The 72,089-nt window shown below is 38.2% G+C and overlaps 1 long non-coding RNA gene across 4 annotated transcripts; it reads left to right on the plus strand.

Moving 5' to 3' along the window:
* The first annotated feature begins 16,432 nt into the window (after positions 1-16,432).
* Positions 16,433-59,945, plus strand: LOC140641441 (uncharacterized). Of its 4 annotated transcripts, none has more exons than XR_012037948.1 (4): positions 16,433-16,606; positions 33,104-33,235; positions 51,449-51,531; positions 59,507-59,945. It is a non-coding gene; the product is annotated as an uncharacterized lncRNA (long non-coding RNA). The 4 variants fall into 4 exon arrangements; XR_012037947.1 differs by lacking the exon at positions 59,507-59,945 and adding an exon at positions 54,594-55,218 and having other exon boundaries at positions 16,436-16,606; XR_012037951.1 differs by lacking the exons at positions 51,449-51,531; positions 59,507-59,945 and adding an exon at positions 38,876-39,125 and having other exon boundaries at positions 16,498-16,606.
* The last annotated feature ends 12,144 nt before the right edge of the window (positions 59,946-72,089 follow it).

Raw genomic sequence — 72,089 nt, forward strand, 5'->3', positions numbered from 1 at the left:
ACTGACTATGCCTGTCTGGGAGACTCCAGAGCAGTATGTCTGGGGCCTAAATGAACGCAAAGCATTCTCAGATCAGTATGACCTGCCATGGCTTTTCTGTTTTCCTCAACCATTTTTATTTCTTTACCCAGTTAAAAGAAATACATTTCATAACTAATACACAGCAAACACCGGATGGATATAATTTTCTTCCTTCTTTTTTCTTACCTCTTTCCTCATCCATCCCTCTTGCTTCTTGTGTGTCTCAATGGCTTTTTTTTTTTTTTCTCTTCTACGTCTTTTCTTACATCTTTTTCTTTTCAACCAGTTTTATTCTTCTCTGTATTTATCTTTTTTTTCTTCCTTACCTTTTTCTTTTTTTCTTATCCCACTTATAGGCATTCATTGGGGGTGGAGGAGATTTATTTTTTAAAGATTAAACAGAATGGCTCTCATTTTCCAGGTTGTATCTGTCTAGTATCGGAGAACGTTGGTCCCTTCTACTGTTTACTGACTTTAAAGAATATTGACCATAGTTTTAGGGTGATTCTGATAATAATTACACCTTACTTTTTTGTTTATTTGCTTCCTTTCATAAAGTCCTTCTCTTTTGTTTAGTTTTTATATACTGTGGGACTCCAGAGACAATATCAAATGTGTGTAGATTTTAGCAATCTTTCAGATCTGATGACATTAGTTTTGTTCAGGCCATGAGACCTGACAACCAGGGCATGGATGCAGTTCAGTTGCATAAACTGACTGGCTCTTGTGTGCCAGATACTGCATACCTAGAGACAAAGAAGCAGGCTTTGCCTCTTAGGAACTCCCAGTCTATCACAGAGTAGTTCAATGCAAAGTGCTGTGTTAAACCACTGGTATAAGCAAAGTACTATCAGAACATTAAGGAAAGATTGATTTTTTTTCTTTTTGGATGGGAAATGAAGATAAAAGTCTTTAAAGAATGAACAGAATTTCTAAATGTTGTGAAGGGAAGGGCACTTATGCAGAGGGAACAGTTTGTACAAAGGAACAAATCATAAAAATACATGGTGTATTTTTGCCATTAGTTAGTAGCAAAAATGGTGAGTGAGTGCTGATAGGAGGTATGAAAGATGAGTCCAAGATATTTTGCTGTAATGATTGTGAAGGTTCCAGGTGATAGAATTTAGACTTTGTTATAGGCAATATGTTATAGGGCAAGTCTGGTGAGATCCCTACAGAAGGCCCTGAATCATATATCACTCCATGTTATAACAATTTCCCTTCTTATAACAATGGGGAATAGTACTACATTTTGACTTTTTTTCCAAAGTGAGATTTGTCAAACTGTTTTGTGTCTGTTCATGTAAGATATCTGCATTTTCTTGCCCAAGGGAAAATAAGAACATTTGCAAATCCTCTTCTCTTAAGGGGTTTTGGTCCTTGCCAGAGACCAGTGAAACTTAGCCCCAGGGACTAGTTCTGATCATAAAGTCTATGTTTTTCAATATCTGATCTATGTTAGCCTGCAAGTGTTCAGGGGAAAGATGGACACTTGAATTTTTTCGACTTTAGGCAAAAGGCTAAAAGCTATTTGGGGGAATACTCATTATACATCAGACATTGCGTTTAATAAGAAATGAAAAGGCTTGGATACATGTGTTTACTCGTTACTATTCTTTGATATCCTGCTATAGCTGTTTCATTACAATAAAAAGAATCACAATTTGGGTCTATTTCAAGAGCAGACTCTTACCAGTTCGGGGAGACTCTGGCCATTGAATCAGAGGGAGTCTTAGAGGAGGAGCTGGCTGAAGGTAGGAGGCCTAGTAAGATGCAGGGACTGTGTACAAGGCAAGGGAAGGGTGGAGGGCAGAAGAAGAGGAACAGAGGGGTTTCAAAATATTTTATGAGATCAAATTGATAACAGGCATTCATTAGAAATGGAGGATGAAGGAGAAAGAAGACTCATAAGATAGAAAATAGATTTTGAGAATAAGTCAATGTTCTTATTCAATAGTCTGGAAAACTCAGGAGGGTGAAAAAGTGGTAGATGAGGAAGACCTCATCTGGTTTGGAGTATGTTAGGAATAGGGGATCTGGGGTGTAACCTAACAGAGATTTTTAGTAGACAAATGAAAGTTTGCATCGGGCACTGAGAAGAGCAGTTAGATGTGGAGAAAGATTTTGGAGCAATTAGTATCCATACAATAAAATGGAAAAATAATACATAGAAAATGGGATTCTTGAGGTAGGCCCTGAGTCTATAATTAGTTGCCTGGGTGAAATTAGACAGGCTGACAGTTGACCTTTCTAGACTTCAATGCCTTTTTTAATGCAGTCTTCAAGTTCCCTTCTGGAAACTGTTGAACAGTTCAAAGCAGTGCTGGTTGGTGAATCCTCTGCTGGCTTCATGTCCTGCCTCGTGATTTGTGTAATGGACTCAAGGAGGACAGAGACCAGGAAACCCAGGATGGAGTTTGTAGGCTAACTTCTTTGTGACGGCTCTAATGGATCTTGCTGTTTGGAAAACTGTTAATTACACTGGAAAATTACTTCAAACTTCAGTTCTAAAATCTCTCATATATTTCAGAAAAGAAGAAAATAAAATAATTTGCACTAAAAATAAAAAAAAAAATCATCAACAAAATAATCTACCCCCAAACCTGTAGTTCTTATTTTAAAAGTAGTGCCAGTTCCTTTGGTTCAACATAAGTGTGTGAGGATTGAGAGGTTGTTCACATGTTTGGCCTAGTGGAGTTATAAAAAAACAAAACCAAAAAACAGTACAAAACACTGAATTCCTTTTTCAACACCTGGCCTTAGTGACTGTCAATCTCCAGTTCCTCAAGGAGAGCTTTATTTTCCACTGGAAACAAACCTCTGCAGTTGGTAGGTGTGGATTAAGTGTGTGATTGATGCCTCCGCTTTCCACTCTCAGCTGCAGAGATCAGATTGGCCTAAAGCAGATCTCACTTAATGCTGGGCAAACCTCATGAATCATTAGAGATGCAACTTTAGCCACTTACTAGCGAAAGGAGCAACATATTGGTAAAATGGTGAGGGAAGTGTTGTCAAACTGTATGTCACTAAGGAAGCAAATCTTGAGAAGTCTTTTCCTCCCCCCACCCCCCAAAAAAATTACCTGTGAAAGAAGAAACAGGAAGGGAGAGAAAATGCTATTTAAAATTCAACTTCTATCTAAAGAAAATGAATCTTGTCCAACTTTTGGTGTTAAAAGAATAGATGATCTGTGTATCTGGAAAGGCTTGAGATCTATTAAGACAGACCTAAGTGGACAGTTTGTCAGGGTATCAGCTGATCTCAATACTGGTACATGAGCATCACCTGGAGTGCTTATTAAGTATGATGAGGCCCAGGTCTTGCTCAGAAATACTGTTATTCTGATTTTACATATATGGGTGAAGCTGCAGTGGCTTTACTCAGGCAACCAGAGCAGGGATATTCCAATTTTATTTGGAATAAGGATTTTTGGGGGTTCTTGTTAAGAAAGAAGCTTCCTTGGGGTGCCAGGGTGGCTTAGTTGTTAAGCATTTGTCTGCTTTTGGCTCAGGTCATGATCCCAGGGTCCTGGGCATCCTGGTCAATGAAGCGCCTGCTTCTGCCTCTCCCTTTGCTGCTCTCCCTGCCTGTGCCCTCTCTCTCCCAAATAAATAAACAAAATCTTTTTAAAAAGAAAAGAAAGGAGCATTGTATGTACAAGTTGATTTAGTAGAGGAGACATTCAGGGATCCACATTTTATTTCATGTATTATTATACATTTTTTTTTTTAATTTATTTAAGAGAGAGCAAGAGAGGGATGCCTGGGTGGTTCAGTGGTTGAGTGTCTGTCTTTAGCTCAGGTCGTGATCCCGGGGTCCTGGGATAGAGTCCCACATTGGGCTTCCTGCGGGGACCTTGCTCTCCCTCTGCCTATGTCTCTGCCTGTCTCTCTGTGTCTCTCATTAATAAATAAAAGAGCGCCAGAGAGAGAGAGAGAGAGAATGAGAGAGAATGAGTGGGGAAGGGACATAGGGAGAAGCAGACTCCCTGCTGAGCAGGGAGCCTGACAAGGAACTCAGTGCCAGGACCTGAGATCATGACCTAAGCCAAAGGCAGGTGTTTAACTTAGTGAGCCACTCAGGTGCCCATAGGGATCCACATTTTAAATAAGCATCCAGGTCACTCTGATGCAGATGGTTCAGGAATGACATTTGACTAACACTGGGATTATGAATTTTGTTCAATGTTGGGGACATCCTAGGATGGAGAAGAGGAATGAGGAGACAGCTAGATGGTAAGAAGTGGGTTGCAATGTGGGATAGTGTAATAAGTGAATTACTATCCTTGTAGTGGCATGAACAATAAACCATTTTAGATGAGAGGAGCTTGATCAAATACTACTAATAAAAGGAATTATAGCTAACATTTGTTGCATGTTTAAGAGAGCATTAGGCACTATTCAAAACACTTTGCATACATTAACTTATATAATCCTTATAAATATCTTATGATCCTAAGGTAGATACACTTACTTATTTCTGTTTTACAGATGAGGAAATGGAGATACAGAGAGGTTAAGTATTTGCCCAAAGTCACACAGTAGAAAATGGCTGTGAGACATTGTCTAAATGGAGCCAGAATAAAGAACCCAGGAAGCCTGACTCCAGAGTGTGTGCTTTTGCTCACTCCACCACGTGGCTCTATGTTGTAGCACGTGGTGGTTAATTTTATGTGTCAACTTAGGCCATGATACCCAGATATTTGGTCAAAAACTAATCTGGATGTTGCTGTAAAGGTCCTTTCAGGATGGAATTAACATTTCAGTCGGTGGACCTTCCGCCAAGGAGCTGGGGCGCGGCAGGTCTTGTTCTCGGCGGCGGTAGCTGTGCTTCGCGGCCAGGCTCCTGCGCACCGGGAGCGTGTCGGGGCCGGGGTCGCTCCGCCTGCCCCGTGGCTGGAGGAGACGAGGTCTGGGGCTGGGCGGCCTCGCGCTCGGCGCAGGGGCTGTCGTCTTCGGCATCTGGGCGCGAGATGCCATTCACGACGGGCGTGCTCTGCTGGGCGGACAGCCGCCCCACAAACGGGGCCAGCGCGGGGGGCACCGGCAGGGGCTCGGCCCCGGGAAGGGGTCTGAGATGACCGGGCTGGACTTGGAGGCCGACAGGGCGCTGGGGAGGACGGAGCCGCTGCTGCCGGCCCCCCGCTGATCGGCTGCACCGCGCGGGCTGGGACCTGGGGCTCTACGGCGAGGCCGAGAAGACCAAAACGCGGGGCTGCTTTCCCTTCTCCTACACTCGGGCTCTGGACGGCGACGGCGGCGACAGGTTGCACGTGAGCCTGCAGCAGGGCCAGAGCAGCGGCACCGGGAACCTCCTGGACAAGGGGGACCCGGCCCTCCCACCCCCGACTACCGCACGTCGTCCCGCGCTCCCGGCCCAGACGGCCCGAACCCTCAAGCAGAGGCCCTACAGCCTGGCTGTGCCTGGCTTCTCCCAGGGTCAGCGGCTCGCTGGTGGCCACAGTGTGGGGACGCGGCCCACGGGCAGCCGCTGCTCGGAAGCCCCCCCCCCCCCCGGTCTGGCCTCCATCAGTTCCCACCTCTGCGCTCGTTGGCTTGTTCTCGGGTTCTTTGTCTTCCTCACTTGCCCTGTCCTGCCTTTTGGTTGGTGACCCCAGACTCTGAGATCCCCCAGGGTCCATGGTGCTGCCCCATCTCTGCTCCTCGTGGTTACACGCCCCCCCCCACCCCGCGTGTCCCCCAGGAAGGAGCTGCGGGCGCGGCAGCGGGGGGGGGGGGTCCTCGCCTCTGCTCCGAGGCCGCCGTGTTCATGATGCGCGGTCCCCTGTCGAAGGCTCACCGCATGCCAGGCCTAATGTTTGAAGAGAAAGAAAAATCTTAAAAAAAGAAAAAAAGAAAACCAGGAAAAGGACTTTTCTTTCCCGAAAACCAAAACCAGATCTGCCTGGCCCCCGGGGCGCGTACTGTTGCTCCTGCCTCTGACTCCCGCCGCGGACGCTGGCGTCTGTGTCGGGGAAGGGGGGGCTCGCGGCCCGCAGGCGCCCCTCCGAGGGCCGCTCCCGTAAGGGAGGCCACGGCCCCCGCCCCCGCCCCCGCCCCCGCCCCCGCCCCACGCCGGCCCCGCAGGCCGGCCCCTGAGCGCTTCCTTCCCGCGGACGCCGAGGCCCCTGTGCAGCGCCGAGCGCGGCGGCCCCAGGGCCGTGGGACCTCCCGCGGGGGTGGGGAGGGGGGGCGGCAGGCGCGGCTGCTCTCGGACTTTCCGAAGAGCTGCAGAGACCCCCCCCCCCGGCCCCGACTGTCCTGGAAAGCGGCGGACAGCGGGAGGGAATCGCGGGCCCCCGGCTGCGGGCCGGCCCTGGGGAGGGGGCAGCAGGCCGCCCCCCGCCCCCGCTCCCACGCGCTCGGCTTTCCGTGGGTCTTGGTGACTGCAGAAGCAGACACGCGGACTCCTGGGCTACTGGCTTCGCCTCTTCACACCCTGAGTCTGGGGTGGGAGCCCCGTGACGCTGTGGACGCTTTTTCTGATGTGATCTAAGAAAACCCTCCGCCCGCCCTCCTGGGAGGGTTCGCGAGAGAAGCAGCTCAAGGCACAGACAGACCCATTTTATATTTAAGGAAGAAACAAAGCCAGAACGTGACCCATGTGCAGAGAGCCTTCCGTGGTGTGTGCTCATTTTGCTAAAAGATCTCAAATCCAGGGGATTCCATGCTCAATGGATGAATGTAGACACAAAACCGCGACACTTGTATGAAGATGTAAGGTGCTCAAAATATTTTCGTTTCCTTTCCTCTTTTTTTTTTTTTAAATCTGAATTGTGCCCTGTACTGCAGTCGTTTGAATAAAAGTTTTATTTCTTGTCAAATAAATAAATAAATAAATCAGTAGACTTTGAATAAAGCAGATCATCCTTTATAATGTGAGTGGATCTCATTTAATCAATTTAAGGTCTTAAGTGAAAAAGACAACCCTCTCCATAGGAAGAGGAAAGAACCTCCTAGCCTCCACAATTTCATGGGTCAATTCATTAAAATCAATCAATCTCTCCCCTCACCTCCCATGTCTGTTTCTTGAACATGGGGAATCCTGACTACTCTAGAATGATAACTTACCTTGGTAACCAACAAAATTCAGCTTCACAGAGTACAAGAATTTTATTAGAGCAGAAAATCAAAACTATAGGTGACTTTGAGGATGCAATATCCTTGTATTTTCCCGTCTTAGGAGATGTAAAGAAATCCTAAGGAAAACATACTTGCCACAAAACATGAAACAAACATTCAAGCTAAAGCTATTTAGATTTTAAGAGAACAGAATAATGGCATCTAACATCTAATTGCACCCAAAACTACCATCACCTACAACTTTTTTTCTTAATCCAAATTTTTTTACTCATCTATTTAAGCCTGTCTTCTGAGGTTGTGCTTAGTAAAAAAATTCATGTACTAATGAATTGTACTAATTGTACTAATACTGCCTTTGACATGTACAGAAGAGATAAGAATGAAATCTATATAGATAGATATAAATGTAGATATAATTGTCTAAACTTACATGATCAGCTGCAAGGATTACTTCAAAGTCATTCCTTGGAATGATTGCTCTCTGTTACTATTTTATCCTTGTTAACAAATAATACATTTTTTCTTTGTCATGCCATGGATACCCTTTTTCAGACGCACAGCACATTTTTACAAAGTACTTCCTCATGTCACCCTCAGCCACAGGTAGAAGCGATGATATCCCTGCTTGAGAAGAAACCATGGTCTTACTGGGGAAAGGAGATGACATGAAAACAGATATTTATGGTAGCATGTGATAAAAGTTACAAAAAACAATGGGAAAATGCTGTAAAAGGCAAAGAAGATAGTTGGAAGATCTTGTAGAAAAGATGACTTTGTAAACTGGGTTTTGAAAGATGAAAAGCAGTTTTCTAGGTGAAGAAAGAGGGCCAAAGCGATAGGTGCAGGGATGGTGAGATGGCTGAATTCAAGATCATTTGTGAGTTCAAAAGAATAGGGATAGCAGAGGAGGCGGGCAAGATGGTGGAAGAGAAGGGTCCCCAAGTCACCTGTCCCCACCAAATTACCTAGATAATGTTCAAATCATCCTGAAAAAACTACAAATTTGACGTGAGATTTAAAGAGGGAACAGCTGGAATGTTACAGAGAGAAGAGTTTGAGCTTCTAACAAGTACAACTCGTTTTTAGCCACTCTGCAATGAGCAAAATGACTAGAAAGAAGAACACACCACAAAAGAAAGAATCAGAAACAGTACTCACTGGCACAGAGTTACAGAATTTGGATTACAATGCAATGTCAGAAAACCAATTCAGAAGCAAATTATAAAGCTACTAGTGGCTCTGGAAAAAAGCATAAAGGATTCAAGAGACTTCATGACTGCAGAATTTAGATCTAATCAGGCCAAAATTAAAAATCAATTAAATGAGATCATTGGGAGGTCCCAATGATGAGGGTTAATGAGGTAGAAGAACGAGTGAGTGACATAGAAGACAAGTTGATGGCAAGGAAGGAAGCTGAGAAAAAAAAAAAAAAGAGAAAAACAATTAAAAGACCATGAGGAAGGTTAAGGGAAATAACTGACAGCCTCAGAAGGAAAAATCTATGTTTAATTGGGATTCCAGAGGGCACCAAAAGGGACAGAGGACCAGAAAGCGTATTTGAACAAATCATAGCTGAGAACTTCCCTAACTTGAGAAGGGAAACAGGCATTCAGATCCAGAAGATAGAGACATCCTGCCCTAAAATCAATAAAAACCATTGAACACCCAGACATTTCATAGTGAAACTTGCAAATTCCAAAGATAAAGAGAAGATCCCTAAAACAGCAAGAGACAAGAAATCCCTTACCTTTATGGGGAGAAGTATTAGGTTAACAGCAGACCTCTCCACAGAGACCTGGCAGGCCAGAAAGGACTGGCAGGATATATTCAGGGTCCTAAATGAGAAGAACATGCAGCCAATAATACTCTATCCAGCAAGGCACTCATTCAGAATAGGAGAGATAAAGAGCTTCCAAAATAGGCAGAAACTGAAAGGATATGTGACCACCAAACCAGCTCTGCAAGAAATACTAAGGGGGACTCTGTAAAAGAAAGAGGAAGCCCAAAGAAATAACCCACAAAACCAGGGACTGAATAGGTATTATGATGACAAATGATGATAAATTAATCTCTTTCAATAGTAACTCTGAACATGAATGGGCTTAATATCCCATCAAAAGACGTAGGGTTTCAGACTGGATAAAAAGCAAGACCCATCTATTTGCTGTCTACAAGAGACTCAATTTAGACCTAAGGACACCTCCAGCCTAAAAATGAAAGGTTGGAGAACCATTTATCATTCAAATGGTCCTCAAAAGAAAGCAGGGGTAACAATCGTCATATCAGATAAATTAAAGTTTATCCCAAAGACTGTAGTAAGACATAAAGAGGGACACTATATCTTACTAAAGGATCTATCCAACAATAGGACCTAACAAACATGAATATTTATGCCCCTAATGTGGAAGCTCCCAAGTACATCAATCAATTAATAACCGAAGTAAAGACCTACTTAGATAATAATACACTTATACTGGGAGACTTCAACACGGCACTTTCCGCAAATGACAGATCTTCTGAGCACAACATCTCCAAAGAAACAAGAGTTTTAAACGATACACTGGACCAGATAGATTTCACAGATATTTACAGAATTTGCATCTGAATGCATCTTAATACACATTCTTCTCAAGTGAACATGGAACTTTCTCTGGATTAGACCACATACTGGGTCACAAATCAGGTCTCTACCAATACCAAAAGACTGGGATGTTCCCCGCATATTTTCAGACCATAATGCTTTGAAACTTGAACTCAATCCAAGAAGAAATTTGGAAGAAACTCAAACACGTGGAGGTTAAAGAGCATCCTGCTAAAAGATGAAAAGGCCAACCAGGAAATTAGAGAAGAATTAAAAAGTTTCATGGAAACTAATGAAAATGAAGATACAACTATTCAAAATCTTTGGGAAACAACAAAAGCAGTCTGAAGAGGGAAATACATCGCAATACAAGCATCCCTCAAAAAATTGGAAAAAAATCAAATACACGAGCTAACCTTGCACCTAAAGGAACTGGAGAAAGAACAGCAAATAAAACCTACACCAAGCAGAAGAGAGTTAATAAAGATTCGAGCAGAACTCAATAAAATAGAGACCAGAAGAACTGTGAAACAGACCAACAAAAACAGGAGTTGGTTCTTTGGAAGAATTAATAGGATAGATAAACCATTAGCCAGCCCTATTAAAAACAAAAGAGAAAAGACTATAATTAATAAAATCACAAATGAAAAAGAAGAGATCACCACCAATACCAAGGAAATACAAACGATTTTAAAAACATATTCTGAGCAGCTATATGCGAATAAATTAGGCAATCTAGAAGAAATGGATGCATTTCTGGAAAACCACAAACTACCAAAACCGGAACAGGAAGAAATAGAAAACCTGAACAGGCCAATAACCAGGGAGGGAATTGAAGCAGTCATCAAAAACCTCCCAAGACACAAAAGTCCAGGGCCAGATGGCTTCCCAGGGGTATTCTATCAACTGTTTAAAGAAGAAGCAATACCTACTCTACTAAAGCTGTTCTGAAAGATAAAAACAGATGGAATACTTCCAAACTCTTTCTATGAGGCCAGCATCACCTGAATTCCAAAACCAGACAAGGACCCCACGAAAAAGGAGAATTAGAGACCAACATCCCTGATGAACACAGATGCAAAAATTCTCAACAAGATACCTGCCAATAGGATCCAATAGTACATTAAGAAGATTATTCATCATGACCAAGTGGGATTTATCCCCGGGATGCAAGGCAGGTTCAACACTTCTAAAGCAATCAATGTGATTGATCATATCAACAAGAGAAAAAACAAAAACCATATGATCATTCAATAGATGCAGAGAAAGCATTTGACAAAATAGAGCATCCATTCCCAATCAAAACTCTTCAGAGTATAGGGATAGAGGGAACATTCCTCTATAGGGATAGAGGGAACATTCCTCAGCATCTTAAATGCCATCTACAAAAAGCCCACAACAACTATCATTCTCAATGGGGAAACACAGGGATGTCCACTCTCACCACTGCTATTCAACATAGTACTAGAAGTCCTAGCCTCAGCAATCAGGCAACAAAAAGAAATAAAAGGTGTTCAAATTGGCAAAGAAGAAGTCAAACACTCCCTCTTTGCAGATGACATGATACTGTACCTAGAAAACCCAAAAGACGCCACTCCAAGATTGCTAGAGCTCATATAGCAATTCGGCAGTGTGGCAGGATACAAAATCAATGCCCAGAAATCAGTGGCACATCTATACACTAAGAATGAAGAAAGAGAAATTAAGGAGTCGATCCCATTTACAATTGCACCCCAAAGCATAAGAGACCTAGGAATAAACCTAACCAAAGAGGTAAAGGATTTTTGCCCTAAAAACCACAGAACACTTCTGAAATAAATGGAGGAAGACACAAAGAGGATGGAAAACTATTCCATGATCATGGATTGGAAGAATTAACATTGTGAAAATATCGATCCTACCCAGGGCAATTTACACATTCAATGCAATCCCTACCAAAATACCATGGACTTTTTTCAGAGAGTTGGAAGAAATCATCTTAAGATTTGTGTAGAATCAGAAAAGACCCTGAATAGCCAGGGGAATATTAAAAAGAAAGCCAGAGCCGGGGGGCATCACAATGCCCGATTTCAAGTTGTACTACAAAGCTGTGATCATTAAGACAGTGTGGTACAGGCACAAAAACAGACACATAGATCAATGGAACAGAATAGAGAATCCAGAAATGGGCCCTAAACTCTATGTTCAACTCATATTAGACAAAACTGGAAAGACTATCCACTGGAAAAAGGACAGTCTCTTCAATAAATGGTGCTGGGAAAATTGGACAGCCACATGCAGAAGAATGAAACTAGACCATTCTCTTACACCATACACAAAGATAAACTCAAAATGGATGAAAGATCTAAATGTGAGACAAGATTCCATCAAAATCCTAGAGGAGAACATAGTCAACACCCTTTTTGAACACAGTAACTTCTTGCAAGATACATCCATGAAGGCAAGAGAAACAAAAGCAAAAATGAACTATTGGGACTTCATCAAGATAAGAAGCTTTTGCACAGCAAAAGAAACAGTCAACAAAACTAAAAGATAACCTACAGAATGGAAGAAGATATTTGCAAATGATGTATCAGATAAAGGGCTAGTATCCAAGATCCATAAAGAACGTATTAAACTCAACAGCAAAGAAACAAACAATCCAATTATGAAATGGGCAAAAGACATGAACAGAAATCTCACAGAGGAAGACCTAGACATGGCCAACAAGCACATGAGAAAATGCTCCGCATCATTGCCTGTCATGAAAATACAAATCAAAACTGCGATGAGATACCACCTCACACCAGTGAGAATGGTGAAAATTAACAGGACAGGAAACCACAAATGTTGGAGAGGATGTGGAAAAAGGGGAACCTTCCTGCACTGTTGGTGGGAATATGAACTGGTACAGCCACATGGAAAACTCTGTGAAGGTTCCTCAAACAGTTAAAAATAGAACTATCCTGTGAGTCAGCAATTGCATTACTGGGGTTTTACCCCAAAGATACAGATGCAGTGAAACACTGATCACCTGCACCCCAATGTTTATAGCAGCAATGTCCACAGTAGTCAAACTGTGGAAGAAGCCTTTGTGTTCATCAAAAGATGAATGGATAAAGATGATGTAGTCTACGTATACAATGGAACATTACTCAGCCATTAGAAACTACAAATACCCACCATTTGCTTCAACATGGATGGAACTGGAGGGTATTATGCTGAGTGAAGTAAGTCAATCAGAGAAGGACAAACATTATATGGTCTCATTCATTCAGGGAATCTAAAAAATAGTGAAAGGGATTAAAGGGGAAAAGAGAGAAAATGAGTGGGAAATATCAGTGAGGGTGACAGAACATGAGAGACTCCTAACTCTGGGAAACGAACAAGTGGTAGTGGAAAGGGAGGTGGGCTGGGGGTTGGAGTGACTGGGTGACAGGCACTGAGGGGGGCATTTGATGGGATGAGCACTGGGTAATATGCTATATTTTGGCAAATTGAACACCAATAAAAAAATATACACCCCCCCCCCAAAAAAAAAACCCAAAAGAATAGAGATAGACAGATTTTGGTTGTGGATTGTGAGTGAGAGGGAAGGATTCAGAATGAAATTTACGGAGAAACATCTCTCTCTCTCTTTTTTTTTTTTTTTTGTCAGATGTTGGTTTTAAATGCAGGCAACCTAATGTATTAGGTCAGTAGAGAGATCATCTATTTAAGAAGGGCTGAATTTGGCTATTTAAAGGTCCTTCCAATTCTAAAATCCCATGCCCCTGTAGAACTTGAAATCTAATGAAATGAACAAAGTTAAATATTTGAGATAAGCTGGACAAAATACATGAAAGGAGGTAATTTGTTTTCCTTGGCAGTAACATTGAATATCTCCTGACCAAAGGCAGTGGGAAAAAGTTATATCAATGAGCATTTATCACAGCTTCTTTTCAAAATGAGCATCACTAAATAGAAAATAAAATCCACGAAGACAAAGAAGCAGAGGGAAAGATGGTGGAAGGGAGATGAGAATTTTGGGGATGAGAATCAGATCATATAGTGGTAACTGACTAAGTGAAGAAAGTAGAAACTGAAGCCTACAGAGTGAAAAGTGAACAGCAAGGAAGCCAATTTGTGTCCATAAACTTTGGAAATGCTCAAAAAGGAGAGTCACTGGACACCTCTGTTGAAGGCTGGATTGAACAGTAGGGCTGAAAATAATATTTCTTAAAAGTCTGTAGAAGGAATGGTTGCAATGCAGAATACACTTTTCTTGGTAGTGGGAACTTGTACTTTCCTAACCAGATAAAAGGTAGAAATTTAATTTCATGAGGAATTGACCCAGAAAAGCTCTGGCCTGAGGACTCCTAAACACAGCTGGGGACAAGGGTGAGCCACTACCCAGAAAACCAGAGGAATATGTAAGAATGATGTATCTTGATGGAATGATGGTTGATGAACCATCCTGCTTCTCCCCAGCTTCCAGAATGCTGGCTTCCAGGCTGATTGCCCATGTCTTTGTTTCTTTCACCATGCCTCCTTTTGACTCACATGTGCCCAGGGAGATTAGAGAATTTCTCTCTGGAGTAACCAATTGGTTCAGGGGAAAAGATGTGCAGATACTGAAAACTATGGAAGTCCCTTGAAGAAGTTTGCTCGCCATCTCAGCATCCTTCAATATAGTCCACTAGATATTTGCTAAGTTGTCAGTGCCTCACTCTTAAATATGAACAGGGAGGAAGAACAGATTTTTGAAGAAAACATGTAACATGAACACCACAAGCCAAAATGTATATAATAAAGGAAGAAAGCTAGAAGAAATGTGTGGGAGATATCAGAAAGGGAGACAGAACGTAAAGACTGCTAACTCTGGGAAACGAACTAGGGGTGGTAGAAGGGGAGGAGGGCGGGGGGTGGGAGTGAATGGGTGATGGGCACTGGGGGTTATTCTGTATGTTAGTAAATTGAACACCAATAAAAAATAAATTTAAAAAAATACAGAGACAATGTAAGAAACAAAACAAAACAAAAAACCTCAAAGAAATTAATTAATATACTTATAAACATGAGAAGGTACTCAGCTCAAGAAATAAGAAAAAGATATTATTAAAAAGAAAAATTGAAAAAAAAAAAAACCTTACACATAGTGAATTACATCATGACAAAAATAAGTCACCCTTAATATAAAGTTAACTTTGGCAAAGGAAAAGAAATCTGAAGGCGAATGTTAAAAGACAATGGTAAGATGCAATATCTGTCTAATAAATGACCCAGAGGAAGTGATAGAAGATAGAAATAAATATTCATATTCAGAAATATATGACTCATATGTGTCCTTTATTGTTAAAAGTGTTCAAGGGGTGGCTATTGAAATAAAAGACGGGGTGAATGAATTAGCAAGGTGTAGTATATACGTAAAATTAAACACTGTTCAGTCTTAAAAAGGAAGGAAATTCTGTTATACGCTGCAAATTATGCATGAAATGTGAAGATGCCATACTAAGTGAAATAAGCCAGTCACAAAAGGGTAAATACTGTACCTTATGCGATGTACCTAGATGCATAAGAACAAAGTAGAAGAGTGATTGCCAGGGGCTACCAGTCAGAGGAATGGGAAGTTTTTGTTTAATGAGGAGTTTTTATCCTCTGGGAGGGTTAACACTCACCCTCCCTTTTTTAAAAGTAGGCTCCATGCCTAGTGTAGAGCCCAATGCAGGGCTTGAACTCATGACCCTGAGATCAAGACATGAGCTGAGATCAAGAGAGTTGGATTCATAACCAAATGAGCCACCCAGGCATCCCACGGATTTGGAGTTGTAGTTTGGGAAGATGAAAAAGGTCTGGAGATGGATGGTGGTGATGATTGCATAGTGATGTGAATGCACTTATTGCCATTGAACTGTGTATCTAAAAATGGTTAAAATGGCAAATTTTGTTTTGTCATGTTATCCTAATCAGTCAACAAATAATCTATGAGAAAATATTTATTTTAAGAAAACAATGGTGAGCAAGAAATCCAGTAAAATTGATATTTAAATTCAAATAATTGCAAATTATAAGGCTTATAGAGCTTATTGCTATCTTACACGGTTGTTTTTTTTTTAATTTTTTTTTTTTTTTATTTATGATAGTCACAGAGAGAGAGAGAAAGAGGCAGAGACACAGGCAGAGGGAGAAGCAGGCTCCATGCACCGGGAGCCCGACGTGGGATTCGATCCCGGGTCTCCAGGATCACGCCCTGGGCCAAAGGCAGGCGCCAAACCGCTGCACCACCCAGGGATCTACACGGTTGTTTTTAAATGGAAGAGAAATAATTTTTTAAAGTTTTAAAAAATTTTTAAATTTTCTTTTGAATTAAAAAAAAAAAAGATAATTATATCCGATCCGATCAATATGGATTTAACAGAAATTCTCCATTGGCAGAAAGTGGAATACAAAAAAGCTAGTGGTGGAAATGCCCCAGTGCTGATAATGGAGATAGCAGCAGATCAAGAGGATTCTTGAGAGATGGTGACATCATTGTTGATAGGGCAATCAGAATTCAATTGCACACAGTTGTACAGAAAGCAAAAGAGTTTATCTAACACTGGTGTCTGACTGGCTGACTTGTAGGAACCATTGGATAAGAAAAGAGCAAGGAGCAGATCCAGTGGGAGTGGCAGAGTAGAATAAAAATATGAAATGTTGAGGTTAAAGAGGGACTTTTCAGAATTTCAGACACTGATACAAAGCAAGCATTCTGTTTGATAACGGAGTCCATAGTGTGTATCTGAAATAGAAAAGGTTTAGATATGTTGGAGTTGAGGAAATTAAGGAATCAACAATCTGGTCTGTGATGTCACCATGAAGATAGAACTGTACAGGCAAGGAGGACTGCTGAACCAGAGCCAGAGTCTCAGAAGGCAACTACAGCACACTGGTGGATGAGGGTCCTGTGGTACCTGTGGGCAAGGTAAGGGAAGGAAGTGGAGATACCAGACAACATCCATAGGTGTGGGTGAAGTGTCTTCCATTCATCTAGTTTTGTGAAAAGTGCTGAGAATAGCGTTTTTTCAGTGTCACAATTAGTTTGATAATATCTGGAATCATAAAAGTCTATTTTAAAACTGTGCTTGTAGTATGCTTGTGTATTATGTTGAGCTATGTGAAATGCCAGTATCATATGGTAATCATAATAGAACTTTCAAGTCCTCCTAAACTTCCTGACCATTAGAGGAATAAAAAGGTTTTTACAGATTTTCAGCATGTCATTTTAGATAACTGATAAACTCAAATGCAATATGGGAAATATCTTTTTTATACAAGACCATTGCTATGCACAGCAGATAGGATGCAAATGATTAAGACTTTTATCTTGTTTTAGTTCTGTATCCCTGCTAGCTATTCAAATGTATTCTCAAAAAAGTTTTAGGAAAATCTGAAAATAGGCTCTTCAGGTGTTCTGTTTCTAGACCCAAATGGAAATATTAGGAAACCAATCTAATGTGAAATATTCCATCTTTTGGTTGAATTCACTTGCTGTGATCAGATTCAAGTAACATTTATTAAGTACCTGAGCATTTTCTACTTACCAGCCCACATGCTAGGTTCATTCATTATTATTCATACATTATTTTCTTTAATGGCAACTTTTCATGTAATCTTATACTCTTTGGTACTATTTTCTTATTCTACAGATAGGGAACCAGTTTCAGAAAAGATAAGCAAATTGGTCACATGGAACAGATAAAGAGTAGAGCCAGGAATTAAACCCAGGTCTCTTGACTCTACATCTTGTATTCTTTCTGGTATTCCATAATCATTATATTTAAACTTCTAAAAGAAAATAAGAAATTACATCTGGGAAATTACCTATGAAAAGAGGGATGGAATGTTTACTATTGAATTAAGTCCATACATTTCTATATTATATCATGTAGAAGTTAATCTATATTTTTGCATGATATTATACATGTCATAGTGTTGAACAGGGGCCCTGTCATTGAGAGAAATGGTAAGAAAACTGTCAGAATATACTGGACTTTGGGACTATGGGGAGAGAGTGGCACAAGGGAATGACATGAACATAGAAGAAGGAAGTATAATGTAAAGAGTATGTTGACCTGATCTCGATGACCTGTAAATTTGGAAACATGAAAAATGTGTGTCTATTTGTGTGTATGTGTATGTGTATGTATGTATATGTGCATGCATATGTTTATATTCTATGAATTTTAACATGTAATTTGATACTACCTAGGAAATACAATTTATCTGAAATATCATATATATTTCACTATTGCAAAATCTGAACTTCTACAAAATTAATAAAATAAACCATGATCATCTTGCTGAAGGATTTTAGTTTACATAAGTACCACCACTGTTTAAATATTATGTGATTCATATCTGACTTTTAGAAATAACCTGTTATGTAAAGCACTTATCCTTCAGAAACTTGAGGTCTGTATAAATTTCTGGAAAGCATAGACTTTCTTTCTTATTTATCTTAATACTGAGATTCTTGATATTTTATGGATCATTATCTCTTTAAGAATTTGATGAAAACTACAAATTCCTTCCAAGAAGAACAGATACATGCATAAATGCTAACAATCTTACATTCTATGATAGGCATTCATGAACTTCTTGGCATCAACCCCTGGACCTCCTAGGGCATCAACTCGGGTCCATAGTGGCTTTCATTGATAGGTCTTTATACTCCTCAGCCTGAGTAGAAGACACAAGGTATGCCATAGCTCAATCTAATCTCCTAATTCACTGCAACTCTAGCTCCAACCAAACTCCTCACTGACTGAAGATAAGGGGAAGGCACATAATCTCTGTGCAGAAATAGTCAATCTGTCTTTTTAAGGAGGTTATTTTGACTTACCTACTCTGGCTTGGAAATTTTTGAATTAGACACAAGCAATAAAACTCCAAGTTATTTTTAAATCACCAGGTAACATAAAATAAGAGCTCCCACTCGGCCCTGAGCCTTACAGCATCATTCAGCCCCACTTGTGGAGAATACATCAGGATGGAATAATGCTCAGGTATGAGTGATGAAAAAAATTAGTGGGAGTCCTTAAGGACATTAATTATGGTAAAAAGCAGTGATTATATATTTTCACATAGATGCTGTGACTCAGATCAACTTAGGTATGAAAAGAATGGTGGTAGAGAAATGTCAAAGTATCAACGCTACCAAGAAGTTTCTGGAGTCAGTGATTTGCAGTGTTTCTTGCAAAATTGTCTTCCAGCTTTGGACTTGCACTAATACCAAGAAAAAGCTTAATTTGTAAATATATAATCTCTGAGGCCACTTCCAGTTTGTGGTGCTTTTAATGGACAGCCTTTTTTATAGTAGCACATCAATTTTTCTAGCAGACATTGTTATTTTTCACTGATGTAGTGTTTCCCTCTCCTTTTAGACACAAGAAAGAATTACACTCTCTCAATTCTTGAACTTAGTTACCATTTGATTCCCACTTGCCAGTGAAATGTAAGTGAAGTGAAATTTAATATGCATGATTTCCACCTCTCTCTCCATCTGCCTCACTGACCTGTGGAAACCAGATGATGGTGTCTTCCTCATCTGTGCACTTTGAATGACGATGACATGGAGCAAAAGCCACTGCCAACTTGCAGTGGATACATAGCAGAAGCAAGAAAAACACCTTGGTTGTTCTAAGTTGCTGGAATTTAGGGTTATTTGTTACAGCAGCATAACCTAGCCTGTTATGCCTGCTATTGGTATGTACTGAACTTATACAACTTTTATTTAAACACTATAAACAGAAGAGTGAGCTAGTAAATAGGTGAAACAGTGTAAAGGAGGAATGAGTAGTACCTGCTTTTAATGATTAACCTGTTCCTGCATAAGAGCAACTCAGCCAGTTGTTCTGGGATTCTTGGCTATTCCACAAAGCAAATATCTGTGTGTAAATATAGTCCACAGCAACAATGCCTTAGAGAATTCACAATGGCTGAGTTGGCCCAGTGGCCCAGGCAAATAAACACCATTTGCTTTCTTTCCCCTTTCATTTTCTCTGAGAGCTGGAGAGTGCTTGAGTCACTCAGCTTCATCCACTGGGACAGTGGTGTCAATGATCTTGTAGTTCTCTGGAGGCTCCATGTCATGGTCAAGTCACTTGAAACTGCTTAATAATCTGTGCAGGTCTTGTTGGGTCATGAAGTCCCAGAGCCACTTACTCATGCATTATCTTCAATCTCCCTCACTTTTTTCTAAGAACAGAAGAATCTCTCAGGATCCTTTAAAGCATATCCATCACAGGCTTGACTACAAGGGGAAAAGGTTGGGGAAGGTGCTTTCACCATTAGCAGGCACAAATAGAACAAATTTCAGTGAGTGACAGCAACAGGTAATGAAGAGCTCATGCTTAGATTCCAACAATTCACTAATGCACTTTTTAATTTGACAGGAGATGATATATATGTAGAGAGGCAAATGATGTCATGAGAAGAGCAAAGGATTTGGAGTAAATGATCTTATCTCAAAAGCAGTTCCTACCATTTACGGCATTGCAGCTGTAAACATCTGTTTAATCCTTTTTTTTTTAGGATGTTACTTGTTTATCTGAAACAGAGAGAGAGAGAGAGAGTAGGGGTCGAGGGGTGGGCAGAGAGAGAGGGAGAAACAGACTCCCTGCTCAGTGGGGAGCTTGATACTGGCTTGATCCCAGGATCGAGCCCTGAGCCAAAGTCAGATGCTTAACTGACTGAGCCAGGCACCCCTATTAAATCTAAGCCCAGATTCTTCACTAGCACCAATGGATGCAATGATACTTGCCTTCCACAGAAACCCTGAAGGTGTATTTCACAAAATGGGCTTTCATTTAATGCTTCTTTCATTTTTTTCTTTATACATAGTCAATAAATATTAACATAATCCAGGTATCCATACATATCCAATCCTCAAGGATCATGTTTTCCTTTAATGCCCCATAAGCAATAACCTAAGCCTCCATCCTACCTAATCCAAGAAGTCCAATGTTTTGCCTAATTTGACTCCTTGGATTTTCCTGAGAATCCTTGAGGATGTGTACATATTTCACAAATCTATCCTGGCTACTCTTGTCACCTTAGCCAGCTATCTGGCACCAGACTGTTGCTCTGATCCTCTGCAAATCCTCCTAGCTGTTGTATAACTGTCTCCCCCAAGTTCTAGCTCTTTATCCTTACACTGCCTTTTCCCAAATTTTGGCACAGGACTCTCTTTATTCCCTTAGCATGGCAAAGACCAGGCTCTGACAAGATTTTTGTAAAGGTTTAGGGACAATAGAAAATTACTTTAATGTCATAGGGGTGGGGGTGGAGAGGAGGAAGGGCTTACATGCTGATTATGTTCTCATAATCCTCAGACCCAATCCTCCCTAAATGCCAGGATTTCCAGCTGATCTGTGCAGAAGCATCAACTGGGAATTGCGTAGTTCCCTCTTAAACAGATCTAGTGAATCAAAATCTCTGAGGGATGCTGTTGAGAAAGGTGTATTTCAATAAAAATACCTAGAGTTTATTAAACTCTCTATGAAGTATTTATAAAGTAGTTTCTCTGTTGGAACATTGGAAGGAATTGTGTGGGAACTTGCACCCTAGTGCCATGTTTCAGAGTCCAGTTTGCATCCAACCAAAAATAATGATTTGATGATATTTCCCCGACTTGGAATCTGAGCCTTCAATTTCTCCAGGACCAGACTAAAATAGCAAACAAACAAAATGAACAATAACACTAGGAGCAGGAATAACGAATTTTCCAAATCTCCCTGTGGGGAAACTATTATTTGTCTACCCAACACCCATCTCCCCTCTTCATCCTTTCTAATGGGACATCATTTCATTGAGCACAAAGTGCTTGGCTTCTGATAATGAATTAGGATTGGTCTGAGTCTATTTTGACTAACCTGTCTCCTCTTAGCTTCTTTTACAGCTAGGGATAGTCATATGACCCAATTCTGGGCAATTAAGGTATAAAGGAAAATTTGTGGGAGACAGTTTCTGGAAAGACTTTTGATTTCCTATCTTGACTATAGATATGATAACTGGATCACGGGATTTGTGGCAACCATCTTCTGTCTATGAGAAAAGGAAGAGAAAATTACAGAAACATTGTCAGGTCACTAGACCAAAGTCAGCATTTGGCTACCCCCAGTCTTCTTTGGATGGGAGAAAAATGAACCCCTATTTTTAAGCCACTGTAGCTTTTCTTTGTTCTATTTTATTTTAGTTACTGAAAGTATTCCCAATCGCAGGCTATTCCCCCTATAAAGATAATATAATTTCAATGCTAACTGCAATGATTGTTGCCTTTTATACTACATGATCTATTTAGTGCATTGTTATTGCAATCATCTCTATTTCAGAAGAGAATCTTGGCTTTATCCAAAAATCTCATTTTTTCCCTTCAAATTGATGAAGTTTGTCTTTGAAACTTTGCTCTGAAAGTGGTTTGCCCTGGACCTCTGAAGAAAGAGGAAAAAGTGCTGTCATCTTTGAAATAAGCCTTTTCTTTTTACTATCTTAGCTTCCCCTACCCCTCACATATATACTCCATTCATAGTTTGAGAAATCAATCACCCTTTACACCACAAATATATGATATGTAAAAATCTTCACTGGCATTATCCAATCTCTTAATAAATTTTTCCATATTTTCAAAATATTTGCAAACCATATATTTGATAAGAGCTTACCATCCAAATATATACAGAACTCATACAACTCAATAGCAAAAACAAAACGACAAAACAAAATAAACAAAAATCCTATTAAAAATGGGTAAGGGACTGAATAGCCATTATTACAAAGAAGATATAGGTCAAAAGGCATATGACAATATGCTCAAAGTCACTGATTGTCAGGGAAGTCAATCATAACCACAATATGATATCGCACACCTATTAAGATGACTGTTATCAAAAAGAAATGAGGTTAAGTGTTGGTGAGGATGTGGAGAAAAGGGAACTCTGATATACTGTTAGTGGAAATATATATTAGTGTAGTAAGTATGGAATATAGTATGGAGGTTCCTCAAAAAATAAAAATAGAACTACCATATAATCCAACAATCCTTCTTCTGGGTATATACACAAAGAAAATGAAATCAGTACGTCAAAGAGATATCCGCTCTTTCATGTTTACTGCATCATTATTCACAATAGCCAGGACATGGAAACACTCTGTCAGCTGATGGAATATATATATATATATATATATATATATATATATATATATATATATATCTCCTCTCATTGTACGGCTGGGCTTCTGAGCGAGTTTGGCGTGTTTGCTAACGGTCTTCAGAGAGGACATGGCGAGTCACAGGGTGACTTCTGAGCTCACAAGCATAAGCTTGGGGGCCTGAACCTGGGTGGGACGGGAAAGAGCTTTCTATGGGCCATACGGGGAAATTGACTACCACGGTTTCTGGAGAGAAGCTGCATCTTGTGTTGCACTGGTTTCTTCCATTGCCCAGTGGGACTGTGTATGGATCTGACCATGATCAGCAGACGCTTTGCGACCACAGAACCAAATTCATATATATAATGGAATTTTATTCAGTCTTAAAAAGGAGATCCTGTTATTTGCAAGAACATGGATGAATTTGGTGATCATTATGCTAAGTAAAATAAGCCAAATGCAGAAAGAAAAATAGTGCATGAAGAAACAAACATGAAGGAAAGTGGTTTTCTTCAGGAAAGTGGGCACATGTAGTAGGATCTGATAGCATTCCAGAAATCAGTCCCCTTAGGCAGGGTTCAGGCCAGAGCTAGAGCCAACCCATATTAAATTACTTTAAAGAAATATTATACAACATCTGTTTCAGGGAACGTGATTTCCATAGGGCACTTTTGAAAGAAGAAGGAGAAGGAAGAGGAGGAGGAGGAGGAGGAGGAGGAGGAGGAGGAGGAGGAGGAGGAGAAGAAGAAGAAGAAGAAGAAGAAGAAGAAGAAGAAGAAGAAGAAGAAGAAGAAGAAGAAGAAGAAGAAGAAGAAGAAGAAGAAGAAGAAGAAGAAGAAGAAGAAGAAGAAGAAGAAGAAGAAGACAGAAGAAGAAAGAAGAAGAAGAAGAAGAAGAAGAAGAAGAAGAAGAAGAAGAAGAAGAAGAAGAAGAAAGAAGGAGAAGGAAGCAGCAGTAGCATAGGAGGAGAAGAGGGGCAGGGAGGAGGAGGAAGAATTTCAAGACCAAAAGATGAGAGAAACATTGTGTACTGCATCCCAATTTTAGAGATTTTTTTCCTAGTCCCTCAAATGATCCTGGCCACCACAGGACATTTAAACATCCTCTTTTTGCCTAGAAATCTCTTTTTCTTTCCTCCTCACCTAAACTTGTCTTTCATTCTTGATGCTTTTATCTCTCCTGATTTTCCCTAACCAGATTGAAATCTCCTCTTGTGCACACTTATAGCATTGTTCACCTCTCCAAAGCAGAACTACAATGATCATTTTATGTTTTATTTGTATAATTATGTGTTAAATGCCTACCTTTCCCACTAGATTACAGATTCTAGGAGGACAAAAACTATGCTTGTTTATACTCAACAGAGTATCTTTGGTATCTAATACATGGTAGGCACTTAATAAGTAGCTATTGTTAGACTGAATGAATATAGAAGGCATATATACTTATCAATGCATCAGAAATATCCTGTAGTAAAAAAAAAACTAATTAACTTTACCTGTAGATTTCCCACATTTGAATCACAGAACTGTTTTTTCCTGTATAACTCCCATTAACATCCTACAGAATGAGGGTTCTAAAAACACATGTTAAAAACTCTTTTCTAGAGCCACATATTTAAAATAAATAAATAAAATTTAAAAATAAAAAATTGCATGGCCTACTGACTGAGCCAGCCAAGAGTCCCATGTTCTGTATCTTTTACTAAAATAAAAACATGAACAAACATCTCCCGCATTCTGTAAGAGATGTCAGAAACCAGAGTCCTCAGGGCAGGGGCTAGAGCACCATCTGCTGCTGCCCGTGGAGCTGGAGAACAGTCCCCGGCCACACATTTTTAATGTTTTGGAGTCTGAAGAAGTCTTAAATTTATCTAGTTTAATTTAAATCCATTCATTTAGCAGAGAAGAGAAAAAAGCCAGGGTGCTTATGTGTCCTACCTAAGATCACACAACTAGTTACTGGCAGATTAAAGTCTAAAACTTAGCTCTTCTATTATCTTATGTAGTCCAGTGATTTCCCTGTGTCTTCTGTTACCTCTCTAACCCAGAATTATGTGAAATTCAGTTGTAAAACAGAGTGGAAAGCAGTAACAACAGGTTGTTAGGAATTCCATTTAGAGACATTCATTTCTCTTCAGTTTCATTAAGACATTTATTTGTGACTAAGTCATGTAACATTTCTTTAGACTTACTCATTTAACACTAATGACTGTGGTGTTAAAACCTAAAACACTGCCACTGAATTTAATCCTTAGAAAAGATATTTGTCAACACTGAGAAATTTTAGTTTCTACTCTTCAATATAACCTCCTTTACTGATCTACTGTAAACTTTAGCAATGATATGGTTCAAAGAAGACTGTACTTTCTTTGCTTGTCTTTTTACCCTTTTCTCCAGCAGTTCTTTACATTATGAAAATTTTTAGATAAAACTTTCAGGACTTCAATGAGTTCCTGACAAATGGTGCCAAGTTATTTAGTGGTTCGTCAGTGGCACCAGGGTGTTCCAAGAGAGGCTGGTGTTGCTACCTCATTAGACTGACTTAACTCTGGCAAGGGATTGTTACTCACTAGGGCCCAGTGCAAAGATTTATTTCAAAGATTTGGGCTGAGCAACTTTTGTTTCACAGTCATTCCTTTTGAAGAAAAGGAGGAAACCCAATACATTTTTATTGCATCTTATTTTTTATAGTGAAGGTTGTTTAGAATGGATAATATGATATAGCAAGGTAATAAATAAAGGAAAAGATAAGAAATGGTTATGCAGGGAGATGGGGAGTAAAAATGGATCAAAGAATAAATGATAGGAAACTGATGAAAAATATTTTGCCATAAACCACAGGGAACATTTTCAGTCACACATGCATTCATTCATATGGAGTCTTCCTCTCCTCCTTTGCATATATAGATCCACCTGTAAATGATTTTCGGAGCTACCCCTTGACCAAGCTTTAAAGAGTCCTTTGCCTTATTTTGACATTTATTCACCAGACTTTAGGATTCCTTTACCTCTTCATCCTCCACGTCCCCACCCATTCCCACATATTCATATATAGAGACTCTTTCCATGTATTGTAAAACAGGGTTAAATCACTGTGGAAAAATATCACCTCAGTTTTGGAATCCAATTGTTTCTTGAGGACCATGATCTTGACTTCTACAGGTGACAATTAAACCACTGACAACCCATTAGAAGAAGGGAACTATTCAAAGCCATTGCCTTGCCATGGGTCAGATATAATCCACATAGAGACCAATCCAACTTGGCAAAACTTATGTGGAATAACTGCCATGTGCTGAATTGCAGTGAAAGAAACAGAAAAATCAGATTATGAAATCAAGGAGTTTATAATCTAGGAAGAAAGAAAGATAACTGGAATTTAATTGTATCTTCTATGTGTTTGGACCCTGAGCAAATTCAGTGATTCACTTAAACTGTCTAAGAACATTTAGTAGTTAATGTTTAACTCCTAGAACAGGGCCTAGCAAAATACTGAGCCTTGATAAATATTTGTCAAATGAAGGAATGAATACATAATACTATGAGGAATCAAAAACTCATAGGAACCACATAATTGTTTGAGGTTAGGTAGAACTTACTGTACAAACAGTAATGACTACCATTTATTGAGCGTTTTCTGTATGCTCAAACCTATTAGTGAAGAAGCTTTATCAACACAGCAGCCAGTACATAAGTTTTGGAGCAGACACGGGTTTACATTTTTGCTCTATAAACATAGGATTGTAAGACCAGCAGCTTCACATTGCCAAGGCATGATTTCTTCATATATAAAATACAGATGAGAGTATCTATTTTGGAGATTTTATAAAGATTAAATGAAACAATATGTAAAGTGCCTGGCATAGTGCCTAACACAGGGTAATAAATAACTAACAAAAGCAATATTGGAACCCAGCTCTGGTTGAATGAATTATGGTCCCCCAAAGATGTCCATATTGTAATTCCCAGAACCTGTGAATGGCAAGAGATTTTACAGATGTGATTAAGTTAAGGCTCCTCATATATAGATTATTCCCAATTATCTGGATAGACTCAAGGTAAGGACATGGGTCCTTTTAAGAGGGAGACACAAAGATCATAATCAGAAAAGGAGATATGATGATGGGGGGAAGCTTAAAGTGATGCAGTCACAAGAAATTCAGGAAGCCTCTACTAGCCAGAAAAGGTAAAGACCTAATTCTTCTCTAGAGTTCTGCACCCAGAAGAAATGCAGCCTTGCTAACACCTTGATTTTAGTTCAGTGAGACCCACTGTGAAGAACTGTAAGATCATAAGTTTGCATTTCTTTAAGTTTATAAAGGACATGCACATGCTCTTTCCTCTATACCTTGCTTGCCTTCTGCAAATACAGAATTAAAGAAGAAAGAAATCTAATGTTTGGCAGCCTAGTGTTGATTTTGTTTTGAATTCTTATTCTCTTGACATGCTTACTATTTCTCCTCTCATGGCTAGACAATTTGGCAGGTCTGTTCTCACTGTTTGATTGCTTTTTCTGTGGCCACTAACTTGGGAGTTACATGGAAAAAGAAAAAAAGGACAAAAGCAAAGGAAACATTGGGAGAAATAAGAGCTGTTTTGGGGAAATGCAGATCCTCAGTATCTGTCTTCTTACACTGGAAAATGTATGCTTCCCTTGAAAAGGTTATGTTTTTCTCCACCATTTTCCAATATCTTTTCATGCTTCCTTCCTATCTCCCCAGACACAAACCCAGAGAATTTTGGAGAATCTGGAAGGCTTGTCTAATGGAGGCCTAGGTTTGAACTCCATTTTAAAATGCATCCTTAAAAATGGTTATTGTAGTGAATATGTGAGGATATCTTGAATCTTTATTTAAAGATAATCATTCACTTATTCATTTATTAATTCAAGAAATATATTTTTGAGAACTTCGCATGTGCCAAAAGAACTTTGACTCTTATGAGGAAAGCAGTGGTCAGTGAACAGGTCAGATACAGTTTTTTTCCTCATGCACTTAAAATTTCAGGGAGGAAGAAAAACTAACACGAGAAAATACACTTAACATGTGTGTCAAAAGAATTGTAAACTGTGTTAAATATTACTAAAGAAAGGAACCAAAGGCTGAGATAGCTCATAGGATGTATGGGGAGTGGGGTGAAGGGAGAAGGTTGCTGTAGGTAGGTTACTTAAAACAAGGTGTCAGATATTTAAGCCAAGACTACCTTAAAGGATGAATAGGAGTCTTGTAAAGAATGATGGTGTTCTGGAGAGCCTTCCAGGCAAAGAGACCAGCATGTGCAAAGGCTCTGAGGCAGATAGAAGCTTAGAAATTCCAGGAATTGAAAGAAGGCAGTGTGATTAGAATATAGTGAGTGATACCATGTTGTGAGGTGTATTTAGGTTCATAGCAGGGTTTCACTCCTTGAGAGTCTTACAGGAAATATAGCAGGGAATTTGATTTGACTTTGTGTGAGATGGAAAGCAATTACAAATTTTAAACAGACAGTGACATAAACTGATGCATGTTTAAACAGGCCATGCTTTGGTTTATTTGGAGGATGGATTTAAGAGGAGCAAAACTGGAAATGGGCAAATACAATATCCCAGATGAGAGCTAAAGAAGACTTGAAATAAGGTGGTGGAAGCAAAATATATGTCTAAATATAATAGAAAGAATTTATAAATAAAGCAAATATGGGGGGCCTTTTAGCTTGAATATCTGAGTGGATGGGGTACCATCCCAACTGAGATGAGAAGATTGAGGTGATAAGGAAATAATTTTGACAAAGGGATTGAGAGTTATATTTTGTGCATGGAAATTTCAGATGTCTGGCTATTATCCAGTGGAGCTGTCAAATTGGAAATTGGATAAGTATACAAGCCTGGAGTTCAAGGGACAGGTCTGGGCCAGAGATACAAATGTGGAAATCATTAGCATACTTATGATACTTAAAGACAAATGACTTGTGATACAGCTGGAGAATATGTGTGGAGCAAGTAGACAGTCCAAGGTAAAGCCCTGGGGAATTTCCACAGTGAGATGTCAGATGGAGGAGGAGCAGGAGCCATGGGAACAGAAGATGAGTAGTCGGCGAAGGAGGAAGGCAATCAGGCACAGGTTGTGGTCTAGAGTGCCAGAGTGGGAGGGAGAAGGCATGTGTGTTAAATGATGCTGAAGCTTGAGTGTAACAGAGAGTGTCTTTTGGATTAGCCAATGTGGAAAGCACTGATAACCTTGAGAAGATGAAGGTATATTTAAGTCACAAGTAGATTGCAATGAGCTAAAGAGTGAATGTAATGGGAGGAAGCGCAGACAGCATTTGTGTGCAGACATCTTTTCAAGAAATTTGGTAGTGATGGAGGACAGATTCATGGGGCAGATCTGGCAGGGAATATGTGGACAGTGGAGGTGTTTTGTGTGCATATACATAGATAAAAAGTGGGAGATGCTAAAACATGTTGGTGTGCTGAGGAGAGTAAGCAAGTGGATGGAAAGAGATTGTTGATACATGACAAAAAGTGGATAACTAGAAAAGCCAGCTCTTGAGAAGACAGGGAAGAACATGAGCTAGACCTTCACTAGCAAGGACACTAAGGAGGCAGGAGAGGAGTGCAGGTATCAATGATAGAAAGATGATGTTCTCACTTAATGGCTTCTATTTGTCAATGAATTTATGAAAAGTCATCAACTGAGTAATAGGGTTAGTGGAAGGTTTGAGGAAAGAAGAGAGCACATAAAATTCTTGTCTCGTTTGGATTAGATAATTAGCTTCCCTTCAGCTGACTCCGTGCTTATCATGCAACTTTGTGGTTGTAATTAGGCCTCCTGTGGGACTTGCCAACAGAGAAGATATGCAGGTCAGAGGTTCCAAATATCAGCCCAGAGGAAGTTAGAATTCTAGTAAAATGTATCTTGCGAGTCTGTCTATGTGAGTCAAACTGGTCAACTCAGGGATGCAGAGAAGTTCAGACTGGATGTGTAATCTGAAATGTGACCACCACATCAACTTTGTATATGCTTCTAGTGGGAAAATCCTTGACTTATCCAGCACCTTTCTTATATTCTTTTAAATTTAAATTCAACTAGCCAACATATAGTAAAACTAAGTGCTTAGTTTCAGATGTAGTGTTCAATAATTTATCAGTTGTATATAACACCCGGTGCTCATCACATCACAGGTACTTTCTTTTAAACTTCGGTAGGAATTATATCATTTGCCTGCATTAAATAGGCACATTTAGGCTCACAACAGCCTGTGCATTCTATGTCTTAAATAGTATCCTTGAAGAATTGGTTATGATGATTAATAATTTCATAGAAGCACCATTTTATACCTCCAAATTATAATAGTAAAATTTCTGTTGTTCAATTCTTGTGGAAATAAAATGAGTAAGCAGATAATAGAGACAAGGAAGATCTGAGATTAGCCTGGGAATTGAGGGGGCTTCTGGGCCTTATATTCTGAAGAGTCTCATCAGAGGGGTTTCCACATTTAATATTCTAAGTGTTCTGGCTCTGAGAAGAGTGCAAAGACAAGTATGTATATACAAGTAAGAAATAATTTTTATTTATTTGTCTGTTTAAAAAGACTTTATTTATTTGGCAGAAAGAAAGAAAGCACAGAGTTTGTAGCTACAAGCCACAATATCCTTAAATATTCCTTTAAATATCCCTTGAATACTTGCAAAATGTCCAGCTGATGGGTGGAAACAACAAGGAAATATAATCTTACAATATTTTGAGCAGAATAAATAGTGACCATCTGGGGAAAGAGGCTCTAAGTTTCTTTCTTAGATGTTAATTCTTTAGGTACTCCTTTCTTTGACTGCTCTTCATACATTATTATGATAATTATTCTTTTTAAGACTTCATATATTTTCATGTCAAAACAACAGTAAAATAATTGTGAGTTCTAGATAAAGCTACAGTGTAATTTCTATGTTTTTTTTTAAGATTTTATTTATTTATTCATGAGAGACACAGAGAGAGAGAGAAAGGCAGAGACACAGGCAGAGGGAGAAACAGGCTCCATGCAGGGAGCCTGATGTGGGACTCAATCCCGGGAACCCAGGATCACGCCCTGGGCCGAAGGCAGGTGCTAAACCGCTGAACCACCCAGGGATCCCGTGTAATTTCTATGTTATAGCAGCTGGGATTGTGTGTGGTATGTGTGTGTGTGTGTGCAAATGAGAAGAGAGGGACAGAGAGAGGGAGAGGAAGAGGGAGAGAGAGAGGGAGGAAAAGGGAGAGGGGAGAGAAAGAAAGAGAGAGAGAGAGAATAGAAATTTTTGTTGTAGATGAAACAAAAATTCCCTTGAATGATGGAACTCAGCAGAAACATCAGACCAAAAAACAGGACAGTACATTTATTCCAAAAACACTTATTGTACATTTTCCTTATATACAAGCAACTGCACTGGGTATTGGGCATATAAAACAGACCTTAGAAAACCTATGATTATGGAAACTTATATTCTGGTGGATGGCACCTGACTCTCCTCCCTACTACATTAATGGACAGGTATATATTTTTTACCAGAAGTTTCAATACCTTCTTTTGAGAGCCAAGGGAGGTTGAAGGTTTTTTGCTTTCTTGGGTCAAACACAACTTGGTTGGGTACTTTGTCTTTCTAGTTGTCTTAAACAACACAAGAAGTGACTTTCAGGTTTACAGTGATAATAAAACTTGAGCAGAAGTGGCTGATGGTGTTATTTACTATAGAAAAGGAAGTGTATCTGTAGAGTAGTGAGATTAGATCTATCAAGGTAGCTTGCAAGTAACTAGAAAGCAGCCACCAAATAGGATTGACTCCTTCCCTCAGTAGCAATAACATTATCTTCTGTTCTATTGAACTTTTCCATTTCATTTTTTGAAGAAACAAAGTATTCTTTCTCTTTCATTGGTAGACAGGCTCTCAAACACACAAGAGCATTGTCTCTCTGTCCCTGTATCTCTGTTTCTGTCTCTCTCTCTTCTCTCTCTCTCTCTCTCTCTCTCTCTCACACACACACACACACACACACACACACACACACACACAGATACTGCTTCAAGCCAGTTGCTTCCAGGATTTATCTCAAAGCTGCTACCTAGAAACAAAGCCCATTTTCTCCCTCTTACCAATCACCTTAAAGTTTTCTTTGAAGTAAAATCAGAAGTCCACCAGAGTCACTTTCCTGGTTGCTGAAAATTCCATCACTTCATTTTCACACCAGGATTCTCAGGCTGCTAGCTTTGCTCCTGGAGTAACGGGGTGGGGTGGTAGTGGGGGGGCAGTCTTCCTCCTTTTATCTTTGCTTATGTGGTGAAGCAAGCACATTAGGCAATATGGAAGCATATTATATCCACGCTTGTCTCCGTGGCATCATTTATAGTTTCTGCGTCAATGCTTAAGATCCTCGATGATAACAAAGAGGGTAATTAGTCTATAATTAGCAGTTAATCACAAATCTGTAGAAGAAATTTCAGCGTATTGACAAAGACTTTTCTTTAAGTGACATTTCTATGCATAGTTAATTAATTGCTGGTTTCAAATTGGGTCACTAGAAATGTATTTTTCTGATCTCTAGTAATTTCTCATGTAGGCACAGTTTTAAAAAAAATTCAGATAACATATCTAGGTGCCCAGTGTGTAGTTGAGCTATACTGCAGTGGGATAAAAGGCAAACCATGTAGGGCATGGTTAATACAGTTGCTAACGAATAACCAGTAACTGATGCACCACTGCAGTCTACTTTGTGAGTGACAGGACATACTCACTCACCCTTTTTTAGAAGGCACTTCCCCTCACCCCTAATTCCTTAAGGAAGTCAATGAACCAGAAACAGCTCACTGCACAAATATGAATTGCAATATGTAGCACATAAGATTAATAATGGGAAAAAACACACTAGCAGGAAGCAAGCCAGACTCTTTTTTACCCCATGTATTCATAGAAATAAATATATCTATAATATCTGTACCTGTGAGACTGTACTAAGTAAGGCTCGATATATGGAAATCCAATGGAATTTTAATAGAAAATAATGTGAGGATTGCTATGGAATTACATTGGTGTTATATTCACTAATACCAAATGCATTAGTTGCACTTAATACTGTTGCCATTACTGGCTAAACAGGGGTGATCACACCTCCAATAATCTGCTGAACAGATTTCATAGAGACTTTCTATCAAATAGTAATAAAAAATGAAATGCTTCCTGAGGCTTTCCAACTCAGAAGAAAGATATGTTGAGATTGTGAATTAAGTTTGAAACAATGTTCTTTTCCTGCACTATGTTCCAGCTCAAATAACACAGCCTTGGGCAAGTATGCCGGAGGATCTTATTCCATAGCCTGAGTAGTTGATGAAGAAGAGCCATCCAGATGGTTCAACTGTTAAGCCCCTGCCTGATTCAGGCCTAACTCCATCTATCTGTAAGTCTTCTGTCCTCCATGGTATGGATTTTATAAACAGAGGGGTTCTGATAATCTGTGCTCCACCCCTGGGCTGATACTCTAGGATTTTATAGTAGTGCTGGTGCTAATGTTCTATAGTCCTAACCCTACACCTACAACCTCCATGGACTGTCCCCATGGTAAAGCTAAGCTCTTTTTCTGACTCTTACATGGCCCCCAAATCTGGAATTTACAATATTTTATGATATTGGTATTTTCTCATTTTAAGCATAAGGAAGCTGAGGCTCAGAAAGATTTAGCAATCTACATGGCAAGTAAATGGCAAAGCTGGGCATCAAATCCAAGCTGACCTCAACATCCACATGCTGACTTTACATTTCCTCTCATATTCCTGAAACTGTGGCCTAGAACACAGTTTCTTAGGCCTGACTACACATAAGAAACACTAGAAGGCTTACTAAAAATACAGATTCCTGAACATTTTCCCTCTGATATTTTGATTTTACTAAATCAAAATCTGGGGTAGAATCCTGGAAGCAGATTTCCTCCAATAGTAGATCTGGGCAGAGTCCAGGAATCTAAGATCCTCCAAGTGATTCTGAAGGAACTGCTGATTTTGATCAATGCACCACACTGGAAACTCAAATTGAGATTCACTCATTGTTTCTTTCAACAAATATTTCTTGGATGCTGACTATATACCAGGTATTGTTCTAGATGCTTGAAATAGAGCAGAAATAAAACAGATAAAATCCCTGCTCTTATGAAACTTACACTCTAACTAGAGGATACATACCATGAAAAAAATATATATACTATGAAGCTGTGACAAATGCTATATAGAATAACAAAGCATGAGATCTACAGGAGATATTAACAGCATGGCTGTAGTTAGATGAGAATGGCTAGGTGAAAATGATAGAAGATGAGTCTGGAGGGGGCAGGAATTTCCTCTCTGATGGAAGAAGTCAGCAGATTCATGGACAAGTTCCAAATATGTTGCTACAACAAACACTTCTGGAAGGGAAAAAAAAGATGTTCTTTTTCTCCAGTTCTTGTGATGACAATAAAATGACAACACATCTGCCCTTTTTGGGGAAGTAGCATCCTCACATGTGGAATCTGAACCCCATAGGTTCATCTCTGCCTCCTCAGACAGGAAAGGAGAATTGGCTCAGCAGTGCTGATGAAGATCCATCCTTTGCAATCAAAGATAAGGTTCATTGCCCAACCAAAGATCCCAAGAGTACTTTAAATACCATTTGGTTCTAGGCAGTGCTGAGAATCCTCGAGAAGCTGCACAGCAATGAGTGCAAGTTAACAGAACAGCTCACAAATAGATCCTGGGGGAGGCTCCTGCTGCCTTGTGGCAGGCCCATAGCCTACACACACCCAGTCAGCATCTTCTGTAAGCTGGGACACTCCAAGTGCAAGTTCAATGCTTCCCCATGGTGTTTCCAGGGATATCAGTAGTGAACTTGATGCTTCCAGTTTCCACTCAGATTCTCCAAGATCCTCAGGGACTATAGTTACTATCTATTACTAGGAGAATTTCGCAAAGAGTGCTTCCTCAAATTATTACAGGTTGAGACCAGAGCTAAACAGATTACTTTAGTCTACATTTATTCAGGGCTATGATAGGTACACAGGTAGCTTCTCTGAGGTATTCTCAGAATTTAGGGGAACGATCAGGAAAAGGTGAGTCCCCAAGAGAGGGAAGAGCACACATGCATGTTTCCCATGTGCAAATGCCTTATTCTCAGATGGTTTGTATTTATTTTGCTGAGGGGACTTCACAGATTTCTCTGGCCAACATGTGTCTCCAGGACTATGGCACAATTTCAGAAAGAGTTAATCTGAGTGATAGTGCTGCTTCTTGCCTGGCTGAAGTGGCAAAGCTAATGGTAACTGAAGGTGAGAGTCTTCATGAAAATTAGAAAAGGGGAAAACGAAGAGGAAGAATAAATCACTGTATTTCCAGCCCTGTCCACAGTAGAGTACTCTGTTCAGCTAGCACAGGCATCCACTTAACTTCACCTACCTAGACTGGAAATGGGTGGCCTTGAAATCTCAAAAAAGCAAAATCATCCAGCTCCTTTGACTTTGTCTCAACCTAAGTGTAAAATAGTCTCACAGGATTGGGGTGTCCATGGAGTTCTTCTTTATACTAAGCAGTTAGCCGAGATAGCTGTTTTGTCTTTTTAACATCTTTCCTCCAAACCTAACCCGAGTCAGTAGGTATACCCTGCTTTAAGGCAGTTTTAGACTCAATTTTATACATAATTATATATGTGATATGTAATAATATATGTGTATTAATAGTGATGATATGTTTTTAATAGTGGTCTGAAGAAAAAGTCACTCTTTAGCATCTGAAAGGGATTCTGATATAGTTAGGATAAGAACAATACTTATATAATATACATATATATAGTGTACATATATACTATTGAAATATATACATTTTAGTACAATAAGCTAGTGGTAAAATTGGTATCAGAGTCCCATTTTCTGTTCATCTGAATAAATATCTTTTTCTTACTGCTGCCATATTATTGCTACTATACTAGTCACTTTTATTGATGAATTTGGTGATATATGATGAGCCCAGAGAGGTATATGCCATTTTATTACTCTCAGTAATGTAATCTGGAAGTCGGTTGCAGCACAGATTTTATATATCAAACAAGAAAGATTAATAAAGACACACAAAAAAGAAAATGACCAGTTTAACTTTTATCTTTATTTCAATCTTAGTTCCTATTTTGCAGTTGACTTCTTCACCATTTTTTTTTCTTTAATAAGCTCGCTTGCCAATTCTATTTTTTGGACAAGTTGTTTCTTTCATCTATGTTTTTTTGTAACTTCTCTTAAATGTTTATTACCCTTTAGTGCAGAATTATTTATCCCCAGATTCTTTTGTTTGTGGATATAAGCATTTGGGTTATTTTAATGATTTGTCTCTCAGTAAGTTTGTTTGGATTTATGTCAGTAGCATCTCTTTCCCAATTAAAGTAAGTCACCCCAATGTTTCCAAGATCATAAGATCAAACTTATTGATGACTTCAATTCTTAAGAGCCAATCTTCTCTTATTGAGTGCAAAGCTCAGCTCAGTAACAGGATCTTATTACAGAAAGAAAGAATAAAGTGGTCACCATAATGCTTATTGTTGGGATGTTATTTTTATTCACTGAGAGAACTGCAAGTGTGAAAGTTTGCTTGACATCACTTAATCTGCCTTAGATAAGCAACTGATTTAGGTGAGATCAAAACATGCAGTCCATGGAGGACACATTGAGTTGCCACACACAAAAAATGAAAATATGAATTTACCTTAAATGTTAGATGATGAAAATTGGCACTTGATGAATAAGGACAAAGATATAGGAAATCATCTCAAAGATGTAGAGTGATTTCCAGGATAGAGAGACTATTTTTATTGATAGTATTAACACATTTAAACTATGAATGAATCAAAGCAAAGGAGATTGGTTAACCATAAATGTGCAGGAAAAGGAGTGTTCAAAGTCAACAATCCCCAGGAAGAAGGGAGCAGGTCTCAGTGAATGTACATCAAGTTTGATAGAGGATATCCTGAGACATTACCAAATCCCCAATTCTATCTGTGTCCTCATCTCTAAAATGGAGATTAAAAGTATCAACATTTAAATGAGATCCTGTTTTTTTGGGGGGTGGGGAATTACTCTTTAACTTTTATTTTATGTGTGTGTTTACCATTTTACCAAAGTATAATCAACATATAATAAATTATGTACATTTAATATGAACAGTGAAACCACCAACACAATTGAGATAATGAACATATGTACTATTCCCCTAAGTTTTTTTGTGTCTTTTTATAATCCTTCCCTCCTGCTGTTCCTTTCTACCCTCCTCATGCCCCACAGCTCCCATCTCCCAAGTCTCCAGGCAACCAAATGATCTACTCTTTGTCATTTTTAGATTAGTTTGCATTTTATAGAATTTTGTATGGATTGAATTATGCAATAGGTGTTCCTTTTTTTTCAGCTCCTTTCACTCGGCATAATTATTTAGCAATTCATCTATGTTGTAGTGTGTATTAACAGTTCATTCCTTTTTATTTCTGAGTATTTCATCATATGGATATACCACAGTTTCTTATCCAAACACTTGATAAAGTTGGATTGCTTCCAGTTTTGGCTATTGCAAATGAAGTTGCTATAAACATTAGTATATAAATCTTGAGTAAATACTTAGGGATTGGAATGACTGGATCACATGGTAAATATATGTTTAACTTTTTAAGAAATTGACAAACTGTTTCCAAAATGGGTATATTTTATGTTTCTACTAACAGCATATGAGAGTTTCATTTCATCCATACAGGTCCTATATTAAAATCAGAATGATCTCAGTAGCAGGTGTAGGTTCACTCTCCAAGTCTGTATTTCCCATAAGTCAGCTGTGTACTATGCCTCTGAGTGATTTCTGCCATTGTAATGTATGATAGTCCTATTATTTATTAATGTTTATCTTGAAAATAACTCACAGTCATGCTCTTGCATGACCAGAATATATGCACCTATAAATTGGTATTATTGATATCCAAGTTTATGTAGTGATTTTTGGGAATCTGGTTAATATCCCTGTAGAGACTTAGACACATTGCCAACTCACATTTTTGAGCCTACAGAGTTTCACCTCTCACTGTGGACCATGGTCAGTGGACTAGGATAATTCCACCCAGTGAAACCAACCTCTCCTGTGCCACTCTAACCAAAAATATTATTTTCTTACAAGTAAAACACCATATCTTGCTGATTTTGAGCTATACCTATTGAAAATAATAAATAATTCATCAGCTCTGAGTCTCACCTAAAAGTATTAACCTTTTTAAATTTCCAGTGCCTAGGCAACCCTGAGATTCTTTGAAGGTTCAGCTCCCCAAGGGCAGAGAAACAACCTAAAAAATTTATACCAACTTTTCCCAAGTTAGAGCCAGTAACTCAATCAGTCTCAATGGATTCCTGACTCATAAGCAAGCTTTCTCTATTAGGTGGTGAATTCTAGGGATTGGTGGATCTGAGAAGTCCATCTTGGCTGTACCTGTGATAAACAGACACTAAAAAATGTAAATGAGGGTAGAAAAAGACTTTGAAGTCTAGAATCAGAGAATCCAAGAACTTGAGAACTAGAAATGACTCTAGTGACCAACCAACATAACCCTTGGGATGCTGAGGTCCAGAGAAGTAAGAGTATTGGCCAGAGGTCACAGAGTCGGTGATTAAGTAGCAGAGGTGCTCTATTTATTTTTTAAATAAAATTAAAATCAAGCCTCATGACAGTGCTTTCACTATAGTGTATTCTTCACAGAAGTACTTTGGACCGATTGCTGTTAAGAAAGCAAGGGTCATAGGGAAACAATGCAAAAAAGAGAAAAAGAGGGTAAGATTTTTGAACTTGGTTTTCCTTGAAAACAAAATAAACAAAACAAAACAAAACACCTTCAGAGGTTGTTTTTACTTTGATAGACCATGTATTCTTCCAGCAATATTCCAGCTTCTCTTTTCCTTTTTTAGTTGCATATGGTTCAGCTGAAGACTTTGGGACTTTTCTACCATAATCATGGAACTATTTCCTAATCACTATTCTGCATTTCTTTTCCATTTATCAAGCAGTTCCACTTCAAATTGCCTGTCTTGAGACTTACTGAACTCTACTAGCATTCAAGCCTGCTCACCACCTACCTCTTACTGCATCTGACTTCACTACTCCATTGCTTCCTGTGGCCTGTTGACAGTCATTTAGTTTCTGTGTTTCCCATTCAATAGCATCTCTGTTTCAGTCCCCGGTAGAGCCTGGCTGGAAACTTGGAAGAGAGGAGAGCACATAAATGAAAAATAAACCTCTATTTTCACATCAAAATTGGAGGGTTTTTTTTTATAGGTCTTATATATTGTTTAGGGAAAAAAGAGTTCATTATTCCTGCTCATGACCTAAAATCAGAAAGCCTTTGCAAGGCTTAGATGTATAGATTATTGAAAACTAAAACCTGGTTTCCACTGGGTACAGACTATCATAAATTCATTCCCATTTAAGGGATTAGAATGACAAAAAGGGAAAATGAAATGCTCTAAAGGAATTTAAATCTTCCTCCTCCTAGAGAATTTAATGCTTTGAGTTCTGTTTCTAAATGTTACAGTCTACAGTGTAATTCAGGAAGTCCCCAACCTATTACCTTTAGCTTTTCCAACCTCAAATGACTCCCATTAGGGCTCTGTGGCCCAAATGAAGTTGATGAAGCCAACCCTTAGAAGTGGTTCTATTCTATAAAACTCTTAATGCATACTTCATCAACCAAAAATAGATGATTTAACTTTTTCCAAAATGACAGACATTTTGGGTTTGGAGAAAAAAAGATGCAATCACTGTGCTATCTCCCATAAAGAGCCATCAAACCCCCAGTGGTTAGTGTTGCCCAATAAACTGATGAGCCACATTGAGAATATTGGATGTGGGGTTATTCTGCTCATCGGCCCTCAAGAGAGATCAAATGGCACTGAAAACACTTTAGGGAATGTCAAGGGAAAATAATTAAGAAGAAGAAAAGGTAAGAAAAAGAAGGAAGACCAAAATTAAAACAAAAACAAGTCAATGTTTTTGCCTAGAACGATAAAGCTAGATATACTTGAAGAAGAAAACATGATGAACATAGCACAAATCCTTATTTGATAAAACATCTTATCTGTCTGCTTTATCTGTAAGGCTCTATGTGGAGTGCTATGGGGGGAATGGAGATAAATTAGACAAAGTTCATGTCATGGAGTATATGCATTTTAGTGTGTTTAAAATTAGAAAAACAAATATCAATAGTGCAAACAGAACACTGCATATGTCTAAGAGGTATGCAGATAAAGCAATAGTATTTCAGAGGATGAACAATGTCAATTGGAAGGAAAAGGAAGGGAAATTATAGATAAAGTTTTATCTCAAAAGACAAGTATGATCAAATGTGGATGTATTAAAAACAAGAGCATAGGATATAGAGGGACTATAGGGAAAAGTTACATCAGTAAATTAGTTAAGGCAAAATTTACTGGTATGATTGATAAATCCTCAATCTCAGTGGTTTCACAGAATAGGGATTTAATTTTGGCTTCCAAAATGGACATTCCTGTTTAGTAGGTGACTATCTATAAGTGGTGATTTAACAACAAAGTTCTTTCCATCTTTTGGCTTTTATCTACTCTCACATCTCTAAGATCACTGCACTCATCTACATTCAGCTGATAAAAGAAAAGAGAATAGAAGGAAACACTTGGAAAATTTTTGTGGGCTGTCTCTAAAAGTGGTACATTGATTCTACTTATATTCCAATAAGTATAACTTAGTCATGTGCCCACACTTAACTACAAGGTATACTGGGAAATGTAAGTCCAGTGAGAATAGCAAAAAGAAAATGAATTTGATGAATAAATAACTAGCTGATCTCTTCCACAGGTGGGAAAGTCTGAATGGAGAAGTAATTCAGTTTGGTTGAATTGAGGTTGGGAGATAAGACATTCTCTGAGATAAAACTAAAGAAGTGGGTTGAGAACATTTTTATTTTTGAATAATGGATTGATTATTTCATTCATTCATTTAGCAAAATTTATTTAGCACCTGCTATATACCAGATACTATACTAGATGTTGAGGATTCAATAAGCAATGTGTCTAGTGGAGGAGACAATTATGAGAGTGTTGTAAGCATAATGATAGAGGTATATAAAAATACCATAAAACACAGAGGAAAGGAAATCACTCTGCTTGGGAAGTTTGGGATTGGAAGTGAATCAGAATAAGTCTTTTTATGTGAGAATAGTGGGCAGTGGGGGATATGAAAGTGATATTCCAGGTGGGGGAAACATTCTAGGCAAATGTCCAGGTATATGGAAATCACAAGGTCACAGAGAATATGGAATTTTTCACAGAATCCTAGTTTGCTAGAAATTGGCCAACTCTACAAGTCTGAAAAATATGAATTCAGGACAAAAAGGAAAAACAATGGAAATGCAGCATTTCACAGTGGATCATTAATTCACAGAGTTTTTTCTTTAAGAAGTGGTATAGACTAGTGATATACACATTTACTGGTAGATTAAAGAGATAGATTCAAGATTGAGAGATTACAATGTAGGAAGCTTTTAGGGGTACATTGCAGGTCCCTTGCATTTATTGGCTTAATCATAATATATTATTTGGAGTTGGCTGTCAAAGACATGGGCTTTTAATTCAGATAGACTTGGATTTAAATCCTAGATGTAGCCCTTGCTAGCTATGTGGTCCTGGGTGATTTTTGAGTCTTGGTTTTCCTTGTCTGTAAAATTGAGACATTGATATTATATACTCTAGTGTATCAGTTAGGTTTTTTGCCCATTATTTAATGGCTTAAAAGTGATTTATTTTTGAGAGTTGACAATTTTGATTGTGCTCAGTTAAACAGTTTTCTTGCTGGCCTCACCTGAACTCATGCATATTGCTATATTTAGCTATAGGGTGGGCCAAGGGCTAGTTGGTCTGCAATAGCCACTTGTCTGGTAATTTGTTCTGGCAGTCAGTCAAGGTAATGAGGCTGAATGTACTAATGTAGCTAGTAGGCTAGTTTGGGCTTATTCATATAGTGACAATCTCAAGATTCCCAAGTGTATAAAGATAGGGCAAGCTCCAATGCTGAAGCGTTTTACAAGCCTCTTTTTGTGTTATGTTATAATCTCACTGGCTAATGCAAGTCATGATGTTCCATTGGCCAAGCTCAAACTTAGTATGAGAATTGACTATCCAAGGCCATGGATACGGGGATTAAAAAATCCATTGGGACTGCAACAATCTACCACATTCAATCATGGTGTTGTCACATAAATTAAATAATATAATGTACTTACTATTTTGATCAAATTTACTAATGTAGTAAACTTTCAATAAATAGTAATGATAAAGATGATGATTAGGCATGGATCACTGCCAAAGTGGAATATGTAATTACTTTTTTATAGTTGAGGAAAATGTCTAACAGGAAATAGGAGATCTAGATTTTAGTCTAGCTTTGCTGTAATATGATTTGAGGTAGGGAATTGATACTAGAAGGACTAGAAGTTTAGTTACAACAATGGACAAATAAACATTTCTTTGTTAATTGCTACTCCAGATAATTCTTCTACCATTAATCCTATCACATCCCACCTTACTAGATTGTTTCTCAATACTCTCCCTTGTCCGTTCACCACAACGACCTTTGTCTGCCTAGGCCTGCCACCACTGAATACATGACTTATTATACAACCTCTCACTCTGTGTCAGATATCCTGGGTACTTTTTCTTTCTGGATCTGTGAATGTATTTATTAGGATGCCTATAGATACATGCAACTAAATAACTAACTGAAATGGCTCAAACACTGAGGAATTATTAGTTTATGTAATAACTCTGGAGGAAATAATTCCTGAGTTGATTGATTGATTGATTGATTGAGAGGTTCAATAAATGTCAGTTCTCAGATATGGCACTCTGAAATTCTCTTTGGTTTTCTTTTGCTATTATTGCGAGATGACAGCTTTCATTTCCAAACATCCTGTACTCACAAGACAACATCTCAAGGCAAGAGAGAAAGGGTACTTCCTATTCCCACTTGTGGTCCCTTACTCCCTTTTGTTTACTTATCAGATATGTCAAATTCTCTCAGAACCTTCTCCTTTATTTCTCATTGACTAGAAAAATTACTTCCAAACCAATCAGAGGCAAGGAGGGAATAAGGTTCTTGTTATCATGGTGAGATTAGATTTCTCATCATTCATTTTCCATAAATAGAAAGGGGCCATATTCCTTGGGTATACTGTTGCATAATATATTGTTACAAGATAGTTGTTTTTTAAACCTTTACTCATGATTCTTACAAAAATATAAAATGGATAGGTGTCAAAGATTTCATTTAACAGATGAATTAAGAAGGAAATGAGAGAAATTACAACTAGTTCTAAAGAGATTCCAAAGACCAAACAAATATATAAGACCATCATGATTGCTGAAGTAAATTTATTTAATTGATGCAAAACTAGCTTCTTCCATTGTAGGGGAGAAAAGTCAATTGAACCTCCATGGAACAGAACTTATTTTCTATAGAAAAGAAATATTTGTCTTACCATGAGTTTTCTACAAGTTAACTTCTCTCTCTATAGGCTTGTAAAATAGCTCAAAGACAATGAAAGTCACAAATAACATAAAATCAGATGACTCGGGAGAGTGAGCTTCAAACAATATATATATTTAATTTGAAGACATTTTATAGTCTTTTGGTCCATTAAAAGTCTTTCAATTTTTTCTTATAATATGAGAAAAATCAGATTTTCTTAGCAAGAAATGAAGGGACATGGCTGTTGGACAGAACACCAACAGTTAGAGAAATAAACATATTTTAATTTGCAGTGAGGCTTTCATATCACTTCACAAGGATCACTTTGGAGGTAAATGGTGAAACAGACAGTATTGGTTGTGGCAGAGAAAGCCTGGTGATTTGTCCTTAATCTAAGCCTGAGCCTTCAGTGGGAATGGAACAGCAGCTTGGTATCTCCATTTCTGAGAAGTTGCTAGAATTGCACATTAGGAATTGTCACCAGAGGCACTTCTGCCATGAAAGACTGGACCATGAATGATTCCTTCTTGGAAGCCACAGAATTTAATTTTTCTAATGTGCATGATGATTCTTTGTTCCCATTCCACCCCCTTCCTTGGCTCTTTCTGCATTTAGTGTAAATTGAATTCCAAGGGAATTATACCAGGGATCACATACTATTCATTTCAGTCTGTTGACAGGCAATTTTTCTGTAGTACCCTGCTGGGGATTTGATAGTGAGAGGGGGTGGTGTGAAAATGTGATATCTGGTATTCTTACAGCTTTTGTCCCCAATCTGGTGTTTATGGACTGCTTTATTCCTGTGTCTTATACACTTTGGGATACTATATTTTTGTACCTTAATTAGCTTCAAAATTAATAAACCAATTTTTTCCCTTAAGTTCCAAACCACACAGTGTACTTGCCAACACTGTTAGCTCAGCAAACCTGTCTTGTCATAGGAAAGAAATCTAGTCAGGCTTTTGCTAAACACTGCGTTTAATACACATACATTTCACACATATACATCAGACTTTGCCTGTGAATAAATTTTTCCTTGAGAAAGCTATTTTACAAGCCTTACACACTTTAGAGGAATAAACATTTTCTCCACTTTGTTACATTGCAACTAAATAATGTCTATATCCAAGGCAAAATATAGGTCTATACTGATTTCTCTAGGCTAGTGGTTCTCAAGCTTTGGCCTGCAGCATAATCACAGAGGTGCTGGTTGAAACATAGATTGTGGGCCACATAACAGTTTCTGATTTGAAAGATCTGGATGGGCCTAAGAATTGACACTTCTAACAAGTTCCCAGGTGGTTACTGCTGCTGCTGGTTTGGAAACTACAGCCCAAGAACCACTGCTCTAAGCCAGTTACCATCAGGAGATTCTCTCAGTCCAGAAGGCATTCAGAAATCTACATGTGAGAGATAAGGGAAGTCATTTTGTTATTTCTAAGGAGTATTTCCTTACCCTTCAAAGGTGCTTATTTGACTTTCTATTATCTTCATCCATGAAAATATTGATGTGAATAATCAAAAATGGCAGACCATTAAAAAATCATTGTATTGAAATCACTCTAGTACTTCCAGTTCTCTGTTGATGCGTGCCATAGGTAAGAGAAAGAGACTGAATTGAAAATCAGCAAACTCATAAATCTGAGTAGGATTCTTATCATATACTGGCTGTGTCACTTTGGTCTATCATGGACTGTTTCCTTTCTGTAAATTTCATCTGTAGACAAGGATTGTGGATTGTGTTGATTGCTAAGTCCCTTCCAGCCCTAATTTTCCACAAAACTGATCTTAAGCAAGCTCATCTGCTGGTTTGGGCGTCTAGAGCAAAGGAATCCAGCAGGAGAGGGGCAGTAACTTCCTCAGAGCCCACAGCTATGGTTTTGTCAACCTTGATGACAGAGTGAAGAGCCAAGTAAGTGGAGTTTCAAGGGACCCAGGTAAAAGTGATCTGATTACCTGCTCTTTTGATAGAGCTGTCACAGGGTTATTAATGATCTCCAACTGCCTCACACGGTTTTGCATGCTGTCACACCTATGCCCTCAGAATTGTTCCAGCACCAAAGATCCTCAACCAGAGGAAAAGTGCAATCTCCACATTTCAGTAGAAACTCTGGAGGCTTTGCTAGGAAGTGCTCTGGACAAGTAAGAAGGCTCCCTGCAGTCCACTTCAGGCATCTGAAGGGTCACAAAAGAAAGGTGGAATGCTTTTGGTTTCACCTCAGAGTCCTAGAGTTCCATGCACAGCCTATGGTTAATAGAAGGGCAGAGACTCTTTGAAAAGAAATCTATTGTCAAGTCTTGCAGTCCATTGTGCATGTGTGTATATGTGTTTCTTTGGCAAAATTATGGACTCTTATGACTCTCCATGCTTCCTCCATCATTGAATTTGTCTATTGCCAGAACTGGAGCAGAAGAAGTACTTTGTGCTGAGTGGATAAATATATGGATATCCATACTTCTGTGTGGAGGTAAATATAAGGGTTGTTTTGTTGGTTTGTTTTTCTCCGAAAACTCTTCAGAATCAATAAAGTTATTAATGAATGAATGGCTTTTATATGAAAACAAAGTTACATCAAAGGCTTGGAATATTTGTTGCCTTGGTAAAGAGATATTGAATGGGTAGATGAATAAATTCTTCAATAGAAGTTTCATGAAAACAGGATTATTTTGTGGCTTGCAAAATTAGCATCTGAACTTCTAAGTCCTGACAAACTTTCAGTGGGTCCCAAAGGTAGGTCTGCAATAAAGAAACAAATAAGTAAACAATTTCTCCCTGATCTCAGCTCCACTAGCATACATATTTTTGTTTCTTCATTGTTTAATAATAATAATAATAACAGCAACAATAATATTAAGGGCACTAACTGGGCATTAAGACCCAGGCATTGTGCAAGCCCTCTTTTCCTTTTTTCCCCTCTTTTCTTTTAATACTTATAGCAATCTAAGAAGTAATTACTATAATTATCCTCAGAAAGACTGGATAATTTATTCAAGGGCATCCAGTTGTTGATGGGGGAGGCAGGATTTTTGCCAAGGAAGTCTGACCACAGTGCCACACTTCTCACTGCTCCATCATACCAGTAGCATTTGTTGATAAATGAGCCTTTGGAAAAACAGCTTGTGGGAGGCTGAATAATGACCCCCCAAAGATGTGTATTATCTTAATGCCCAAAACATGTTAATAAATTGCCTTACATGGCAAAAGGGACTTTACACTGATAACTAAATTAAGGGTATTGAGATGGAGAGATTACCTAGGATTATCCAGTGGGCTTAATGTAATCACAGAGGTCTTTATAAGAGGGAGGCAGGGGATCAGAGTAAGAAAAATTCACAGATGACAGAAGCAGAGGGGGCCATGAGCTGAGGAATGGAGGCAGCCTTGAGAAGCTGGAAAAAGCAAGAAAATAGAGTCTCCCCTAGAGTCTCCAGGATAAACAAAGTCCTATTAACCCATTTTGGACTTCTGACCTCCAGAATGTGAGATAATAAATATGTATTGTTTTAAGCCACTGAGTGGTAATTACTAGCAAGTATTTAGTTTTGGCACTTTGTTACAGCAGCCATAGAAACGGAAACAGAGTTGATGTAACCTGATAATAGTTACACCCTGCCCTCATTAGGAAGATGCTAGCACAAGGCCTCAAATCTGCTATAACTGTTTCACAGACCTCACTCTGGAGAGAAATACCCTGTTGGTTTTGAGGCTCCCAGATTTGCCTGCTGCTTTATTTATCAGTACATAAATACATGCCATTTCAGAAAGTGGATGCCATTCCCCAGCATATTCACAGCAATCAAAATAGCAAACAGACTGAAAATTGCCATAATAGCGCTTATTCTTGTCCTCACTTTGACTTATAAAATGACATGCTTACAAGATTTGTAAAAATCTCTGCTTCTCTTTGCCACCTCCCTTTTTTCTAGATCCTTCTTTTCTGTCTGTACTAAGAAACTAAGTCCATTAGCAGGTTTCCTTTCACTGGTATATATTGTGAGCTTTATTCTTTTTTTCTTTTTAAGTGATCATATGTTTTCTCTTTTAACTATTTTTATGACATGTGTTGGGTTAACAGCAAAAGGGAACCTTGAAATGGCAAACATAAACATGAGGAATGGAGACTCTAAATTAATTTCTTCTCTGACTAAAGAGAAAACATGGTTGGTCTCTATTTGAGTATATCAGATTTATGTGGTAGAGAAAGAAGGATTGTTTTAAACTTTAAAAAGAAGAGCAAAATGTAATATCCTTTAGATACCTACTATATGTCTAATGATTTATGCATGCTATCATATTTACTTCTCACAACCTTTAAACGCTAGGTATTTTCCTTTTTTTTTTTTTTTTTTTTTTGGATGCAGAAGAGTAAAATGACTTATACAAGGTTTCAATTCACAGCTTTGAAAGATGAAAGCCAGGTATTACCTGAGGCCTAAACTATTGTAAACCCCATAAAGAGTGGGTTTCCTTCCTGTACCATCCTCAAGGTGAAAAGTATCTTTTCCTTTCAGGGCACCACAACTAGCTTTCTGAGAAGTTCCTTGATACCTGGGAGCAGGCAAGTGCTCTAGAACTATGGGTCCTCCTCTGTTCATTCCATTTTCCTCTTACTTGGAAGTTTCCCATCTGCCATCAGTAGCCTCTCCACTTCAAAGTCATCTTCTTGTTCTCCAAATTGCTCATTGACTCAAATTCTTGCTTTCATCTTCCCTCTCATGAACATGTCATGTTTGACAGAGACAGAATGTTTAAAGAGAAGGCCTTTGTGGTATTACTATGACAGACCTACATAGCCTAACCACACCATGCTATTCCCCAAAATATGGTAGTCTGCCATTCACTGTGAAACTAGATTGTTCTTTTGATATCTCTTGCCATTAGTTTCAAATGTTGGTGCCTGTTATAAATAAATCTGATAAAGATAACACTCTTATAATGTCATCTTATGTTGGTGTATATAAAGAGGCAGAATATAAATTTGGATAATCAAGTATAGGAGGAGAGAAACAGAATACTGGGATGAGGAAAGAACATGAATAGGTGACTTAGAAAAAGAAAAATTTCTATTTTATTTTAAGCAAAGCTAGATGAGTTAAGACTATATGCACTTGGAGGTATGGCAAATATTCAGTCCCTTGACAAGCATGGGGTCTCATATTTCCACTGTATTTTTCTGGTTAGGCCTTGGTGTTGCCTAAAACCAAAACAGAACCCTAATGAAGACAGGAGAAAGAACATTTGGTGTACAACAGGCTGTCTCAGTACACTGGCTCTTTCTCTTTTTCGCCTTCCCACTTGCCCCTCATTCATGTTCTACCCCGGCCTGGGTAGACTGAACCTATGGAACACATCATCCAGGCCCCCTTGAATTCTTTTCTCATTGGGTTTAGCCACTGAAAGGTGCTAGCAGGAGATTTTAGATTCGAAGAACTGAGACACTGGGACATTTCTTTCTTGCTGCTTCTTATTCCATGCTATTGTTCTTGTGGTGTCTATACCCTTTCATTACTCTAGATATGGGCCCCTCTGAAATAGGCCTAGTCTCACTAGACTTCAAAAACAGTTTCCTTATTTTGCCCCTTCATATGTAGGAGCAGTAATAACTTTCCACTCTTGCTGACCTTGGGATGTCTCAACCGCCTTCACTGGTTGGCTTAACCTGCTCACTCTTAATGTGAATAGTACCTTCATTAAAACGTCTTCATCTCAACCATCTGTGTATAGTTCTGTTTCCTGATGTTGCTCCAACTGAGCACAATTCTCTTCCAGAGCCTCATGAACAGAGAGTGTCCCTGCAACCATCATTATTTCATTTTTTAGTTTTGTCCTAGTATCAGAATTACCCATATTTTTAAATCCTAAGTTCATTTGTTTGCTTGTTTTCTTTTGTAAATGGGGAAATAACTTTGTCTGTTTCACAGGGGGAAATAAGGTAAAGTAGTACCTCTTTAAAAGTGGCATGGGTTTTGCTCCTGTGGAGAGTCAAATCAGTGCCTTCCTGGAAATAAAACCTCCTGTTGATATAGGACCCTACTCTCTTTCCTTAGTATAAAATCTCTCTGACAGGTGTTTTCCTTGTCATATAACATTGGGGTCACAATGAGGTTCCACTGTGCTTGTTTCTAAGCCATACAATGTCACTCTATGGCTGCACAATACCTATGTCCCTAAATGTTCCAGATATTTTAAGGAAATTTAACATAGCTATCTGCAATAAAATGTTATGAAGAGTTGGAGTATTACCTCAACCAGGCAAAAGCCTGATTAAAAAGATCTTATGCTGGCCCTGAAGGTCGGTATTTATGGCACTATATTATTTATAAATAATGTGAGAATTATTATAGCAATAAAAGTTGGCGTTCCAAAGAATGGGCATATTAGGGATGGATAAATTATGGTGACATTGAGACCATAGGTCACATCTGAAGCTTCCTTTCAGCCCAGTGGAAAATTACCACCAATTTGACTGCAGGAAAGTCTTCAAAGACATAAAGAATAGTGGGGAAATTTCCATACATTTGACTAGAAGGAGGAATGAGTAAGACTACATGGATTCAAGGGGCTGTGAGACTTGAGTAATTTAGCATTCGTTCTCAGTTTCAACATTTCTGCCTAACTTTTTTTCTCTGAATCTGAGTAAAGTTGTGCTCTGGTCAGAATACCAGAATCTCAAGTAGAAATACACAGCTAAAGAAAATCTTGAGACTGGAGCAGCCCAGGTGGCTCGGCGGTTTAGCCCCACCTTCAGCCCAGGACCTGATCCTGGAGACCCAGGATTGAGTCCCTGCATGGAGCCTGCTTCTCCCTCTGCCTGTGTCTCTGTCTCTGTCTCTGTCTCTGTCTCTCTCTCTCTCTCTGTCTCTCATGAATAGATAAAATCTGTAAAAACAAAAAACTCCTGAGAGAGGATGGGATTGGAGACTGTATGTAATCACAAATCTGAACTTAACCCACAAACTCCTCTGCCCCTCCTACAAAAGGCAAGAGCATAGGTTCCCAGTTGATACCATTGCATGGCCAAGGTTCAGACAATTGACACATTTAAGGGACAGTTATAAGAAAGTCTCTTTCTCTTCAAAGGAAAGCTTTAGAAGTACAAAATTGTTGGGACGTCTCAGTCCCTATCCCTATGGAGGTAGAGTCCACTTCATTGCTGGAGAACGTAATCTTATCACAAGACCTGTGATTATTTTTAAGGAAACACTCATTTGGAAACACCATTCTATATGATGTCCCTACTTCACCCCTTCTCTGATTTAAACACTTCAAACTCGAAGATCAGTTTTCACTCAAAAGCTAACAGATATTTATTACTCTAGGAAGCAAGCCAGTTTTAAAAGTTCAACTCCACTTCTGACTCTGAAATGTTTGAGATGGGAAAGAGCTCAGAAAATTATTTTCAAAACCAGTTGTCTAATCATACTGTTTCTGGCTATGGGCAAGAAATTGATTTAGTTAAGAAAAGCCATTCTTGTGACATTTGTAATATAAAAACCACCAGGAGGGTCTCACTCTGCTGGAAGATCTCTTTGTCCAAAAAGCATCAGAGTTGCAAGTAAACTGAACAACTGGGGGAAGGGGGAAGTAAAATAACACTCCGATCCTTTGATAGACTGCCATCTCTCTATGTTTTTGTTTTGGCACTTTAAATGTCTATGTTTTTCCTTGGGGTTTGTTTTATATAGTGTCAAATTTGTGTACACATTTTTTTCTTTCTCTAAGGAAAATTCATTCTTCTACAGGTCCATTAAAGTTCTTAGGCAACCTTTAAACTGGTAATTATGTAGAGATTATACTGAGAAGGAGGTAGATTCAATTCAAAGGTGATTACAATGTAATCCAGAAAGCATAAATAATAATGTACTTAGCAGAAGAGTTTGCAAAAAGGCACAACCATTACTTAGCTATGTGTGCCTGGGGAAAGAATAAGAACCCAAATGTTTGTGATTTATGATTCCTTCGTCTCTGTTAGGAGCTTCATATATATATACTTTTTTTCAAACCATTTCCTTATGAGAATGAAAATAATCTTCAGTATTGCGTGTTTCTTCTTCCCTTTATGTTTTGCATCCTTGGTCAGCGTTGGGCTGCTTAACCCTGGAGTTTGTAGGACAGCATTCTGGGGAAGCAGAAGCAAAGCCACTAAATTTGATTGGCTGGAAGGCAAGTTGTACCCTATATTTCTATAATCTTTATTGCTATTTTATTTTCAGTTTCTACCACATAAATTTTTGCACTTTGGAAAAACAGAAAGATCTGGTTTCTCAGATTCGGGATTTAAAATTTCATTGTTTGGAAATTCACTGTTTACCCTCCTGTGGTTTCAAATTCTTCCACTCTTAAATTAATAGATCTAAAGGTACTAAAGAAAGGTGTTTAAAAATTTGCATTTAATTGAGTCTTTTCTCATAATGCAACATGAAGAACTCCAAAGAGAAAGTTGGCATGTCTTTCAAATACAGACCAAATTTTACGGATTTTCCAATCTTAAGAAATGTAAACAGTCTATCTCATCCCACTTAAATAGGGAGGATGTACTATATCCCTTTTATTCTTCATTGTGGTGACATTTGGTTGATATTGAATGTATGGATTATTTCTCCAGTAGCTTCATTTGTTTATTAACCACATGGACCGTATCATTTAATTTTTAAAAAAGATTTATTTATTTATTCATGAGAGACACACAGAGAGAGGCAGAGACACAGGCAGAGGGAGAAGCAGAATTCCCACAGGGAGCCTGATGCAGGACTCTATCCCAGGACCCTGAGATTATGACCTGAGCCAAGACAGATGCTCAACCACTGAGCCACCCAGGCACCCCATATCATTTAATTTTTTGTCTCCTCTCCAGTGCTCTATACATGTTCTTATGTATACAGAATTGACACAAATTCCTGAAGCCAAATTAGAATTTATCATAATAATTCTGGAAATAAACCATCAGTCAGAATAGATTAGAATATGCTGCAGCAACAAATGACCTGAAAATATCAGCAGCTTATAATACCCTGGGATTCAAGCAAGTAGAGCAGAGTCTAGATGGTACATTGCTATATCATGGCAGAGAAAATGAGAGATACTGAACCAGCTGCTGCTTTGAGGGGACATGCATCACTTCTGCCCACATTTAATTGGTCAGAGTAAGTCTTATGGCCACTCACTGAAGGAAGAGAAAAATGAGATACTAGGCAAACCTAACGTAATCTCCACAGGAGACATAGGGGTTAAAAAGAAGACATACTGGGGCAATGTTTAGTTGGTATATATCCTTCCAGCCTTAGGCCAGGCAATTAGCAACTATTATTCACCACTTCCCTGTCTCTTCTAACCTTGGGTATGATTAAATTAATTGGTTAAGGAAAGCTGGTATGCATTTCATGTGATTAATGCCCTAGAAAACAATTGCAGTAGATTGCATTGATTTGTTTCATTTTACATACTTGAAATTAGAGGCTTATGAAGTCTACATGCAAATTTATGCAAAGTGGGATGCAAATTCATATTGTGAGCTATGAGTCCTGGCACTCCCCCCGCCCCCCAGAAAAAGAACTGCACCATTGAATATGCATGTGCTGCATATGGTGCTGCTCTTTTCAAATAACAGCTCAGAGCCAGCAGCCAAATAAATCCCAATGACATCGACTGAGCAACAAACAGAAGTTTAAAGTCATTTAGAACAAAAATTAAGCTCCAAAGTCTCAATATTTTTAGGGTCAATATCTCCAAACAAGATTTGAGTTAATAAATGCACTGTTCCCTGGACTCAGTGGATGGGGTAGAGACATACAGTTGAACAAAAGAGGTACTAGCGGAACCCATCCTAGAATATCATTCTCTTGATTGCTTGCTTCTGGTGATCACTTGGCTGGCTGGATCAAATAAATCTTCATTGCCACAAGCCAGTGCCCATGTGAGCTGACAATATTTTTCCCTCATTTGTACCCATCATTGGGGGATTCTGGTTCCAAGATTCAGACAGGGAGTGATTATTAAGATAGTCTCAAAGAGAGGAACAAATTTTGCACCTGAGTGCTTTCAACTCAGGCATAGGGGAAAAATTAACCACTTGTAGGAATACCAATTAGAAACAATATCTTGATTGGCCTGCAGGTGGTACTCAGATGATTCTTCTGAGCTCATTCTGTTCTTGCGAGACCCCAATTTTCCTTTGATACTAAGTATGTGTAAAATATTTTTGGTAAATGTTTATAAATAAACTGATATTGGGTGCAGCCTCATGAGAGTTCTTCTAATTTGATGCTAATGACTTCAGCATTTAGTCATTTAGTTATTCATTCATTTATCAAATACTTTTTTGGTTACCTTCCAAGTATTAGGTAGGGACCTGGGGGTAAAGAAAGAATGATAAGCATCCCCTGTGCTTAAGAACTACCAACCAACCTACTGAGCTACCTGAAGCTCTTCATAGTATCAAGGACATTGTTTTTGGATGGCATTTAAAAGTAAATGCTTATGAATTACATTAAGAAATATACCAAGTGGGAGGAGGGAGCAATGAAATCTTTTCATTAGCGTTTATGGAACAATCCTCCATTATAGTAACTGTTTTTGGTTTTTTTTTAGTAACTTTTTATAAAAATCTATTCAGGAAAATATTTCTCAGCCACAGCTAAGGTTTCAAACAATATTTAGTACAACAAAATTTCAGTACAATAAATGTGCTTCTAATGTCCCCTGTAGTTTGTCATAACGGGGTTTGATCTATGAATTTAAAAGATATGTTCAGTGGTTTAGATGTTTAACTTATAAAAAATTTCCCAGAGAAAATGTAAAAAGGAAATATAGACTGTGTTGGAGGCATAAAATGACCAAGAGGTTAAGGGACCTGTGTTTCCTCTATTTACCTTTGGCAATTGCCTTAAGGCAATTGTTCAAAATTGGCATGCCAGTGATAAATGTGTGAGAGTTTCCCACAAAGATCAGTGCAGAAGTGCAAAGTTAAGTCACCTTATAGGCTGAGAGGCAGTCTGATGAAAATACTAATCATCCAAAGATGGCTACTAATAAACAAAGGAATAATAATCATAATGGCATCAAGTCATAGTATTTATGCTTAAGAATTTAAGAATGAGATAAGAGCATTTATTTGTTATATCAACTCAATACGTCCATTTTACAGGTTAGGACACTAAGGCTCAGATAGGTATATAAAGGAGCAAGCATGGTATTCAATTTGGATCTACATGATCTTTTTTCCTCAGGCATTAAACCTCTTCCTGAGGAGAGCTTCTCTCCCACAGCTGAGAGCCAGAGAGGCTGTCAGAGTAAGAAAGTTCACATTAGCTTGACCTCGGTGAAGGACAGCTTTCAGAAGCCTGCTCTTATCTGGCCTGTTCAATGAGCTCAACTACTCCAATCCAGTGACGAGAAGAATAGATGCTTCTTTTATTTCTTTGACTGCAAAAATCATTTAAGCAGGCTGGCTTCCCATATCTTATATTTCAAGTGGATATACCATGTATAGTAGGTTGAATTATTCAATTTCTAACCACAGTACCTGTGCCAGTGGCCTTACTTGGAGGTATTGTTGTTGATGCAATTAACTAAGATGAGTTCATGCTGCAGTAGGGTGAGATCTAAATTCAATTATCTTAATGAGAGAAGGAAGATGGAGATTTGGACACAGAGACACAGAAATATAGGCAAGAAGACTACATGAAGACAGAGGCAGGAATTAGCAGTGATGCAAGATATAAGCTACAGAACACCAAGGACTGCTGACAACAACTAGAAACTAAGAAAGCATCAAGGAAGGATACTTCTCTAGAATCTTCAGAGGAAGCACAAACCTACGGACACCTTGACTTGGGATTTCTACCCTCAGAATAGGAGAGAATATATTTCTGTTCTTTTAAGCTACCCAGTTTGTGGTATTTGTTATGGAAGCCCTTGGGAGGCTAATCTATTACATTTCTTGTCTCTCCCCATTGTATCTCCCGTTTTGTTACCATAGCCATCATCTATTAAGACCACTGTCTCCATCACTTGAACTTTTATTGTGGGCTTTCCTCTGATCTGGCTGCAAACTACTTTTTTCTTTTGCAGTACATCTTTTCCGCCATTTCAAAAATCATTCTCCAGAAGTCCAGGTCCAATTATGGTATACCTCCACTGTTCTAAGTTTTCAGTGACCCCCCCTGCCAATATTTGACACCCCTACTCTGGGACTCAAGACTCCAAATGAGAAGTTTCTAACTCACCTACTCATCACTGTGGTCTCTCATGTCTTTGTCATCCTTGTCCTTTGAGTCCATGGTTACTATTCATAACTATCATTATTTCTTAAATCTGAATTCAGCTCAAATGAAGGTTCAGCATGCCCTGTCTCTGAACTTCATTTTTCCTCCTTGTTGCTTTCTCATTTTTACATACTTCACTCCTACTAAATATGCTACTGTCTCCCTCTTTTTCCCTTCTGAGGCCCATGGTTGTCCTTCCTACTTCACAAATGCTGTCTACTCATAGTCTTCCCCAGTTGTACTAACTTGGCAGTCTTTTTCCACCCATGACACTCCCATAATTTCCCCCTCTTCAGTAATAATTAATCTTGAATTCTTTCCATGTACCAGCCACCATGCTAAGAATTTTTTTAAAGATTTATTTATTTATTTATTTATTTATTTATTTATTTATTATTTTTAGAGAAAGAGGGGGAGAGAACATGGAGTAGAGGAGCAGAGGGAGAGAGAATTTCAAGCAGACTCCCCACTGAGCATGGAGCCTGCCATAGGGCTTGATCTCACAATTCTGAGATCATGATCTGAGCCAAAATCAGGAGTTGGGTGCCTAACCAACTGAACCACCCAGGCACCCCTGTGCTAAGATTTAAACTTGTAGATTATCATATTTCATCCTCACAACAATTCTACTTGTTAATTTTATGGGGAAAAAATGAGGCTTAGAATTAAAAAGTGTCTTGCTGGAGATCACAGCTAACAAATGGTGGAATTTGTTTAAGATCTGGGCTGCTGAAATCCCAGTCCCATGTTTCTCATCATTATACAATGTCACCTCTGTGATAGCTTCATTGCTCTTGAGTTATTGTGATATCTTGGGTCTTCTTCTTAGCTCATATTCTATTTGCAGATCCTTGAGAATGGAGTCTCAATTCATTGTAGGGCTTGATGTTGGGAAGACTCTGGATTAGGAGGTAACACATGTCAATTTTAGGCTCACCTCTACCATGAAGCAATGGTGTGGTTTCAAACAATCATATCATCTCCATGGACCACTCTGGCTGTAAGATTTAATAATTACCATGGCTCAGAGCTTGGGCTGTATTAGTAGAGCAACAGACATTGATTTAACTTAATTAGGAGCAGCTCTAGTCATAACTGAGGCCTTTAAACAAACTGGAAGGCAAGAGCCCATAGGTGAAATGCCCATTTGACTAATTGTTCTTTTGTCCAGAAACATTACTTAAAGCTTAAACTGAACACTTTCATTAAAGACCACCTTACAAGAGAGATAGATTATTTGCTAAAGGCAAGTCTGCTCAGTTTTTTCTATTGTCACTTTAAATCAGATGAATTTTCTATTTGTAACAAGTCTTAATTTATTAAACAACTACCAACACATGATATAAGGCATAAGATTTAAAAGTAGATTTTAAGACCATCTAGGGTAGTATCAAGATGTTTAAAGATCATATTTAAATTGAGACATTAAAAACAAAAAGATTTCTCAGCTCTTCAACCATCAAAACATTTGGCGTCGCTTTCTTTCCTAGGCCCCAAATAGCCATGTAATCATCGCTCTGTGTTTTACATGCAATTCCACAGCTAAGTACATCATTATTTAGACTCCACAGATTATATGGTAATCATGGATTTACTGTAAACCCAATTTAATTTCTATGGAATTACTGACTTTAAGGTTGCAAAACAATATTGTTTACAAGGCAGTATAATAGCACCCAGAATGAATGCTGATTAGAACTAATAAACAAAGGAATGCATAGCTTTCAGGACTAAGCCTAAACAGTTATAGTGATCGATATGGTAATCAAGGCTTTTTAAGAGAGTACCTGTTGAGCACCTATTCTGCAGTCTCCGTACAACTTACTAAGAATATAGAAAAGAAGCAAAATCATTTTATTATAAAATTCAAGAGTAGTGCTTACAATGGATCACTTCACTTATGTATTTGCTTGTTCTAACTAATAAAACTAACCCTGTGTTTGAAATTTCAATTTTTAATAACCAACATATTGAGTTCTTGGTTAGGTTGGTCTTTAAAGTATCACCTTAAAACCTAAATGTTGTACATTCAATCCATTCCACCCTAAACTTGCTCTCACTTTAATTTCCCTGTAACTAACTAAATGTGTCTGAATTTAGATGCATAGGTGGGAACATAAATGAATAAATTAATACTCCTCAACTCAACAAACTTTGACATGTATTGGACAAGACGATGGATACGGTTTAGTTAGTGGTGTTTATTGGTCATAATCTCTGATGAATAAACTTCAGTTATTGCACAGAGATGAAAACTAGCCTAAGCATGAGTCAAGCTGCATAGGCCTTACTTGACAATGGGGTTGAAAATGTGTGGGGAAGAGGATTCACACAAAAGTATAGATCAAATAAAAATTTGAGACTTTTGAGAAATTGAGACTGCAAATTAAAGAAGAAAGCTAATAGGCTCAAAAAAAGATGAGTAAGGGGAGAAGATAGGGCCACATTCTATAATTTTTCTAATATTCCTTATGATAGGAATTATATTTGAAAGTATCAAGCTACTAGGGAATGCTGAGTGAGACTTTAAATTTAATAAGGATTGTATATGTTAGAAAGAAGTTGCAAAGTGGTTAGGAGTGGAAAGGAAGATGCTAAATTACATCTCTTTTGGAAACAAGTGCTCCCTTAAGCCTTTTAACCCATCAGGCTAAATATCCCTGGAAACCAATGCCAAGAACCCAACTGCATCTAACATAGTGAATCAGTTCTAAACCAAAAGTTCCTTGAATGTAGGCATTCTATTGCATTCTATTTTATTTTTTTTCATTCATTTATTCAACCAATATTTAATGAGCTCCTACTACATGGCAACTGCTTGCTAGACACTGGAGATTTTAAAATCAAAGGACATATGTGATTTCTCCAGTCTTTAGCCTCATAGAAAGAAAGAATTCAACAAGTTACCTGAGAAAAAACCATAAACATTGCGTTAGTAGTAATTTTTTTTAGTTAACAACAACAACAAAAAGAACAAAAACTCAAAACCTTAGCTAAATTAGAGAGTGATTGGTTCACAGATCAGAATGGTCCAATGCATTCATCATGGCTAAAAGCAAAGAGTTTAGAGCGTGTATTCTGACTTGATCTCATTCTTTCCATTATTCTTCTGTAATCGTTTCAAACTCAGACTTGCTCCTTTGTTGACAGAATGGCTGCTAATAGCTCCAATCATGACTTTTATCTTCTTAGTTCTCTCATTTAAAAAATGGAATTTCTCTTCCCCTGCAGTTCTACAGAAATCTTGGGCCTAATTTGTGTTGTTCAAATTGTTTCATCTACCCATTCCTGAACCAATCACTGCAGCTAACAGGATGCATATGTTCCTTGGCTAAGGCCAAGGCCCACCCTGAGCTAGGGCATGATCAATCCTAATCAAATCACATGAAATGAGAAAAGGGATGGTATCATAAGAAAAATTTGGATGAAGTCCCAGGCAGGCAAAAACAATGGATCTACCACAAATCTTATGATGGAAAAAAACCCAGGGCATTCACTGTGTTCTCACTTCTTTCTCCATGCACATAGGAAGCATCTTTTCAAAGATGGTTATAATAAAATCATTTTAAAAGATATTTTTGAAGGATGCTTGGGTGGCTCAGTTGGTTAAGTGCCTGCCTTTGGCTCAGATCATGATCCCAGGGTGCTGGGGTTGAGCCCTGCATTGGGCTCCCTGCTCAGTGGAGAGCTTGCTTCTCCCTGTCCCGCTGGTGCTCCCCCTACTTGTGCTCTCTCTCTCTGTCCAATAAATAAATAAAATCTAAAAAAAAATATGTATATTTCTGAGGATCTTTTACAGTGTATGGTAGTAAATTTATGTGTCAAATTAACTGAGCTAAAGGATGCCAAGATAGCTGGTCAAACATTATTTTTAGGTGTGTTTGTGAGCCTGTTTCTGGAAGAGATTAGAATTTGAATCAGAAGATAAGGCAAAGAAGATCACCTTCTTCTGGAGGAGGTCATTGAGAGGAGTTGACAGCCCATTGACTTAAAAGCTGGACCCAAAGCAATTGGAGGCCGTTATCCCTCCACATTCCTTGAAATATACATTCTGCTTGCCTTCTCTGCATCAGAAGCTGCCCTAAGGACACAGCCTTGAAAGACTATAGTGTTGCTGAGGCCATCTGCACAGAGTATGTGAGTAAACCCAGTTAAGGCCTCTATATAAACTTTTAAGGTTCTGGCATGGAGTGCAGAGATCTACTCATTTTGAAGTCATCCAAGTAAGTACCCTGGCTTGTTAAAACTACTGCCTACCAATCTGGAGTGACTTGCCTCTTTCTTTGTCTCTCTTTGCTCTCCAGGGGGCAATTTGGAAATTAACACCTTTCCTTATGTGGGTGGACATCATCCAATTGGTTGAGGACCTGAATAGAACAAAAATAAAGAGGAAGGGCAAATTTGTTCTCTGCTTGGGCTGGGATATCCATCTTTTACTGCCTTGGGACATTGGTGCTCCTTGTTCTTAAGTCTTCAGCTTTGGACCAAGACTTGCACACCATTGATCTCTGGTTATCAGGCCTTTGGGTTTGAATTAAAACTACAACACTTGCTTCCCTGGGCCTTAAGCTTAAAAACAGTAGATGGTGGGACTTTTCAGCCTCTACAGTCATGTGATCCAGTCCTTAATACTGAATCTCTTTCTAGATATCATATATACTCCACTAGTTCTGTTTCTCTGGAAAACTCTAACTAATATACAAAGTATTATTTTTGAGATACCCAAAAAATAAGAACCAAGGATCTTGAGGTCTATTCTAAACAGTAAATACGGCCAACTTAAACAATCTAAGAAGTTCCAATATATATAAAGTAATACATTAGAATTTGAATGCTTGGGGTGCCCGGTGGCTCAGTCAGTTGAGTGTCTGCATTTTGATTTCAGCTTAGGTCATGATCTCAGGGATGTGGGATGGAGCCCTGTGGCAGCTCCATCCTCAGCAGGATGTCTGCTTGAGACTCTCTCTCTTTCTCTCCCCTCCCCCCGACCCTTCCCTCTGCAGCTCTCTCTCTCTCAAATAGATAAATAAATAAATCTTAAAGAAAAAAAATGATGTAAATACTTAAGTGATAAGTAAGGCATGAAGACACTATGCTCTACTATAATAACTAAAAAAGCCAACTTCTATTTTCCAGTAATTTGTGCTTTATTTAAAAAAATTTTTTTAAAGATTTTGTTTATTTATTCATGAGAGACAAGAGAGAGACAAGCAGAGATACAGGCAGAGGGAGAAGCAGGCTCCATGAAGAGACCCCGATGTGGGACTCAATACCGGGACTCCAGGATCATGCCCTGAGCCGAAGGCAGATGCTTAACCACTGAGCCATCCAGGCATCCCATATTTTGTGCCTTAAAAGAATTTTCATATGTATTATCTCAGTTGATTTTAAAATCATCAGTCTGGTTGTTGGGGACCCAAATTTTCCATAGGAGACAATTGATGCAGAAAGAGGCACAAAAATCCAAAAGGAGGTGAAAAGATGAAAAGGGTACAACAATCTTGTCACTTTTCCTCTGGTCTCCGGAGGGTCTACTCTCAGACAGCCCTTGCAGTGGAAGTTCCTGGGTAATTGTAAAGCACAAGCCAAAGTGACCTGCCATAAAAGGGCTCTTCTTCTTCTTCCTTTTTTTTTTTTTCCCTGAAGCTCACATTTTAGCTATGTGCAGTTGCTTTTTATTTCATAATATATTTGTACTACTTTTCATACTAAAAAACTTTTGCCTTTGTCTTTCAGTAACTTTGATCCTAGCTTGTTTTATGACTGTGAGTAATCCCCATCACACTTCTGACAATGGGCCCATCATCCAAATTCAAAAAGCACAGCACAGAGTTGTAGGGACATGGATAATTTCTGAGATGTAATTTCTGGAACTGTCATTTTCAGTCTTGAGGAATATATCTGGGGAGACATAGTATTGGGTCACAAAGTAACACCTGTTCTTTGTGGAAAACAGTGACAGGAGAATAATTCGTTTCCTCCACCCCATAAAGTCCTTGAAACAGAAGCACAATTCTAGTGAGGGAAAAAAAAATTGGCAAATGCCTGCTATTATACACAGAAAATCAGAGTACTTCTTTGTATAATCACATGTTTAGTCCCTTTCACAAAGATATGAATCACACAGTACACTTCTACAGGTTTTTATGTTTTCTATAAGCAAACACAATTTCACAGCTTTCCAGAATATCTTAGTGTTTAGCATCTTTCAGGACTTTGTACTCATTAAGTACCTTACAGTTTATTCCTTAATCATCACAGAATCCTTGAAACACTTTGGCCTGATATATTGCTATTTTATTTTATTTTATTTTATTTTATTTTATTTTATTTTATTTTATTTTATTTTATTTTATTTTATTTTATTTTATTTTATTTTATTTTATTTTATTTTATGGATGGGGAGCCTAAAGCAAAGTGATGTTCAAAGTTACACACAAGAACAAAAGTTAGAACCCATAAGTATTTTATATTTATTTAAATTTTAGCTAGTTAACATACAGTGCAATATTGGTTTCTGGAGTACAATTCAGTGACGCATTACTTACATGCAACACCTGGTGCTCATCATAATAAGTGCCCTCTTTAATACACATCACCCATCCAGCTCATTTGTCACCCACCTCCCTCCATCAACCCTCAGTTTATTCTCTATCATTAACAGTATCTTATGGTTTATTTCCTTATCTCTCTTTTTTCCTTTTCCCCCTTCCTATATATTCATCTGTTTTCCTTCTTAAATTCCACATATGAAGGATATCATGTGGTATTTGTCTCTGTGTGACTGACCTACTTCACTTAGCATAATATACTCTAGCTCCATCCAAATCATTGCAAATGGAAAGATTTCATTTTTTGATGGCTGAATAATACTCCATTGTATACATATATACATGACCTCTTCTTTATCCATTCATCAGTCAATGGACATTTGGGCTCTAATGGTTTGGTTATTATTGATAATCAGGGTGCATGTACACTTCCAAATCTGTACTTTGCATCATTAAGGCAAATACCTAGTAGTGAAATTTTTGCTAGATTGTAGGGTAGTTCTATTTTTAACTTTTTAAGAAACCTCCATACTATTCTCCAGAGTGTACCAGTTTGTATTCCCATGAACAGTATGAGTGTTCTTCTTTCTCTGCATCCTCCCCAAAACCTGTTGTTTCTTGTGTTGTTAATTTTAGCCATTCTGACAGGTGTGAGGTGATATCTCATTGCATTTTTTTTTAAATTGAGGTTTTGATTTGTATTTCCCTGATGCCAAATAATGTTGAACATTTTTTCATGTCTGTTAGCCATTTGTATTTTTTCTTTAGAGAAATGTCTATTCATGCCCATTTCTTGACTGGATTTTTTATTTTTCGGGTGTTCAGTTTGATACATTCTTTTAAGATTTTGTATACTAGCACATTATCTAGCATATCATTTGCAATATCTTCTCCCATTCCATAGGTTGTCTTTTAGTTTTGTTGACTGTTTCCTTACTGTGTAGAAGCTTTTTATGTTGATGAAGTTCCAATAGTTCATTTTTTCTTTTGTTTCCCTTGCTCCAGTGACATGTCTAGTAAGAAGTTGGTATGGCTGAGGTCAAATAGGTTTCTGCCTTATTCTCCACTAGGATTTTGATGGTTTCCTATCTCACATTTAGGTCTTCCATCCATTTTGAGTTTATTTTGTGTAATGTGTAAGAAAGTGGTTCAATTTCATTTTTCTGCATGTGGCTGTCCAATTTTCCCAACACCATTTGTTGAAGAGACTCTCTTTTTCCCATTGGATATTCTTTCCTGCTTTGTTGAAGATTAGTTGAGCAGAGTTGAGGACCCATTTCTGGGTTTTCTATTCTGTTCCATTGATCCATGTGTTCATTTTTGTGCCAATACCATACTGTCTTGATGTCTACAGCTTTGTAATATAGCCTAAAACCCCAAATCATGATGCACCCAGTTTTGTTTTTGTTTTTCAGAGTTGCTTTGGCTGTTTAGGATATTTTGAAGTTCCGTACAAATATTAAGATTGTTCTAAGTCCAAAAAAAATGCTGGTGGTATTTTGATAAGGGTTACATTAAATGTGTAGATTGCTCTGAGTAGCATAAACATTTTAACCACGTTTGATTTTCCAATCCATGAACATGGAATACTTTTGCATTTCTTTGTGTCCTCTTCAATTTATTTCACAAATGTTCTATAGTTTTCAGAGTACAAATCTTTTACCTCTTTAGTTGAGTTTATTCCTAGATATCTTATTGTTTTTGGTGCAATTTTAAATGGAATTGATTCCTTGATTTCTTTTTCTACTGCTTCATCATTGTTGTATAGATTTCTGTACATTGATTTTATATCCTCCAACTTCGCTGGATTTACATATTAGTTCTAGCAACTTTTTGGTGGAGTCTTTTAGGTTTTATACATAGGGTATCATGTCATCTGCAAATAGTGAAAGTTTTATTTCTTCCTTGCCAATTTGGATGCCTTTTATTTCCTTTTGTTGTCTGAATGCTGAGGCTCAGGCTTCCAATACTATGTTAAATAGGTAAGTGAGAGTGGACATCCTTGTCTTGTTCCTGACCATAGGGGAGAGGCTCTCAGTTTTTCTCTATTGAGGATGATATTAGTTGTGGATCTTTCATACATGGCCTTTATGAGGTTGAGGCATGTTCCATCTATCCCTGCTTTGTGGACAGTTTTATCAAGAAGGGATGCTGTATTTTGTGAAATGATTTTTCTGCATCTATTGACAAGATCATATTGTTTTTTCTTTTACTAATATAGTATATCATGTTGATTGATTTGCAAATATTGAACCACTCCTGCAGCCCAGGAATAAATCCCACTTGATTATGGTGAATAATTCGTTTAATATACTGTTGAATTCAATTTGTTAGTATTTTATTCAGAATTTTTACATCCATGTTCATTAGGGATATTGGCTCTTAATTCTCCTTTTTCACAGGGTCTTCATTTGATTTTGGAATCAAAGTAATTCTAGCTTCATAGAATGAGTTTGGAAGGTTTCCTTCCATAACTGTGGGGTTTTTTTGTTTTTTTTTTTGTTTTTTTTTTGTTGTTTTTTTTTTTTTTGGAACTGTTTGAAAAGAATAGGTATTAACGCTTCTTTAAATATCTGATGGAATTCCCCTGGGAAGCCATTGGCCTAGGACTTTTGTTTCCTGGGAGATTTTTGATTACTAACTCAATTTCTTTGCTTGTTATGGGTTTGTTTAAATTTTCTATTTCTTCCTGCTTCAATTTTGGTAGTTTTTGAGTTTCCAGGAATTTGTCCATTTCTTTCAGGTTTCCCAGTCTGTTGGCATATAATTTTTCATAATATTCTCTTATAACTGTTTGTATTTTTGTGGTTTAGGTTGTGATCACTCTTCTTTCATTTATGATTTTATCTATTTGGATCCTTTATCTTTTATTTTTGATAAGTCTAGCTAGTTTATCAATTAGGGGTTTATAAATTGTGTTGACTCTTTCAAAGAAACAGCCCTTAGTTTTGTTAATCCATTCTACTATTTTTTTATTTTTTTATTTTGTTTCTATGTTATTTATTTCTTCTCTAATCTTTATCACTTCTCCCTTTTCTACTGACTTTAGGCTTTATTTGCTGTTCTTTTTCTAGGTCTAGTGTAAGGTTAGGTTGTATATTTGAGACTTTTCTTCCTTCTTGAGGTAGGCCTGCATTGCAATATACTTCCCTCTAAGGACTGTCTTGGCTTCATCCCAAAGGTGTTGAAATATTGTATTTTCATTTCCATTTGCTTCCATGTATTTTTTCTATTTCTTCTTTTATTTCCTGATTAATCCATTCATTCTTCAGTAGAATGTTCTTTAAACTCCATGTATGGGTGGTTTTGTGGTTGATTTCTAGTTTCATATTATTGTGGTATGAAAATATGCATGCTATGATCTTGACCTTTCTGTACTTTTTTTTTAAAGATTTTATTTATTTATTCATGAGAGAGAGAGAGAGACAGAGAGAGAGAGAGAGAGAGAGAGAGAGGCAGAGGGAGAAGCAGAGGGAGAAGCAGGCTCCATGCAGAAATTCCAACACAGGACTCGATCCTGGGACTCCAGGATCATGCCCTGGGCTGAAGGCAGGCACCAAACCCCTAAGCCACCCAGGGATCCCCCTTTCTGTACTTGTTGAGGGCTGATTTGTGACTCAGTACGTGATCTATTCTGGACAATTCTCCATGTGCACTTTTTTGAAAAAAACAAAGTATTCTTCTGCTTTATGGTGAAATTTTCTGAATATATATGTTAAGTCTATCTGGTTCACTGTGTCACTCAAAGCTGCCATTTCCTTATTGATTTTCTGCTTGGATGATCTGCCCATTTCTGTAAGTGGAGTATTAAAGTCCCCTACTAGTATGATATTATTATCAATGAGTTTCTTTATGTTTATTATTAATTGATTTATATATTTGGGTGCTCCCAAGGAAGGGGCATACATATTTACAATTGTTAGATCTTCTTGATGGGTGGACCCCTTAATTATGATGCAATACCCTTCTTCACCTCTTGTTACAGTATTTGTTTCATTTTTTTCTTTTTTCTTTAAATTCGATTTGCCAACATAGAGTACATCATTAATTTCAGAAGTTTTCAATAATTCATGAGTTGTGTATAACACCCAGTGCTCATCACATCACATGCCCTCCTTACTTTGTTTTAAAATCTAGTTTGTTTGATATGAGTATGGCTTCTTCAGCTTCCCTTTGATGTCCATTAGCATGATAGATGGTTCTCTAAGCCTTCACTTTCAATCTGTAGGTGTCTTTAAGTCTAAAATGAGTATTCTGAATGAAGTATATAGATGGATCTTATTTTATTTTATGTATTATGATAACTTATGTCTTTTGATTGGAGCATTTAGTCCATTTACATTTAAATTGATTATTGAAAGATATAAATTTAGTGCCATTGTGTTATCTGTAGAGTTGGTGTTTCTGGTGATGTTCTCTGGTCCTTTCTACTCTTGGTTGCTTTTTGGTCTTCTTTTCTCCAATCAAAGAATTCCTCTTAAAGTTCTTGCAGGACTGGTTTAGTAATCACAAGCACCTTTAGTTTTTGCTTGTCTGGGAAACTCTTTGTCTCTCTGTTTATTCTGAATGACAGCCTTGCTGGATAAGGAATTCTTGGCTGCATATTTTTCCCATTCAGCATGTTGAATATTTCCTTCCATTTTCTCCTGTCTGCCAAGTTTCTGTGGACAGATCTGCTGTGAACCTGATCTGTCTGACCTTGTAGGTTAAGACCCCCCCCCCCCCCCCCCCGCCGCTGCATTTAGGATTCTTTCCTTGTCTGTGTATTTTGTGAATTTGGCTATGATATTACTTGGTGATGGTCAGCTTTTGTTGAATTTAATGGGGATTCTCTATACTTCTTGAATTTTCATGTCTGTATCCTTCCCTGGATTAGGGAAGTTTTCAGCTATAAATTTTTCAAATAAACCTCTGCCCCCTTTTCTCTCTCTTCATCTTCTGAGGCTTCTATGATACAAATGTTATCACAATTTAATAAGTTGTGCAATTCCCTAAGTCTACCTTTCTGATCCATTACCTTTTTTTCCCTCTTTTTTTTCTTCATTATTTTCCATAATTTTATCTTCTGTATTGCCAATTTGCTCCTCTGCTCCATCCATTCTTGCTTTTATGGCTTCTATTTGGGTTTGCACCTTAGTTAGAGCATTTTATTTTATTTTATTTTATTTTTTTTTTTTTTATTTTTATTTTTTTTTTAGTTAGAGCATTTTAAATCTCAGCCTGATTGTCTTTTAGTTCTTTTGTTTTTATAGCAGGGGATTCTCTAGTGTCTTCTATGCTTTTTTCAAGCCCAGCTAGTGTCCTTATACTCATTGAACTCTAATACTTTTAGTCTTTGAAATATAATCCTTAAATTCTAATTCAGACATCTTACTTATATCTGTATTGATTAAAGCCCTGGCTGTGAGTTCTACCACCTGTTCTTTCTTTGGGGTAAATTTCTCCATCTTGTCATTTGGTCCAGAAAAGAAAGAAAAAGAAGAAGAAGATGATGAAGAAGAAGCAGCAAAAACTGGATTCCGAATGTTTTTGTCTGCATCTAGACCCCAAATTTAAAAAAAAAAAAATTGAAATGAACAAAAAATATATATAACTAAAAATTTAAAAAGGAATGAAAAAATAAAATAAATAAAAAAAGGAATAAAAGTAAAAAAGAAAGCTACTTTCTATTTCCCATAGAACTGAAGATTTGTAGTATTCTATGATCAGTAGACTTGTGAAGACTTGTGAAAAAATTGTTTGTTTGTTTTTTTTAAGATTGTATTTATTTATTCACGAGAGACACGGGCAGAGAGAGAAGCAGGCTCCCTGTGGAGGACCTGAGGATTATGACCTGAGCTGCAGGCAGATATTCAACGATTGAGCTACCCAGGTGCCCTGAGCAAATTGTTTATGTTGGTCTTCTGGGGAAGGTGCCTGCTCTGCTAATTCTCAGGCTGATTTGTTTCAGTGGAAATACACCTGCAGGGTGAAGGGTGTGGGGCTTGGTGTTAGTGACTCCCACCTCTACAAAATGGTGCTGTTTTGCTTCCTTAAGGCTTTCCTCACTGTTGGGCTGGATGAATATGGTGGCACCAGCTCTCCAGCCCTGGATTCAAAGTTTGCCCCCCACCAACTCTTAAGTGAGCCTTCATAGAGGAGCAATCTATCACCCCTCTTGTGTTCCTGGTTTCCTCTGAACTCTATGTTCACCATGCCTGTGTCTGAGCTTTATATCTCTGGAATTCAGTGGAGTTTCAAAACTCTAAATTTTAGGGACTCCCACAGCATGGACCCATGCTGTTCCTCCAGGGGAGGGTATTGCAACATTTTGCCCTTTGCTGGTCAGTCCCAGGAAAGCAGTTGCATAATCACATAGTGGTTTGTAGTTTATGGCAAAATAGAGGAGAACACTGGCACCAAGACCCACTGCTCTCAGCTGGCTTCCTCACTCCTGTGCTTGGGAACAGTGCAGCACATTGCACTACTTGTTCTTCTTGTGACCCAGGGGATCCTCAGACCATGCAGTCACTCCTGGGCTTCACCACCTGAGCACATTTAAGCCAGGCACATCCTCTATGATTAGTGGAGTCGTAAAATTTCAGATTTTGTGCTCTGCTGCTTATAATACTTTGAGGTAGCCCCCATAAGGAGGTTCTCTCCTTGCTGTTGTAGCCACAGCTATATTTCCCCCAAGTCAACTCTTTGCATCTCCTACCTCCCAACAGGTGGTCACATTTCTACTTGTAGACTTGTAGTTTTTGTTCTCTCAGTCCTTCAATTAACTTCTTGGCTGTTCTGAATGATTTGATAACTATCTAGCTGAGTTTGACAGACGAGACAAATTTAGGGTTCCCCTACTCCTCTTCCATCTGAATTCCACACCCTTAGGTTTTAATTACAATTAAGATTTAATTAATCAGTCCAATGACTGATTTCCTTTTTGTATTTAACCTTGGGTCTCTCCATCACCTCTTTAAGTGAAGTAAAAACAAACAAAGAAACATGTCTCTATCTGATTTTGCCCAATGTTCATTCTGATCTTGTTACTTAGTAGTCTGATAACCAAGGGCATGTCATTTAACTTGAATAACCTGCAGTTTTCTCAGTTGTAAAAAAAAAAAAAAAAAGGAAATTAAGCCTATATTTCTGGTTGTGATTGCTAATAACAAATGCAACAAATGGCAATTGTTGCTATTAAGAATCTTCTCACTCTTCATTCAGCTATTTCTAATCAGCATAACTTCTCCAATTTTCTCATTCTACTCTGTCTTGTGGTAGATCATAAACCCCTTGAGGACACAGGCTTCCACTTATAAATTGCTTTAAACAGTGGTTCTGAACCTAACTGCACCTTAGAGTCAGCTGGGCAGCTTTTTGAAATTATCTATTCCTTTCTTTCACTCCAGACCAATTAAATAAGAATAAATAAGAAGTGGGTCTCAAGCATCATACTTTTAAAAATCTCCCCAGCTAACTCCACTGTGCAGTACAAGTTGAAAAATCTCTGCTTTATAGAGATGCCTGTCATTTTCACCACCTACTTATAAAGCCATTACTCTTTCATTATCCAAGATGCAAGTCTTAAGCAGTTTGGGGCCTAATTAAAAGATAAACAAATGCATAAATTAGGACATATATGATAAGTATAACTCATTTAAAGATTGCAATTATCCTTCTACACAATAATACTATACACCTCTGAGATCAGCTAGAGAATCAGGAAGAATGAAATCCATTCTGAGGACTTTTTTAAGCTGAATCTTTGTCACACAGATTCCTCTAGATCTTGAAACTTCCTTATTTGCAATGCTTTTCCATTAGATAAAATTCCACCATTAAGAGGTTTATTTAAAAAAAAAAACTATTGATTAAAAAAAAAAAACGTATTTGAATGGTTTAGGATGGGCTTGTGAAAAGGACAAATGATCTTGCATGGAAGAAGGCTGCCTAGAGTTTCAGACATACTTGATACTCCCCCCACCACACCTCCCTATTGTGGAGGCTGGCCTACCATGCCAGTGGGTCTGGAAGGCAGAGCATTGAGTGAAACTGGAATGTTCTTGAGTCTTAAGATTTCAGGTTATTGGCCTTGCTAGGTTTTAGACTTACTTGGGACCCATTACCCTTTCCTTCTTTTGTGTTCTTCCCTTTAGGAATGGGCATCCTGTTCCTGCCTTAGCATTGTATATTGGTGGAAGCACATAAGCTCTCTGGTTCTACAGGTTCATAGCTGAGCAATTTGCCTTAGGATGAGTCAACTTTAATATCACTCATATCTGATTAGATGATATTTAGATGATATTCTGGACTTTAGACTTTACAGTTGATACTGGAACAAGTTGAGAGGTTGGGGACTGTTGGAATTAATTTAGTTTGCATTCAAAAAAGAAGGTGATGAAAGTTAGACTGAATATGTCTCTCCAAAATTCATATGATGAAATCTGAATCTGCAATATCCTCCCTTTGGGAGGCAATTAGGTCATTAGGGTAAAGCTCTTATCAAGGGGATCTATTTTTGCCTCTTTTCCCTACCATCTCCAACCCCCCTAACTAAACCAGGTAGTCTCATGTCCTTCTAGAGTTTCTTTCTGCAAATCCAAGAAAAAAAATGCAAACATATGTATTCTTATTTTCTCCTCTTTCTTGCTCAAAAGTGGCATATTATATATAATTTTCTGCACAGTGCTGTTTGCACTGAACAGTGTATCTTAGGAATCTTTGCATTTACATACACACAGAGCTTTAGAGTTTGCTTTCAAGCTGACTCTTGTAAAATAAGGAGTCTTATAAAAAGAAGGGGAAGGTCATTGCAGAGGAATGGCCTGGAGGCAGGACTAGGCCTGGCAGTTTGGGGGAAATCAATGCCCTCCTGTTTAGCTGGCATACGGAGCAGGGAAAGAGAAGACATTTTAGATAAAGCTTGGGGGGAACCCACACAGATGCTGCAAATACCATGAAAGGACATTATCAGGTGAACCAGGAAATGATGGAGCATCAGAATTATGCTCTAAGAAGATCAATCAATAGCAAGGTCAAGGGTGGTTTACAGAGGATAGAAAAGAGGCTAAAAAATCAACTAGGAACCAAAATAGTCTAAACCCAAACCAGGCATAGTGATGAAGAGAATGGGAAAGGAAGGATATAAACATGAGAGACATCATAGAGATTCATTCTACATCCACAGTTCTCTACCCTTTCTGTCCAGCTATCACACATTATAAATAAAATTCAACTGCTCTACTCAATTCTGTGGGCATATTTAATGATATATACAGTCAAGCTTGCTAACCTCACTTTCATCTATTCCTTTAGCATTAATGGGAAAAGAAACATCAGAATTCATATGAGTGAGAGTGATGACTTCTGTAGAGTTGATTTGTACCCCCATATATTCTACATACTGGTTAAAAAGTAAATAACTTATAAACATTGGCATTTTATTATTAGCAATAGTAAGTTATTTTGTAGCTGATTGACAGGATAGTTTAATAAGTTAACTCAGTTAGGACCACTGATTTCCAGAACTTGGCAACCAGCCCTGAATGGGGTTTGGAAAAGTGTATTGGCAGGAGGAAGGAGTTGATGCAAATCTATGTGGCTAGATGCATGAAATATACTTAATAGAGATGGGAAATGCAGCTGGAACAGAGTTCTAGTCAATGAAAGTGTAGAACAGCAGGCATAACTAACTATGTATCTTGAATGTATCTTCCTAAATACATTTAGGAATTGACACCCTAAAATGCTCAGAGTAAAGATATGAATAAACATATGGCTGAGTCCCCTTTATTTTGTCTATTTAGCAAAGCACAGTGGTTAAGAGAATAATTCCAGAATCAGACTGCTTGGGTTTGAGTACTTTCTCCACCACATCCAAGCTTTATGACACTAAATAAGCTATTAACCATTTCTATACCTCAATTTT

Source organism: Canis lupus, chromosome 10, assembly GCF_048164855.1.
Source record: "Canis lupus baileyi chromosome 10, mCanLup2.hap1, whole genome shotgun sequence".
NCBI classification, from domain to species: domain Eukaryota; kingdom Metazoa; phylum Chordata; class Mammalia; order Carnivora; family Canidae; genus Canis; species Canis lupus.